Source organism: Pinus tabuliformis, chromosome X, assembly GCF_031772625.1.
Source record: "Pinus tabuliformis cultivar Carrire ecotype Pingquan chromosome X, CPIR1, whole genome shotgun sequence".
Taxonomy (NCBI): domain Eukaryota; kingdom Viridiplantae; phylum Streptophyta; class Pinopsida; order Pinales; family Pinaceae; genus Pinus; species Pinus tabuliformis.
Genome location: NC_142308.1, coordinates 1,050,834,692 through 1,050,906,780, shown reverse-complemented (window position 1 = coordinate 1,050,906,780; position 72,089 = coordinate 1,050,834,692). Strand labels below are relative to the sequence as shown.

The 72,089-nt window shown below is 37.2% G+C and overlaps 2 protein-coding genes across 2 annotated transcripts; one reads left to right on the top strand and one right to left on the bottom strand.

Annotated features, from left to right (window-relative positions):
* Positions 1-47,437: 47,437 nt before the first annotated feature.
* On the top strand, positions 47,438-51,418 carry LOC149143413 (putative disease resistance protein At4g33300). The gene is made up of 5 exons (XM_089447605.1): positions 47,438-48,456; positions 48,557-48,969; positions 49,495-49,850; positions 50,137-50,336; positions 50,475-51,418. Exons 1-5 carry the CDS (start codon positions 47,727-47,729, stop codon positions 51,308-51,310), a joined length of 2,535 nt encoding a protein of 844 aa, XP_089303731.1. The 5' UTR covers positions 47,438-47,726; the 3' UTR covers positions 51,311-51,418.
* Positions 51,419-58,691: 7,273 nt separating this feature from the next.
* LOC149143412 (uncharacterized) lies at positions 58,692-59,834 on the bottom strand. Its single transcript, XM_089451808.1, has one exon. It carries the CDS (start codon positions 59,832-59,834, stop codon positions 58,692-58,694), a length of 1,143 nt encoding a protein of 380 aa, XP_089307934.1.
* Between the last annotated feature and the right edge of the window lie 12,255 nt (positions 59,835-72,089).

The window sequence follows — 72,089 nt, the reverse complement described above, 5'->3', positions numbered from 1 at the left end:
ACCTATAATTATTTATCTTGAAGTTATCATCTATGACAATGCATAAAATCAATTTCTCCACAATTTCCATAAGGCTTGTCATTGTCCATAACTTAAGTGATAGGTTTATTAATTTGATCTAGGTAGATGAACTAGTAATCACTGCATCCAATGCATTAAATTTTGAATGACATGGCTTTATACATAGTATATGCCTATCCAAATAGCAACAATTGATACTATTATCGAAGCATCTTCCCTAATTGAAAAGAGGAATCCTATCCATCCATGAGGTATGAAATGGAGGACTGGCCCATAACCTAAAATGGGTTCCCATTCCTTCTACATCCATGCATTAGGAGATGGCATGATAACCCTTTAAAAAACAAAATGACCCACTATTTTTCTCCTTTCAATATGACAAAATTGACTCACTTGGAATATTGAGTAGAATGTAATAAAATTAATTTTAATTAGTATTTCTCCCCACCCGTGGCCACTATTTATTAGGTGGGGGTGGTTATAAATATTGGGTAACATATAATATTGTAACATTATATTTTATGTAATCAATATATTTGTAACACTTAATATAGATGTGTTCCATCTATAAATTTAATTAATAAGCGGATAAAAACTTAATATTTGCGATATGAAAAGATTTTTAATCATGAATATTTACCATGGATATTATTAACTTCTAAGTAGGTTTTTTACAATACCATAGGCCAATGCCTACAAGAGAAAGATAGAGAGGGAGAGGAGCGAAGAAAATTATGATACCATGGGATACGACCATGGTTTATCGATACCATGGGCCATCTAGACTTTTGATTATTATGTTATGGATCTAGGCTTTTAATTGTTACAATACCATGGGCCAATACCATTGCTTATCAATACCACATGCCCAAAAACAATAGCTTATTTCAAAATAAAAATATTTTACAAATATTTTATTTTAATTTAATTTTATAACATTTTTTAATTAAATCTAAGAGAAAGGGTTATAATTACTTCTGAGGGATATCTAAACCCTCCATCCTCATGACTACTAACAATATTTTCATAGAAATTAAATGGAGGTTTTAATAAATTAAAAAATAAGAATACTTTTATATATACATATGTGAAATTTATATAATATAAATAATATTATAAAGTATTAGGATAGAAGGATACAAGCAAAGTGAGAAAGCAAAATGATTAACAATGATAGAGGAAATATAGTGGGTGATTCTTTTAATCTTTTTATTATTGTATTTTCTTTAACATGATTGATCCAAAATATAGGTTTAATATTTTACAACCATTTTTTTTATTAATTTAAATACTTTCTTAAATACAATACAATGGGATCATATTTAAGAAAGAGAGTGAGATGGAAGGGGGAATAGAGTGTGGGAGAGAGACATAGAGGTGAGAGACACAGTGAGAGAGAGCAAGGCAGAGAAAGGGAGGGAGAGAGAGGGAGGGAGAGGGAGTGACAAGGGAGATATGAAGATGGAATGAGGGAGAGAGGAGATGGGGGGGGAGAGAGAAAAAAGGAGAGGATGAAGATAGGGAAATAAGGGGAAGAGAGAGAGAAGGAGACATATATATGGAGGGGGGAGAGAGGGGGAGAGAGGGGGAGAGAGAGAAGGAGAGAGGGAGGGAGATAGTGACAGAGTTGGAGGGTGGAGAGAGAGTGTGTGTCTGATGGGTGCAGAGATAGAGGGAGGTGGGAGAGAGAGGAAGGAAAAAGAGAGAGGACTTGAGAGAGAGGAGAGAGAGAGGGGGATAGAGAGATGGAGTGGGAAGGGGAAGAAAGACATAGAGATAGAAAGGTGGAGAGGGAGTGGCAAGGGAGAGATGGAGAGTTAGTGAGAGAGAGAGAGAAGGGGAAGGGATAGAGAGGGAAAGAAAGAGGGAGAGATAGATAGATATATAATATGGGGAGAGAGAGAGAGAGAGCGTGGCATGTGTTTAGGGGGTTGAGATAAAGAGAGAAATAAGGAAAGATGGAGGGAGGTATAAATATAGATGGCAGGGGGGAGAGAGGAAAGAAGAGAAAGATAGAGAAAGTTAGGGAGAGGCAGGTAGAGTGAGACAGGGGAGAGAGGGAGGGGAAGAGAGAGAAGGAGAGGAGGAGGGAGATAGACACAAAATGGAAGGTGGAGAGAGAGGGAAGAAGAAAGAGTCTCATAGAGACAAATACAGACATAGAAGTTAGATCTAGAAAGTCATGAATATTTTATATTTTCACTAAAATATATGTATTGATTTTAGTGTAGTTGTTGATTTCTAATCATATTTGATCACATGCACTATATGCATTGATTTTAGTGTAGATGTTGATTTATAATTCTATTTAATACCTTACACTAGATGCATTGATTTCAATGTTGATGTTGATTTCTACTCCTATTTGATTGCTCGCACACAATGCATTAGTTTCAGTGTAGATATTGATTTCTAATCCTATTTGATTGCTTGCACTAGATGCATTGATTTCAGTGTAGATGTCGATTTCTAATCATATTTAATACCTTACACTAGATGCATTGATTTGAGCGTACATGTTGATTTCTACTCATATTTGATTGCTTGCATTAGATGCATTGGTTTCAGTGTAGATATTAATTTCTAATCCTATTTGATTGCTTGCACATGATGCATTGGTTTTAATGTAGATATTAATTTCTAATCCTATTTAATTGCTTGCACTAGATGCATTGATTTCAGCGTAGATGTCGATTTCTAATCATAATTAATAACTTACACTAGATGCATTGATTTCAACGTAGATGTTGATTTCTACTCATATTTGATTTCTTGCATTAGATGCATTGGTTTCTAATCCTATTTGATTTCTTTCACTAGATGCATTGATTTTAGTATAGATGTTGATTTCTAATCCTATTTGATTGTTTGCACTACATGTGTTGATTTTAGTGTAGAGGTTGATTTCTGATTTGATGCAACAAGATGTATGATGTACATTAATTTCAAAGTAATTAGATTAATAATGTGCATTGATTTCAGTGTAAGCAAATCTCTACCTCCTCCATCTATATCTCTATCTCCCATTGTCTCTCCTTCTCTATCTCTCTACCTCAGACCCTAAACATATACACACTCTCTCTATATATATCTATCTATCTCTCCCTCCCTCCCTTTCCCCTCAATCTCTCTCTATTCCCCTTCTCTCTCTCTCTCTAACATTTCTCTCTCCATATATATATATCTCTTCCTCCCTCCCTGTCTTTGCTCTCTCTTCTTCCCTCTCCTCTTTATCTATATCTCTATCTCCCCTTGTCTCTCCTTCTCACCCACAAAACACACACTCTCTCTCTCAATGTAAGCACATAAAAATTATTCAACATTAGATACAATACTTGAATTTTCATCCTATATAAAATGTTTGCTTTTTGAAACTATAAACTATTAATAATTGGCTACATTCTTATTATTGCCATTTTCCATCATTCAACATTGTTAATTATCTTGCATTCCAACGCAGTAGTAGAAAATAACTAACATTGAAAATTATTTGGGTTTAACACTCCATAAGTCAAAATGATTGACTTTGGAGAAAACTACTATTAATATTGGAGAGCAACAAAGACAAGGTATGTTGTTTACTACAGTAGATTGAGTTAAACATTTGAATGGTCTATGCTTCCAACTACTCTTTTCATATGATCGATAAGAGAAAATGGAAAAACTAATAGGTGTGATAAGAGAGACAAGGTATGTTGTTTACTACAGTAAATCGAGTTAAATATTTGAATGGTCTATGCTTCCAACTACTCATTACTACAGTAGATCGAGTTAAATATTTGAATGGTGTATGCTTCAAACTACTCTTTTCATATGATCGATTAGAGAAAATGAAAAAACTAATAGGTGTGATAAGATAAACAAAAGATTGTTTGTAATAGACTATATTCTTAGTATTCACATTTTCTATCTATCAAAATTGTTACATTGACACTTTGCACTCAAAATTTGTATTTCATCATTTTTCATTATTCAAGTTACTAAGAGTCTCTCTCATCTCAACAAACTGAGGTAAGTAAGCAAATTTTAAATTAAATTGACCAAAATAATCTTAGACATATTTAGCATATTTAAAATGATCAAAATAATTAGATTTTTAGCAAATTTTGTATGATCGCACACGACTGAAACTAATGTAGATCCATCTTAACACTGGATCTATCAAGCGCCAAGAGGGATCAAATCTCTCGAGGCGCAAAACTTTCCTCAAGTTTTGCACTCAAAAATTAGGTTTGCACCTCAAAAGATTTGATTTGGTGTTAAGATCGATCTAGGCTGGTTATACATACATTTTTAAAGTATTTGACATACAAATATAAGGTACACTAATTCTTAACACTAGATCTATCAAGCGCCGAGAGGGATCAAATCTCTCGAAGTGCAAAACTTTCCTCAAGTTTTGCACTCAAAAAATAGATTTGCACCTCGAAAGATTTGATTTGGTGTTAAAATGGATCTAGACTAGTTATACATACATTTTTAAAATATTTAACATACAAATATAAGATACACTCATTACATTTTATGTAGACATAACACTAACTTTAATCCTATCTTAATCAAAAATTTATTAAAAACTCAAAGAGATTATTTATATAGATATATATAATTAAAACCATCTATAAAAGAGTAAAATAGAAAATTATTATAATTCCTCATGCAGGCGCAATAATGTATTTTTCCTATTACACTTAATATGGTCTCCTTACCTTTTTACATTAAGGTAAGGTTCTCCGTTGACTTTACTCTAATCTACGCTACCGACGTGTAAGAATTCTTGCTTTACGTACGACGAAAGAAGATAAATAATTGAAGGTATTTTGGGTGGTCACTCTTTTTCGAAACAATCCTTGCAACCAAAAGCAAATAAAATGCCACCTTTAAAAGAGTCAACGGTATTGTTTACCGAATATATTGAGAGAACCTAAGGAGCGCATATTTTTTTTAATTGAATACGGATTTCTTTTTGGAATGGATACTAATATGTTATTTGTGTCACCAAACATAGCGATATTATTTCATGTTAAAGTTTCTATTATATATTAATAGAAATTATATATATATATTAAAATAGCATATTATTTTAAAAATATATATATTAATTTATTCATTTTCCATGTTAAGTATATTATTTATTTTTTTATTTAATTAAATTTATTTTTTTATTGAAATTAAGATGGAAATTAATCATTTTATATTTTAAGTTTTTTAATTATCAGTTTAGATTTATCTTAACAATGGATCTATTAAGCGTCGAGAAGGATCAAATCTCTCGACGTGCGAACTTATTTTTTGAGTGCAAAATTTGAGGAAATGTTTGCACCTCGAGAGATTTGATCCCTCTCGGCGCTTGATAGATCCGGTGTTAAGATGGATCTAGGTTGATTACAGTCGTGTGCAGTCATACAATATTTGTTGAACATCTAATTATTTCATCATTTTAAATATGTCTAAGATTAATTTGGTCAATTTAATTTAAAATTTGCTTAGTTACCTCAATTTGTTGAGATGAGAGAGACTGTTAGTAACTTGAATGATGAAAAATGATGAAATACAAATTTTGAGTGCAAAGTGTCAATGTAACAATTTTGATAGATAGAAAATGGGAATAGTAAGAATATAGTCAATTACAAACAATCTTCATTGCAATCAACATGAAACTATTTATTTTCTTCCACTGTTCCTATTGTCACACCTATTAGTTTTTCCATTTTCTCATATCGATCATATGAAAAGAGTAGTTGGAATCATATACCATTCAAATATTTAACTCGAGCTATTGTGGTAAACAACATACCTTGTCTCTGTTGCTCTGCAATATTAATAGTAGTTTTCTCAAAATTCAATCATTGTGACTTATGGAGTGTTAAACCCCAAATAGTTTTCAATGGTAGTTATTTTCTATTACTGCGTTTGAATGAAAAGTAATTAACAATGTTGAATAATGGAAAATGGGAATAATAAGAATGTACCTAATTATAAATAGTTTATAGTTTCAAGAAGCAAACATTTTATTTATGATGAAAATTCAAGTATTGCATTTATGGTTGAATAATTTTTATGTTCTTAGACTTAGAGAATGTGTGTATGTTTTGGGGGTGAGAAGGAGAGACAAGGGGAGATAGAGATATAGATGGAGGGAGAGGGAATAAGAGAGAGGCAAAGACATGGAGGGAGGAAGAGATATCGATATGGAGAGAGAAATGTTAGAGAGAGAAGGGGAAGAGAGCGAAAGGGAGGGGAAAGGGAGGCAAGGAGAGAGAGATGGATAAATATGGAGAGAGAGTGTGTGTGTATGTTTAGGGGCTAATATAGAGAGATAAAGAAGGAGAGACAATGGGAGATAGAGATATAGATGGAGGAGGTACAGATGTGCTTACACTGAAATCAATGCACACTATTAATATAATTACTTTGAAATTAATGTACATCATACATATCGTTGCATGAAATCAGAAATCAACATCTACACTAAAATCAATGAATCCAGTGCAAACAATCAAATAGGATTATAAATCAACATCTATACTGAAATAATTGCATCTAGTGCAAGCAATCAAATAGGATTAGAAATCAACAGCTATACTGAAATAGTTGCATCTAGTTCAAGCAATCAAATAGGATTAGAAATCAATATCTACACTGAAACCAATACATCTAATGCAAGCAATCAAATATGAGTAGAAATCAACATCTATGCTGAAATCAATTCATCTAGTGTATGGTATTGAATATGATTAGAAATCAACATCTAAACTGAAATCAATGCATCTAGTGCAAGTGATCAAATAGGATCAAAAATCATTATCTACACTAAAACCAATGCATCTTGTGCAAGCAATCAAATAGGAGTAGAAATCAACATCGACACTGAAATCAATGCATCTAGTGTAAGGTGTTAGAGTCGGTCTGGTCAGCCCTCCGTCAGAGATCAAAACTCTTTGTGCATTTCAATTTTAGGTGTCCCGCTCCATTTACTCAGCTGCATTTCGCTAGGGACATGCCATGATCTGACGGAGAAAGTCATGCTACTCATTTTCCCTCATGTCTGGCCCCTGCTAGTTCGGGTCTTGGTCCATAATCATCAAAGCTCATGACAGTCAAGGTCTGGTCCTTTACAAGACAAAGTCATTTTTTATGATTGGGTCTAGGAAATCATCAATTTGGTCTTTGAAAACATGTCCAGAACAAGCCATGTAGGCCAGAGGGAGACCTTATACAACTATGGTTCAGAAAGCTTCATCATCACCTGAAGAGACATCGACTCTTCTTCAAAACTCTGTTTTGAAGAAAAGTCAAACAAGGTCATTTATGACAAAATTTTCCAAAAATGCACAAGTTGATTTTTCAGATGCAGTCACGGTTTCTATGGCCAAATGCCCAGTCACACAGTCCCCACAAAGAAATGCCGAAAATCCCATCATGAGAGCCAAAATTTCAAAGAAAAAAATGAAAATCAGGGTGTTTTAAAGTCAATGAAAAAAGTGCAAAACACAAACATTAGAAAGTGGTTTTTCAAGGAAGAAAAAATCAAACCCATCTCTCCCAAGCCTATATATACTTGTTGTGGCCCAAAGCAAAGCCATTTGTGCTCTTGCAAGCTTGGGAGAGACATTGCTAAGGTAATAGAGCTAAGTTTGAGGAATTTGAGTGAGTGAGAGCTGGTTTCAAGGAGCGCGGCGCATACACCAGGGAGCGCGACACACACAGAGGGCGCAACGCACTGAAAACCAACCCACATTGGAAAAATTGCAAAGGCGCGACGCACACCCAGCACGCGGCGCACTGGGCTTGGCGTGCGACGCACACAGCCAGGGGCATAAAAATTTTCCAAAACTACTTCAAATCTCGGTGGAGGCTAGCAAACAAGAGGTAGGCCCAGTTGAAACCTCTTCTCCGTCAATTTTGTCTATGCTTTGGGGTTTGTAAGATGTTTAATGGTACCCAAAAGCACAATGGCCATCCATGGAAAAAATCACCAAGGAAAGCGATAAATGGGGTTGCAAGTTTGCGATGATGCCACCAAGGTTCTGCTCCCCTCCCCTTGTCCCCTCACTCCTCATCGTTCCTACCTCCATTCCATCATGTTTCCTAAGGAAACCACCCTAAAACCGCCACTAAAACCCTCCCCCTTGTTTTTCAAGCAAATTTGGGTGAATTTACAGTGCGCGGCGCACACACGAGGTGGTGCAGCGCACTCAGGGCGCGCGGCGCACTGGGAGCCCGGCCACAGTGTAAATATAACACTAGCGCGGCGCATACCCGGCGCGCGGCGCATACCCGGCGCGCGGCGCACTGGGCAGAGCGCGCGACGCACAGACATATAAGCTCAAAAATTTACTAAATTGCCCAAAATTTTTGTGAATAACCCTCAAAATTGGAGAGGTAGCCCAACTACCTTCACCATTGGCATTTAACTTGAAGAGGAATGTGATTTTGATGACCATGAATCAAATGCAAATCTTTTTTAAAAGCAAAACAAAGACGACACAAAGAAGGTCAAGAAGCTAGGGTTTTGCTACAGTGACATTATTGCTAAAGTATGCTCCTACCCTACCTCTATCAACTAATTCCCATGTAGCAGTTTCCCCTAATAATCACCCTAGCTCCACCGTAATCATATCCTTTCGTTCCCCTTTAGTCCTATGGCTCAAAATATCCAAACCCTACCCCATCAACACCATACCCAAAACGCTCCCAAATCCCTGATAAATTTCTCCTTTTAAACCCCTATTCCCCTTTTCATCATTCCCCTCCTAACACTCCCTATTTTATTGTCCCCTTGGTGACAGATTTTCAGAGCATCTACCAGTTCCATTGGATTCAGAGGGCAGCATAAAACTCAGGGTACAAGCAGTAGTAATGGCATCAGAAGTTTCATCAGATTATGAGGGGGAGACCCACAGTGACACATCTTCAGGAGAGAGGGCCCATAGAAGACATCACCGGAGCGGAAGACATCTTAGAGATGAGCCAAACACCCTCACTGAGCTGCAGGCATGCCCACTTGCCATGTCTTGTTTCCAGCACTTGGCATGTTATGAATTTTGTCAAAGGGTGGCGAATGTCAGAGTCCATCATGAGTTGGCCCGCCTTTTTGCACTTCATCTACAGGGAGGTCGATCTATCTTGGCTGGGGTCACTTTCACCTTGACACCCGAGACCATATCAGCGACAACAGGAATACCAAACATTAGGGAACAGTGGCATAGGAAAAAGAAGGTGGAGAGGCATCATTACGAGCCTTACATCAAGAACAGTTGTTTGAGCCAGCTCACCAGAGTGTTTCCATTCAAATTTTTGAGGGATGAGTATGCCCCGCTCATGAAATTGATCATGAAGTATTTCAGTTGTGAGGGAAGGTTTTCCCGCCTCTATGCCTATCACATCCGGTTGCTCATGCACTTCACCAGGGTGCAGATGATGAGCCTCCCATTTTTCATCTGTGGGAACATAGAGAGGATGAAGAATTTCATGCAGCGCAAGACCACTCGACAGCAGCTAAACAGTGTCTATCATTTTGCTCTCATCCAGATTTTGGTGGACCATCAGTTGGGATTGCAAGTTATTGCTTGGGAGGAATTCATCTCCCATGATTTCTTCAACGCTCCACCGGTGGTATCAGAGGCAGAGCATGAGGTGGGAGGTCCTTCACATCAGTTTGAGCACCATGAGACTTCCACCATGCCAGTATACATCACATACCAGAAGGGCAATAGACCGTTGTTCGCAGCAGCAAAGCGAGTGTTATCTCCACCCAGGGTGGAAGGGGCCTCGCTTCCGACATCAGCACCACAGGAGCAGGGTAAGGGCAAGGAGCCAGTGCAGGAAGAAGGGCCATCAGGTGAGCAAGAGACCAAGTTTGTTCTCCTCTAGGATGATGAGACAGATGCAAAACCTACGAATGCTGAGCTGGGAGAGATCATTCAGGAGCGGCAATCAGTGATTGAGAACTTATCCCTGGACTTGGAGAGGGCAAGTGGAACGTGCAGTACCTGGAGCAGAGGAACAAGAAACTTGAGGATCGACTAGCTGAGATAGAGTTGCAAATGATCAAGGAAAACTGGCAACACATCCTGGCAGCACAAGGCAGACCGATGGAGCAAAGAGATGAGGACCGAGAATATGTGTTAGAGAAAGTGAACCTTCACTTGGAGCAGCGAATGGATAAGACTAACAGGGAGAAAGACATGCTGAGGCACATGACTCACCACTACATGGCCCGAAACATGAGCTCCAAAGCAAGAATCAGGAGCTTAAAGGCAAGATTAAGCAAAGCGACAAAAGAGGCAAAGGAGGCAAAGGAGCAAGATCGGCTTCGAATCTTGGTTGAGGCTTCCTTGGCACAGCATAGCACTTCATAGAGAAATTCCAGCCCAAATTTCAAAGAATTTGGGCAAATTTTGGTCACATGGTGATTTTTTGGACAAAAAACAGGAAATTCCTCCCTGTGCGCCGCGCCACTGGCGTGACGCTAAAATTCTAGGGCTCCAATCGAGGAATGGCTTGCATATTTGGATTCAGCATCGAAAATTACGACTATTGGTGTCTGGGCAAGAAATTTTGACAAGATTTGGGTCTCCTAAAGGTTAAAAAACACCAAAAAATGGCCTCTCTACCACTTTTTTGACACACAGAAAGCAATCTTGGGAGAATGAAGATTTGGAGGGGCAAATGAGCACCAAATTTGGAAATTCTAGTGGGGTTAGAAATTAGACAGGACAGGCTTTCCAACAAGCCCACTTGGGCACATTTTGGACACTTTCAAGTGCCCCAAAACAGGCTCCAAAGTGGCACGACGCACAGAGGAAAAAACTGCCAATTTGCTCCCGTTCCGCGAAATTTCGGGTCGCGACTTCTCCAAGTGGGCCCGGTCATCTACACTTCGGTTTTTTGGCACCAAAGGCGACATTTAAAGAGTACTCTCTCCAGATGGGCATCTATCCAAGTGGCAAAGGAATGCAAAGGGTCACCCCAGCCAAATGTCATGCTTGAGAGCGCTGCACTTGTAGCTGATGGTTGGCTCTCCATCTCCATTTCGTAATGATTTGAGTAACTTCCCAACCCCTGGGCATTCTATCTCTTCCTCACATATTCTATATATTGTATGCACGTTATTTGCAAAGGGTTGGCTGGCTTGTAACTTCTGGGAGACTGTGGGAAAGAAACTTTGTTTTTGCACTGTGTATTTTTAAGAGAGAATTAATGAAAGGCAGCGGCTCTGTTTCATGAGATTCTTGTGGTTGTGAGTGTAGAAAATGTGTTCTTATGTTCCATACGTATCTTGTTATGTTTCATAATTCAATTCACGTTTCATTTCAGTGAAATTTTCTAAGTGAGATTAGGTAGAATTCAATTTATATTTCTCTGCCTGTGGGAAAATTTCATGTGCAGTGTTATTATTCTGTTGAAAAGGATTCATGCGACCATGCCCTTTTCACTTTCTTCAGCAATCTTTCCATTCCACGTTACCTTAAACCGAAATTGCTGCTCTTTCCGCCTACCTTGCCTCACGGAATAATCTGTGCCTTCATATTCAATTCTCTGTTCTTTGCTGAGTGCCAGTCCCATATACATCTTAGAAGCTCAGTCATTCATAAAATTGTTTTCAAAATCTCTTTTCACTTACTAGCCTAAGGTAAATATTGCATTGTAAGTCATCTCAAACCATTTTTTCTTATCCATTCACTGAGCGTGACTCGGAGAGAGCCCTCTCCTGCTCTGGTAGGGCTAGCTACCAGACTGAGCGTGGTTTGTGGTTACCCTAATTTTTGCCTTCCTTCAGCCTAAGGCAGATTTAGGTGCTAACATAAGGTATTAAATAGAATTATAAATCGACATCTACACTGAAATCAATGCATATAGTGCATGTGATCATATAGGATTCTCTCTCTCTCTCTCTCTCTCTCTCCCCCCTCCATCTATATCTCTGTCTCCCATCTATCCCTCTTCCTCCCTCCCTCTCTTTGCCTTTCTCTTCTACCCTCTCCCCCATCCCATATATATATCTATCTCCCCTTGTTTCTCCTTCTCACCCCCAAAACATACACACACACTCTCTCTCCATATCTATCTTTCTCTCTCTCCCTCCCTCTTCCTCTCTCTCTCTCTTTCTCTCTCTCACTCTCTCTCTCTCCCCCTCACTGACTCTCCATCTCTCCCTTATCACTCCCTCTCCACCTTTCTCTCTATATGCCTTTCTTCCCCTTCCAACTCCATCTCCCCCCCCCTCTCTTTTTCCTTCCTCTCTCTCTCCTTATCTCCCACCTCCCTCCGTCTCTCCCCCCCATCATTCACACACTCTCTTTCCACCCTCCAACTCTCTCACTATCTCCCTCCCTCTATCCTTCTCTCTCTTCTCCTCTCTTCCCCCTCCACATCTATGTCTCCCTGTCCCTCTCTTCCCCTTCTTTCCCTATCTTATCCTCTCCTTTTCTCTCTCTTCCCTTGTCTCCTCTCTCCCTCATTCCATGTTCATCTCTCCCTTGTCACTCCCTCTCTTTCCCCCTCCAAATAGATCTCTCTCCCTCCCTCTCTCCCCCCCCCTCCCTCTCTTCCTTTCTCTCTCTCACTATGTCTCTATTCGCCCTTCCATCTCACTCTCTTTCTTAAATATGATCCCATTGTATTGTATTTCAGAAAGTATCTAAATTAATAAAATGTTAGAGATAATGGAGAATATCTTAGAATAGTGAATTGGTTCACGGTACCTCAGGATAGGAATTAGTTTCTATTTCCTAGGGTATGGTTCTATCTTCCCTAAATCCATGATTGCTATATAATGTGTGATGTACATGGAAAATGTAGAGCATTCTGTAGAGCCAGACTCTCCTGGTTCAGTCTCTTAGTTGTAGAGCTGACCAGTGGTTGTTTTTTTATTAATACCAACATTTCTTTTTAACATGGTATCAGAGTGACAAGGCTAAGAAACTTGTTTGCTGAGTGAAGGATTTTCCAGACGCGCCTGAGGCGAAATCGTCGCGTGGTTTGGGGAAAAAATCGTGTCGATCCCACTATGAGACTTCCCATATATTATTTTGGACATCCGTTGCGATTCCGTGCTGGATAATTGCACCGACCATCGCGAATCCGCGTTGGCTAATCACGCCAACCGTGCAAACAAAAAAGAAGGTGGATGCCAGGAGAAGGATGCGCAGAGGCTAGTGGCTGATCTGCCATTTTTTATTTTCATCGAGGCTATGGATTGGCATGGATCACAACAAGAGATCTTCCTAAGAAGGAATCCATGAGCAGAAATCGAACTTGCAGAGATCAGCGATTTATGTCTTTGACATAGATCCGGGGTAGATCTAACATATTTTTTTTTAATCACCAAGATGAATAATCAAATGATTGAAGCATACTTGAATGAGCATAAAAAGCTCAATGGATCCAATTATGCGAATTCGAAATTCAAGATGCAGACTATGCTAGAAGTGCAGAGTACTTGGACGATTGCAAATGGGGATGAGCAGAAGCCAACAGTTGGATCATCATCGATCCAAAATTGGGAGAAGTGAAAAGGTAAAGCAAGGACGCTGTTGAAGATTTTAGTGAAAGACTGCATCATACCACATATCAAAGAATGTAAATCAACAAGCGAAATCTTGGGAATTTTGAAGGATTTGTATGAGATTAGGAATACAAATCGTCTTTTGTTCCTAAAGAGAAAGATCTTATCCCTGAAGATGGAGGAGAATGAAACAGTTTCGACCTTCATAGCGAGGATCAAAGATCTGAAGAACAAATTGGCAGACATTAGTGATACAGTTGCAGATACAGATCTAGTAACCATTACCATGAATGGTGTGACTGATGGCTACCAAATGTTTATCACTGGGATAAATGCGAGAGAGAAAATTCCAAATTTTGAAGAACGAACAAGAATATTAATGCAAGAAGAAGAAAGAATATTGACTCTGAAAACCCAGAGTGCAGATATTTCGTTGATGGTGAAAAAGAACTTCTTCAAAGGAAAAGGAAATCCGCAACAAAAAAATGGAGGAAACTCACAAAAAAGACCAAATCAGACTCAAGGTATGCATCCGAATAGAAACAACTCTGAAATTAAATGTTTTTATTGCGGAAAACATGGTCATATTGCTAAGGAGTGCAGGAAGAAGAAATATCATGAACAACAGCAGAAGCAGTCAACGACATGCAGGTCATCTCGCAAATGATAATCATGAGTAGAACTTCAGATTGTTCATGACAAACTTTGATGAGAATGTTTATGCAGACATCTGGTATGTATATTCAAGAGCGTCAAAACATATGATGGGGAACAAGTAATGGTTCGAAGATTTTAAAGAAATCAACGACGAAGCACAAATCTACCTAGGTGATGATAGAAGTCATCAGATCAAAGGGTGTGGAAAAAATTCTGTCATTTTACCCAATAGTACTGTAAGACAAAATCATAGTGTCATGCATGTGCCCAATGTAACAAAGAACTTGATTTATGTATCCATGATTACATATCAAGATCTCAAAGTTGATTTTTTAAAACCTAACTATTATATTAAATATTTTTTAGATGGCATGAAGACTATTGCTACAGGAATTTGAATAAGAGGTCTGTACAAATTGGATGTAAGATCAGCACTAGTTCGAGCCTTGACAACAGCGATTTTGACTACAGAAGAGCTGTGGCATTAGAGATTTGGTCATATCAACTACAATGATTTGATGTTACTTCAGAAAAAGGAAATGGTAAGAGATCTTCCTATGTTAAAACAAGTGCATAATGATTGTGATGCTTGTACATTAGGAAAGATGCATAGAGAGGAATTCCCTGTTCGAGTAGAGAAGAAATAGAGAGACATACTTGAATTAGTGCACACAGATCTTTGTGGATCCATGCAAACAAAGTTATTAGGAGGTGCACTGTATTTTTTTACTATTTATTGATGACTGCACAAAGCTTTCTTGGGTATATTTTTTGAGTAAGAAAAGTCACACATTTGAATACTTTAAGTAGTTCAAAAACATGATTGAAAAGCAAACAGGGAAGCATATAAAAATTCTCCGCTCCGATCAAACGGGAGAATACAGGAAGGATGAGCTTATCAAGTATTGTAAAGAAAATGGGATATTACAACAATTCATAGTACCTCATACTCCTCAACAGAATGGAGTAACGGAAAGAAATAATAAAACATTGGTGGAATGTGCTAGGAGCATGTTGAAAGGTAAGGATCTTCCGAATGGTTTTTTGGATGAAGCATTGAATACTGCAGTTTATTTGAAAAATAGGAGTCCTACAAAGAGTCTTGAGTTTAAAACTCCTTATGAAGCATTATATGGATTTAAGCCTACAGGAAAACATTTAAGAGTGTTTGGGTCTAAAGCATTTGCCCATATTCCAAACGAAGACAGAAGAAAACTATATTCAAAAGCCATCAGATGTACCTTTATAGGGTATTGTTCGCAATATAAAGCTTATAGATTATTTAATCCCTCTATTCACAAGATTTTCGTTAATAGAGATGTCATATTCCATTAGCAGGATTATGAAGAATCTGATAAGTGCAATGAGGAATACGAAATTTCGTTCTTGGTGGAAGAAGGAAGTGATGAATGAGGTGACGGAAATGAGCAGCAGTAGATGCAGCAGCAACAACAATAGGAAGGAAAAGAAGATGATGTAGCTATCAAGCCAAGTCCAATAAATGATGATCAGACAAGGTTTGAAGCTACCCCACCACCCAGGAGATCAGGTAGGAAAGCTCAGTTTCCAACAAGATATAGGGAAAATTCATTCATAACTAGTATGATGAATGTTGTTGAACCTTCTAGTTATAAGGAAGCAAAGGAATGTATTAAATGGAAAACATCTAAGGAGCAAGAATATGAATCTATAATCAGGAACAACAATTGGGAGCTAGTTGAACTTCCTAAAGGGAAACAAACCATAGATTGTAAATGGTTGTATAAACCAAATATTAATGCAGATGGAACCATAGATAAATTAAAAGCTAGATTGGTAGCAAAGGGGTATTCACAAAAAGAAGGCATTGACTATGAAGAAACCTTTGCCCCTGTAGCTAAACTAAATACCATTATAATGTTAATTGTTTTAGCTAGTAAGAAACATTGGATGATTCACCAACTAGATGTAAAGTCTGCATTTTTAAATGGAGAATTGAAATAGAAGGTTTATTTAGAGAAACTCGAGGGGTTTGTCCAGAAAGGGAAAGAACATTTAGTTTGTAGATTAAAGAAAGCTCTTTATGGACTAAAGCAAGCACCCAAGGTATGAAAAGATTGATTCATTTTTTCTGCAACTAGGCTACAATAGAAGTAAAAATGACCCTAATCTGTATACCATGAAAGATGAACAGTGGCGCATAGTGTTGATTTCTTTGTATGTACATGATTTAATTATTAAAGGTGATGTTATTGCTCTAATTAAAGAAATCAAGCAACAAATGTCACAGGTATTTGAAATGAAAGACCTTGGTGAATTAAGATACTGTTTGGGTCTTGAGATCTGGAGAGATTCAGGACAAAATTTTCTATCCCAAGGTAAGTATGTCAAAGGTCTACTGGAAAGATTCAGGATGGATCAGTGTAAGGCTGCAGCAATACCATTACAACAAAATATTAAATTTCAGAGTGAGGATGGCTCTAAAGAGGCAGATGCGACGCTTTATAGACAGCTGGTTAGGAGCCTAATCGACCTGACCACTATTAGACCAGATTTGGCTTATGCAGTCAGTGTGCTAGGTCAATACATGTCCAAGCCACTTGAGAGTCATTAGAATGCATTAGAATGTGTTTTGGGGTATCTACAAGGTACTGTAGACTATGGTATTATTTATACTGATTCCTCTAATGTTAGATTGACAGGATTTACATATTCAGAATGGGCTGGAAATGTATAGGACCGCATATCCATAATAGGCTATGCATTCAACATTGGATCCGAGGTAATTACATGGAGCAACAAGAAACAGAACATAGTTTCCTTGTCTTCAGCGGAAGCAGAGTATCAAGCCATGTGTGTAGCGACATGTGAGGCAGTTTGGTTGCAGAGACTTCTCTAGGATGTTGGGGAAGAACAGAAAGATGAAACAATAATCAGATCCGACAATCAAAGTTCAATCAAACTTACTAATAATCCGGTGTTTCAAAAGAACACTAAACACATTGATACACAATTCCACTTTGTCAGGGAGAAAGTGCAATAAAAAAAAATCCCTCTTGTATATTGTGATACATGTGGTAATGTTGCAGACATTTTCACTAAACCTCTCGGCAAAATCAAGTTTGAAATTTTTAGCGAGATGTTAGGCATATTTGTGAACCCCTACTCCATTAAGGGGGAGTGTTAGAGATAATGGAGAATATCTTAGAATAGTGAATTGGTTCACGGTACCTTAGGATAGGAATTAGTTTCTATTTCCTAGGGTATAGTTCTAACTTATCTAAATCCATGATTTCTATATAATGTGTGATGTACATGGACAATGTAGAGTGTTTTGTAGAGCCAAACTCTCATGGTTCAGTCTCTCAGTCGTAGAGCTGACCAGTGGTTCTTTTTTTATTAATACAAACATCGTTTTTTAACATAAAAAACATAATTGGTTGTAAAATATTAAACCTATATTTTGGATCAATCATGTTAAAGAAAATACAATAATAAAAAAATTAAAAGAATCACACACTATCTTTCCTCTATCATTGTTAATTACTTTTCTTTCTCATCGCTTGGATCCTTCGTTAAGATGCATCTATCCTAGTTATTTAGGATATTATTTATATTATATAAATTTCACATATGTATATATAAAATTATTCTCATTTTTTAATTTATTAAAAACTCCATTTAATCTCTATGAAAACATTGATAGTATTCGTGAGGATGGAGGGTTTAGATACACCTCAAAAGTAAGTATAACCTTTTGCTCTTAGATTTAATTAAAAAATGTTATAAAATTAAATAAAATTAAAATATTTGTAAAATATTTTTATTTTGAAATAGGCTATTGTTTTTGGCATGTGGTATTGATAGACCATGGTATTGGACCATGGTATTGTAGCAATTAAAAGCCTAGATCCATAACATAATAATACAAAGTCTAGATGGCCCATGGTATTGATAAACCATGGTAGTAGCCCATGGTATTATAATTTTCTTCCCTCCTCTCCCTCTCTATCTTTCTCTTGTGGGTATTGGCCCATGGTATTGTAAAGCAACCTACTTAGAAGTTAATAATATCCATGGTAAATATTCATGATTAAAAATCTTGTCATATTGTAAATATTAAGTTTTTATCCGCTTATTAATTAAATTTATAGATGGAACATATCTATATTAATTGTTATAAATATATTGATTACATAAAATATAATATTACAATATTATATGTTACCCAATATTTATAACCACCCCCACCTAATAAATAGTGGCCAGGGGTGGGGAGAAATAATAATTAAAATGTAATATTATTAAATTTTACCTAATATTTCAGGTCACACCCCACCCTAAACATTACATTCTACTACATATTTCCCCTCACTCCTACTAATTTTATTGAGCACCTTCCACTATATTGAGTTTACCTTACTACAACTAAAAACCTAAACTAAACTTGAAATTTACCTAGTTTTTTTTTTTGACAAGATCGGTTACTAATATATTATAAAACAGCAAAAGGGGAACTAGGCCTTGAAACATGTGAAGAGGGGAGCTGGGCACGCGGTCCCGACTTCCAAGTCACTGTTCGAGCTTCTTAAAATTTGAAATAGATACCAACTATATTGTCGAAGGAGCTGCCCTAATAAGAAACAAAAATTACATTGCATAGAGACTCGTTATCAAAGGGATCACCAAAACTGGTTAACAGAGTCATCTGGGGAATTATCTTTCTTGTCGCTGAGCTTGGTCGAGGCTTCACCTTGCTCACTTTGGTTCAGTGTCTTTATGTATTTTACTACTTCTTCCAGATGTTGACATTTTTCTTTTAGTCCTTCAATTTCTGCTTTCTGTTTCTCGAATTTCTTCTTCTTGGATTTATTCTCAGACTCCACTTCAACCTTGAGCTCATTGAAGTATTTGATGAAGCGTCCGATCATGAAGCAATGTGCTTTGCAGAGGCGGTTGCTTTTGGTCTCGATCCGATCTAAAGGGTTGCTAGACATAATGGATGTAGGCGGGAAACTCTTCGTCCTCTTTACTGTACTGAGCCTGGGATCTTCTAAATGAGAGAGGGTAGAAGGCAAATATTCTGAAGGTATTGTCCTGAATTTTCCTTTTGGACAGAGGACTACTACGAAACAAGTAATGCTTGGGAAGCAAATCTACACAGAAGGCTGGTTGGTGCAAATGCTCGAAGGGGAGAGGCCTATTGGGAGAAGAAATGAAACAGAGAGGATGGATCAGCCTGTTAGAGAGGAATAAACTTTAGACAATGAGGGAGGAAAGAAATAGAGGGGATGAGGAATATCTGGAGGTGAGGAGAGGTAAGAAACAACATGGAACACATAGTCTCCACAAAAAGAGCTTTGAAAGTCCCGAGCGTAAACTGAACCACAGAGACAAGCCAGGAGTTAACGTAAAAATTACAGAGACAAATATTTGAGACAACATTACCTCTACTGACACGCAAGTGGGAAGAGGAGAAGCAAATTCTCCTCGAACACCTCCAGCAACAAACACAACTGCCAGTTCTGCGCGCGCTGCTGAGAGACTTCTTCATATGAGGAAGCCTTATCCTGGGCTGCTTCTTATAGAAGTTGATGGGAAAATTCTCATGATTCCTTCTGATAGCTGAGACCTTACGATTTGAGTCATAGCTGATTCCCATGCTCTTGAAAAGACTGATGCCCACTTTTGTCTTGTCGTAGGGATGATTTTTTTTCCGTCATGCGGATCCTTTGAATATTTCTTTGAACGAGAATGATTTTCCTCTCTACTCTATGCGGATTTCTTTTGATATTTGTGACTGTCATTTGCATATAATTCATAATTTGGAGTTGTATAGTACTGCACTTCCTTTTTTCCCATGACTGATGTATTTCCCAGTATGTTCCCTTTGACATGGGCCATATCATCCCCACAGACTGGCTATGGAATTGATTTTTCATAGACAACATTATTTTCTTTGGCTGTCCCAACCTCTCTGTCCACCGCCTTGTTGGCTAAGGCATCTGCTGCCTGGTTATGGGCTCTTAGCACATGTTTATAGACCACTTTCCCTAACAGGTTGATATTTTCATTTATTCTCTGCTTTATCTTATTCAAGGCTAAGTTTTTAAAGTCTCTTCCACAATCCATTGCTGCTATTATAATAGCAGAGTCTCCTATAATAATGGGATCTTTGGCTTGGAGCTTTATGAGAACGCTGGTTCCCATTAACAAGCCATAAGCCTCTGCTCTATTGTTTGATAGAGTCCCAAGCCCCCACTCAAATGTTGAAATTATTTCACCTTGCTGATCCCAAATTAGTCCACCCGCCCCAGCTCTTCCGGGGTTGTTCTTTGAAGCTCCATCAAAGAAGAGTTTGAAGTTTTTATTTTTATTTTTATTTTTGATCCATTCCTCTACTTTCCTTTCATTTCCTCGCAACTTCCAATTTGCTTGTTTGTAACCTACATTCTTTGGAATATGATTTCTGGCTAGGCCATTCAGAGGGATTTTATTGTACCACTCTTTTTCTACATGTGTTCATTTGGTTTGGTCAGGGGGAGGCATACTTTTTGCGTTGATCATTTCTACTAATTGAGCCCAAGTTTTAGCAAGAATGGTCCCTGTTCTTGGTTTTTTGCCCTTGAAGATGCACTTATTCCTGGCCAGCCAGATATGCCAGCAAAGTGTGGAGGGAAGGCACTTCCAAACATTCAATATGGCTGCCTTATTTCGCTTTACTTGAGGATAGTTGTGCGCCTAGTTTTTAAATAATGGAGACAATTGCACAATTGAATCAATATTCATTTCAAGGGGGCTTATAACCTGTTTCCAGCACTATCTGGCTATGTGCCAATTCAAGAAGAGGTGTTGGGAGCTTTCTTCTTCAGCAAGGAAAAGTACACACATTGACGGCCCATGAATGCCCTTTTTCCTCAAATTCTCAACAATGAGAATCCTCCCTTTTAATAGTGTCCAAATGAAGAACTTGACTTTAGGGAGGCACACATTCTTCCACATGGTAGTCCAGAGGCTCCACTTATCGAGACTGCTATAATTCTTGAGGAAGTTGTAACCAGATTTGACTGAGTAGTCTCCTCCACCGGGGTCCGAAATATAAGTATCCTTGTTCTGTTTATTTATCGGAGCTGAGCCAAATAAAAGTGCCTTCAATTCTTCCCACTGAACAGCAAGGCAACTTGGAAGAGCTGGTCTTTTCCAAGTTGTCCATCTATCTTGATTCCACTCTGAGATCGAGAATAAGGAAGATATGCCCTTCTCCTCCATCCAGTCATGAAGGTCATTCAAATTGTGATGTCCTTTTAACAGGGCTAGTCCCATAATTCTGTCATTCTAGATGGAGGTGTTTTCTCCATTTCCAGGATTCTTTGATAAGTCTCCATATTTGAGTACAAGGGCGGTCTGGGATCAGCCCATCCAGCAGCAAAGACCTCTAGCCGTTGAGGTATTTACTGGCCAAGGCTTCTCCCCACCACTGATCCTGACCAGTAATCATGCACCAGACTAGTTTTATACCAAGAGCTTCGTTTGTTAAATTTGGGAGACAGATAGAGATGCCTCCATATTCAAAAGGAAGGGTGACTTGATCCCACCAAACCAAGCTAAACTTCTTGGAGTCCTATCTTCCCCCCCCCGGCCATAGAAAGCCTCTGATGATGAGCTCCATTTGTTTATGGATGCTAGCAGGAGCCAAAATTAAAGCAAAGTGATAGATAGGCAATGCCGAAAGGAGTGCTTTGATTAAGATAGTTCTTCCAACCAATTTTAGCCACATCATTCCCCAGCTTTGGATTTTCCCTCTTACTTTCTCAAACAGTTTGTTCCAAGTCTCTGCCTTAATCCCTTCTTTGGCCAATGGTAAACCCAAATATATGAAGTGGCTCCAATTTTGTTGAACTGGGATTTCCAGAATTTGGGAAATCCTTTGCATGATGTTTTTTGGCACATTCCAGGTGTAAATTATGCATTTATTGTTGTTTAGAAGACCTCCCGAGACAGCGAGAAAATCGTCTAACACCATTTTGAACCTTCTAGAAATTATACTGGAAGCTCCCCCAATCAAAAGGGTGTCATTGGCGAAGAGGGAATGGTTAATTTTTTTAACACCTCGAGCAATTCTTATACCTGTAATCTCTCTTCTCAGACGCTGATTTTCTAGCTGAATGCTCAAAGTTTCTGCCATAATTATGTACAGAAAAGGAGAGAGTGGGCATCCCTGCCTCAGCCCTATTGAGCTGCGGAAGTATGTGCAGGGATGCCCATTAATCAGCGGTGCAATCCATGGATTGGAAATACATGCTTCAATGATCCTAATGAACTTGTCTGAAATGCCAAAACTTTGTAAAACTGTAGCAAGAAAATGATGGTAAACACGGTCAAAAGCGTTAGCCATATCCAATTTTATATCCATTCCCCTTTCATTATTATGGACACTGTTGTGTATGGCTTCTTGAATGAGAATTACATTGTCAGTTATTTTCCTTTTTGGGACGAAGCCCCCTTGGTTTTCCGAAATGATACAACGAAGGATTTTTTTTAGACGGTTTGCCAAGATCTTGGTGATGATTTTGTATGAAGAATTGCATAAAGAAATTGGCCTGAATTTGTCAAAGGAGGTTGGGTTTGGCTCCTTAGGAATAAGAGCTAGGTGAGAAGTTTTTGTATTGTCTCCCACTTTTTGCTTTTTGAAAACATTTTTGATCATACGAACCAGATATTTTTGGATTATTTCCCAATGGCTCTTAAAGAAAGCAACGGTGAATTCGTCGGGGCCTGGAGCTTTTTCTGGATGCATGCTCCAAATAGCTTCCCTTATTTTTTCCGCTGTTACCTCTTTCTCGAGCTCACTATTTTGTTGATCGCTAACTTTTTTGCTTATATGATGAAGAAAATTAGCGTTGTCCACTTGATGTTCCTCGGCTGTGAGGAGGGATTTGAAGTGGTGAAACACTGCTTCTTTTATTTCTTCTCTCTCCTTGATATCTTTCCCTGCCACATGGATTTTGTCAATTTGGTTGCCTACTCGACGAATCTTGAGGTTGTTGTGGAAGAAGGCTGTGTTCTTGTCCCCAACTTGGATCTAAATAAATATGGATTTTTGTCTAAGTTCCTCCTCTTTGTTTCTATTTTGCTGATATAGTACCGCAAACATTTCTGCTTCTTGGGCTTTATCTTGTTTAGTGACTTGCTGGCTTTCCTTTTCCTTGTTCCATTTCTCCAACTTGTCTTGCAATTTTGATTTTCGATTCTTGTCTCTTACAACTTCTTCTCTGGCCCACGTTTTAATTTTTTCTCTTACCTTTTCGAGCTTAGACTCCCATACATACTGTGGGGAGCCCAACACCTCTTCTTCCCAGCTCTTTTTAATCAAATTCCTGAAGCCATCCTTGCTGTCCCAAATTTTGTTGTACTTAAATGGGATCGGACCCTGATTTTCCCATTTGTCCAAAATGAGCATAACGGGCTTATGGTCGGAGGCCAAGGCGTGCACAATTTTTCTCTTTATGGACGAAAAGTTTGCTGCAATATCCTCCTAGATCAAAATTCTGTCAGGCCTTTCTTTTATGTTATGAATGCACGTTATTTTGTTGTTTCATGTGTATTTTCCGTTGTTGGGATGGATATCCAGCAACTTATGGTCAACAATAATGTCCTCCAAGGCAGCTCTTGATGGATATCCTATGAATCTGCCTCCCAGCTTTTCCTCTATGTTCCGGATCAGATTTAGGTCCCCTCCCATTATTAGATTGTTGATCTGGGCGTCCTGTACCTCTTCTTTTAGAGACTCCCAGCATAAGGCTTTATCTCTATAATGATTCGGTGAGTATATATTTATGATCGTATAAGTGATATTTGTGTTTTTCTTCATTAGATCTGTCCTCACCCAACTGCTTTTGAGTTTTTGGCTGATTAGTTTCCAATTCCATTTATTCCACAACGTTCCAATGCCTCTTGATGCCCCATTTGAATCTGTTGCTATTCCTTCATAATTTTTTTGAGTTGCTATCAAATTTTGAAATTCTTGGTTATTAATTTTGGTCTCTTGGATCATTAAAACATCCGGTTGTTCCTGCTTTATCAGATCTCTTGTTGCGTTGAGTTTTAAGGCAGAACCCAACCCCCTGCTGTTCCAAGAGACCAAGATCATTATTTACTTGGTTTATGGTGGTTCCCCGCCTTTTCCTTTGGCTACAATTTTTCCCCACTCCCTTTCTATTTTCCCAAGAAGGTGTCCATAGGCTATTGAGTTCTGATAGCCATGTCCTTTGCCGCAGCCTCATCTCTGAGTTCCTTGTTGGATTTCCTCTCGACTTTTTTTGGTTGCTCCAAAGTATTGGTTGTTTCTTTGATTTTGTTTCTGGTGAGGATTATGTCGATTGAAGGAGGGGGAGGCGAGAAGCTGGGGGGAGGGGAGGAATCACTGGCATTGGCATTTAGCTGGGGAGGGGAGTGAGGGGATGGAGGGTCATCTTCAAGAAGTTCGAAGGGATTAGGAAAGGGATCGACCGAAGGAATAGGGATGATGAGGGGTTGAGAGGAACTAGCAGTGTTTTCAATTGATTGAGGAGGGTTCTGGGTATTTTGTTTATTATTAGTTTTCTTCCTTTTCACTTGTTCCCAGTTATTTTCTTGGGTTTCTACATTCTCAGTTGTCTCAACATCCTTATGCTTGCTACACCTATTAGCAAAATGGCCATACTCGTGACATACCTTGCATTTGAAGGGGATTTGCTTGTAGTCCAGCTGCTGGATGTGCGTCCAGAAGCCCTTTTCCCAAGTCTACTTCCATGCAGATCTTGGCGCAAGCGTGCATGTTATCTTTTGGTTCACATCTGTCGATATATTTACCCACAACATTCCCTATTGCTTTGACTGAATTGTCTCCCCAGCAGTGGAGTGGTAGATGCGGCAACCTAACCCAAACCGGCACTGCGTTTGGTATGTCTATCTCGGGGTCAAAGTTCGGAGACCACCTGTTCAGGTACAGGCCTCGCGAATCCATGAAGTAGGGTCCGTTCCTGAAGATTAGGTACCTATCTTCTTTAGATTCAAATAAAAATGTGTAATATCCCCTTCCACAGAACCTGATCGTAATCTTCCCTTGTATATTGGCGCTCCAGTTTCTCTCTACCCATTTTTGAACTACTCTAGGGGAGAGCCATAGACCTGTGAACTAACCCACCAGTCCCTGTTCAGCCAGAGAAATGGTTGCTTTACGAGGAAGAGTGGGGGGTAAGGCTATTTCAAGAATTTCATCAAGTTTTTTTACAAATTTACTTGCCATTGGTTTTGCTTTTGGAACTCCTTAATCAGCGATTAAGGAAGCGAAAGCTGCTTCATGCTTTGGATTGCCATCCGGAGAAGAAGAGCCATCCCTCGGCTGCTGAGACATTTGGCAGAGGGAAGCTCAACAACAGAAGGCTGCTAAGATTTGGACGAGAGGGGTCAGCGCAAAAGGAGCCCACTAGCAGAAGGCTAGAGGGAAGGAAGGAAGCTTGACAGTGGCAGGCTACCAGGCAGGGCAGTTGCAGGAGGCAGCAAGGGAGGGGGCGTGGCTAGGTCATGGGTTTGCAGCGGTAGCACAGCCAAAACCCTTCTTGAAAGATATGCAACATAAGCATTTCAACTGCATTTTAATATGCAATTTATTTGTTTACCTGGTTATTATTACAGGATATAGGATATGCCCAATTGAATCCTCCTTCACCTAATTTTCTTTGTTATTCAATGAACAAGCTAATCGATCTCTTTTTAAATTGTATATATATTGTTTTCAAAATTGAGTTTGTTAATATTACCCGACACATTTTAGCATATACAATATATATTAGCGACACATATATTTTTAAAATATTTTTTAATGTAATGTTGCATATTTTTTAATACTTTTTAATGTAACATTACGTGACAATAGTAAAAAGAATAATTTTAAACAGAAATCATACAACGGAAAACCTGAACGCAACGAAATATAAATTTACATGATTATTATTATTATTATTATTATTATTATAGAAATCACAACCGACGCCACGAAATTTACCTTGTTATTATTACAATACGCAACGAAATATAAATTTACCTCATTATTATTATTATTATTATTAAAGAAATCACAACCTAGAACCTGAACACCACGAAATTTACATTATTATTATTACAAAAATCACAACCTAAAACCTGAACACCATGAAATTTACCTCATTATTATTACAGGAAATGCCTGATTGAATGCTCCGCTTCCTTTATCTAATTTTCTTTGTTATTCAATGAATAAGCTAATCGGTCTCTTTTTAAATTGTATTGCTAAAAACTTAGGGGTTCTCAACACTATGGCTACTGTTTTCATTTCGGATCAGGATCATTTTGAACAAGAGAAGAACCATCTTATGGATATTTTTGAAAAGAATGGATATAGATGACACCAAGGAATCAAAGCTTTCAAGAAGGCTGAGAACCCTAAAAACAGACAACCTATGGATGAGTATTCTTGTAAGGTCAACCTCCTCTACATATTGGACACCATGGATAAAATCTTGTATATTTTAAAGAAGAACAACATAAAGATCACCTTTTAACTTGTGAGCACCATTACCAGATGCCTAAAATCCGTTAAAGATCCCATTAACCCCAAATGCCACAAAGGGGTTTATTTGGTCCCTTGTTCTTGTGGAAAAACCTACATTGGTGAGACCGATCGATCCATATCAACTAGGATTCAAGAACATGTAGCTAACATCAAGCATAACCATTCCAAAACCTCAACTAGCCGAACAGTCCAATAAAACAAATCATAATATTTGTATTGAAAACTCATGTGTTGTGGCCAAAATTGACCATTATCACCATAGGAAATTCAGAGAAGCTATCGAAATAGGTAAACACCCTAATAACCTCAACTACGATGATGGTTGGAAAATTAGTGATAATTGGATCGCAACTCTTACCTCTAATCCCTCATTCTCCTAAAAATGTCCCTACATTCTCATCCCTCGACTTGACCTCCACGATCATCCTCGTTATGACACGAACCCTATATTCATTAAACCCTTCTCCTTTAAATCATCAAGAATAAACTCTTTCTATAATCATTATTTTAGGTCATTTCAAAAAATTAATTAATTAATCTAATAACTTTAATTTAATTGAATTATTATCGATAATGCATAAAATAATTAAAATCTACAAATATTTAATTCATATATATATAATTTAATTTAATTTCAAAATTATTAAATTCATGTTTGGAATTAATAATAACATTTAACTTAGTAGGCATAACCATAAATTAGTTTTTAAATCATTATTAATCACTACGTACTAATCATGATTTTAATATATATTATTATATTTATTTTATTTTTAAACGTAACTTAAAAATAAAATAATTCATATATATCATATATAATTCACATGTATATCATATTATTAATATTCATTTCAATTATATCATATCACTAATATTCATTTCAAACATATAATCAATAAAAAAACAAATAATTATTAGTTCGTTGATAATCACTAATTAATATTTATAATTCTAATCCTAATTTTAAATCTTAAAAAGAAAAAAAACTAGATATTAAATTATGAATTAAAAACCAATAACTAAAACAATGACTAAATTAATAATAAAATTAAAATAAACAAATTATAAAATGAAATTACATCATCTAACACGTAGGCTATTGCAAAATTTCATTGAGTTCTGACTTATTTCACTCATGGATCTAATCCTGATGATGAATCACAAAGGTTGGTTCAAAATGTGGATTCCAACAAACATGAATGCGATGACTCCGGACAATACTACAATGTATATATATTGTTTTCAAAATTGAGTTTGTTAATATTAGCCGACACATTTTTTTTATTTTTATTATTATTTTAAGTAACGTTACACATATCTTCAGCGTGTATATATATATATATATATATATATATATATATATATATATATATATATTAGCCTACACATATTTTTTTTAATAGTCTTTTTTAATGTAACGTTACTTTAGGTGACAACATCTCCTTTATATTTTTTAATATTTTTTTAATGTAGCATTACTTTACGTGACAACCAGGCCTGGAATTTCAAATCCTTTATGCCTGTCAAATGGAAATTTCTTGACATTTTTGTATTTTTCATGCCCTTCATTTTACGTTCTACGCAAATTTGTGAATGTCAACCTCCCCTTATCTCGAAACTCTCTTTCAACTACTTTTGCATCTCAATTTTCATTAATCTTCCTCTAAAAGTGCCTTGTTTTTCCTAAGTTAGCATAAACATGTTAATTGTTGCAATTTTATTCCATAGTAATATCTTTTGTTTAATTCTCTCTCTTTTTAATCATATAATCTCTTATTTTCAAATTAAAGGAATAAGTTATTTCATTCTCAATTTTATTTTATGTTATAAAATATTTGACATTAAAAATTATTTCAATTTGCAAAGTGGATTTAAGGATATAGATTTTGTTATTCATATGATAACTTTCTATTTATATAATGAAAAATAATTAGACCTTAATTCCATTAAATTTTATACAATTTTAATTTAGTATATGTGTGTGTGTATGTGAGAAAGAGAATTGATAAAGAAAAAAACTACTAAGACTCATACTTAATGCTTTTGACTAAAAGATTTATAATAATGAGATATCCATAATTTATTTTTATTCTATCCATAATTTATTTTTATTCTTACTCATACAAAGCATTATAAATTCTTTAGACTTTTGAAAATATAAGAAAAACAACTAATCCTTAATTCTTATTTAAGAGTTATGTGTTATAATTATATTAAATTGAACTTCAATTTCATTTAACCATTAAAACAATTAATATATAAAACAATCCAAAATATATTATAACTAATTAAATCAACATTAAACCTAACAAAACGATTAAATTATTTTTAAAAGTCCACCAAAAAATACAATTAAATTATTTTAAAAAATACACAATAGCATTTTATTTTGTTTTATTATTTTTTTTTAAATAAGAAATGCCTCCAACCTCAAGAGCATACCACTGGCTGAAACAACTAAATTTTTATTAACCTCAAACCATGTACATTCATAAAACTCATAAAACTAGCCGCCTCAATCAAACGTACAACCTCAACAATCACGTTGGGAGTAAGTCCTAGCATTTCTTTAACAAGTCAAAAACACCTCAAAATACTTCAGCGCTTTATTGCACTGATAGCAACGATGTAAACTATAGACATTTTAAACCCTAGTTTGGTATGCGAGTGGGGTCAGGATGACCTCTCAACTCTTGAGGAAGTGTGAAGTGCATAGATACACTTATGTCAATAAATTTAATGTTTTGGGTGCATTCAATACTATTAGTATGAATGCTATCTCAATCCATTTAAATTTGAATATGTGAAGTTTCAAAATGCATATGACAAGTTCACACAAATAAATAACATATCAAATTTGGAATTTGATATATGCAATCAATCATATTACTATATAATAATCATTTTAAAAATTTATAATTATATGGTGTCTCCTTAAAAGATTATTCCAGAAAGTTTTTAGTTGAGATAACAATTTGGTTATTAAGATTGTATAAAGTTTGAAACGTTAATCAATTTAGTTATAAACACACAAATTTTAACTAGAAATAATTATGGGTGTTATACGACATTGCATTATACAACAAATTGACGTGAATCGTATAGATAAAAGTCAATTGCATTCAGTTTCCAAAAATAAAAATATTTTACCAAAATTTTTATGAGTAATCCCAGTTATAGAGCTTGAGAGTGCAGAACAGTTGTTGGAAACCTGAATTCCCAATTATAAATATTCAATGCAATTATGCTTTATGGCGGAGTTGTGGATTTAATACGGGCACCCTAGAGAGATTGACAGTGTAACCAACTACTTGTATTTATTTAAACTTATGCTAAGTGGAAAATCCCTTAAATGGTATTGGTAATATAATTTTTTACGATTTAAATTTAAAATCACACGTCATTCTGACGGGTTGCAGATATAAAAGAGACGTCAGATATGACATGTTAAATTTTTAGCTTGCCCTCATATACGCCTTGAAACCCAAAATACTTTTTACAAGACGTCAAATTCTAGACCTGGTGACAACATTTTCTTTTTAATATTTTTTAATGTAACGTTACATAACCTGACAACATCTCCCTCATATATTCGATTGTAGAGTGCCTCTAAGCATAAAAATTATTTAAGCAAAAAACAGTAATCTTCTCCACTTAAATAATAGAAATGCTAAAAAATTTATTAGTATTTAATGATATTATGAATCAATTATATCAAATATTATAAAAAACAAATAATTTTTTTTACTGGAAAATTTTTCCTTTCTACTCCTTTTGATCAAGCGTTTTTAATCCTATTGTTTGCATTGATATTTAGATGGTATAAATATATTTTAAAAATTTAGAAAATGATCTATAAACAAAACATCATTTTTGTAATTAAATTTTTAGTTTTGTTTTTTTTCTATGTTATATTGATGGTTCATATTTTTTATTTTAATAATATTTAAATGATTATTCTAAAATGATTTTATATACTAAGAATTGTGTTATTCCACTGACTTCCATATAATCTATTTTGCATTAGTCTATAGGTTGTAGACATAATCTATTTTGCATTAGTCTATAGGTGGATATACATGCCTAAATTTTTCTATCTCCATCTCGATGAAGAAAACAATGGTGGAAAGCTCAATAATATTGAACATGAAGTAATATGGAAATCATTATATCAAATAGTTATACTTACAAATATTTAACTACTTGTTGACTTGATGTAGTCTCGATTGGGTGATGGGGTGGCTTTCATATGCCCACCTACCAACTTATATTTATGCTCATTGTGGATGGAATTCAAGCCAATGATTAATGGCAGGGAATGTTGAAATGTGATTGAGGATATGAAATTAAGCTCCTTTTTCCACTTTTATTTTGGCATTTATGCCCCTCCCCATGGTGCTTGTTGTATCCAAGTCTTACATTTATAAGTTCGGTAGATGGAAGGTTTTCGCACACGATTTATTTGTTGTAATGTTTTAATTTTAGAATATGTTTTTTGAATTTTTTCATAAAAGGTTTGTTAAAGCGTGTGTCTATATTTTAAGATTTCTCACAAACATTTTTTTTAATTATGTAATATAATATTTCCATATTTTATAAGTCTTTGGACATTCTCTTTACTTATACTTATATGCTTCTAGGATATTATGTAATATAATATTTCCATATTTTATAAGTCTTTGGACATTCTCTTTACTTATATGCTTTTAGGATATGTAGATAGTAACTGTGAGCAATAACAAATTTCCTCCACTAACCTTTATTTTATGAATCACATCATGCAATTATTTTTTAGGAAGGTTGATCCACAATTTTGTTGAATAGAATAGAATAGACATTCTTCACTCTTCATAAGTTGTATTTTGAGATTTGTCAGTTAAAAAAATTGTAGAAATGCTACTAATCCCATTTTTCATGTCATAACCAATTCTTTTAAAAAACATTTAAAAAAATATATAATATAGATTTAAAATAAAAAATCATAATACTAGAATCAAATTATGAACAAAAGTATCCTTTAACCATTTGTAATGCAAAACCAAAGCAATGCTTTCTTTTTCACAAGTGAAAATGCTAAATTGCACCTCTAAACACCAAATTTAATAAATTTATTTCAAATTGCACCTATAAACACCAAATTTAATAAAAGTATTTCAATTGTTCTCGATAGATACTTTACACTAAATATTTTAAGAATAAATACATAACAAATCATAAGAAAAACAAATCCCCTACTACTAGATTCACTTGAAAATAATAATTGTTGTCCACCATCAACTTTTGTATTCCAAAAAACACTCCCTTCCTAAACAAATTGCTTCATGAATTTGTTCCTCTTCAACATTGTTACATAAAAGGTTGGGTCTGATACTTTCAAGAAGTACTTCTGTAATTAACTTTATCTTTTCAAGAATGCTCCTCACCAAAGCCAAATCACTTCATGATCAACATATTTTAACATAGATATTACTAATATTTGCTTTGTAATGAATATTAGGATTGTGTAATCAAACTAGTCATGTATCCCCTGGACATTTGTGTATTGTTTCTACCTCTTTCGAATTTTTTATTTAATAAAAAAATCATAAAAGTAAATAGGTAAATTATTCTTTAGATTATGCAAATAGGTAAATTTCTTTGGATTATTACACGACTTTCATTCTTTTAGAGATGAGCATTCTTTTTCAAGGTTATTTCCCATGGAGGTTTATTTTTTTTAATTCCTCATTTTGCGCATGGTGAATAAAACGCATGTCATTAATTAATACTCTATGAATATATGCAATTGAATATTTATTTAAATTGGGGAACATTGAAATCATGCTATGGCATGGAAGTTCTTAAAAATGGTAAGGAATTTGAATGTGTAATATATATATTATCATTGACCTTTTTAGGTTATGTAAGGTGTCTTCAAACGTATGGATTTATGTTAATGTGATGGTTTTTTTTAAGTTAAGTTTTAGATAACTATAATACATTTACTATCTTAGCATTCTTTTTCATCTCTTACAAACCAAGGTATTTTTTTTAAGGATTCAAATTTTGTACCATGTATAATATTCTAGGTGGCTATTTTAATTTTCAAAAGTCATACATAAATATGTAGAAAAATATTCTATTAAAAGAAATGCAATCCACTATTAGAAGTGTTAGAGTATAAAGTTTACTATATAATAAAATCACATTATCATTTTAGGATATGTAAATATTCACTTTTTATGTAAAGTAGCCTATCTCATATTCATAAGTGGAAACTATTTGTTTAGTGAAAAATGACATATAAGGAGGTAAAATGCATTGTAATAAATACACTAATTATTCAATGATAATATAACATGTTATCGGTGTGAGTATCTTCCTTTTATCTTAGAAACGTGGCTCAACCCTTTTAAGGATTTCCTCATTTAGTGAGATGGCTCGCTATGTAGTATAGTGCATTATCTAGTATGTATCAAAGAAGAAAGCCATATCAAGGGTCTTGGGCCTTTGAAAGATAAGGTGCCCACTCTTGTGACCTGAATAATATGAGAACCACATATTTGTGTAAGCATGAATACACATGGGTTTCTACTAATATGAGTAGATTAAGGGATTTTTGGCATGTCTTCTCAAACCCTATAATATATAATTGTTAATCTCTTAGCTAAATAAAGAAGAACTATTATAGAAGACACTAAAGATAATTTTGAGCCTATAATGGCATTATACTTGAGAAACAATTCTAGCAAATTAGCTAAAGACAAGAGATAGGTGGAACATTATTATAATAGGAAAATGGGTTACACAACTTGGAAATATAGATTTCAAGCCAATGCCATTCACAGGAGACAAGTCAAAGACCAACCACATGCAATATTGTAGCCATTATTGAAGATCCATTAGATGATCCTGCTAAATAAATGACATTTTATGCATTATAAGAAGCCTGAATTTTGAAGATAGGAAGAGATCTAGTCATAGATACAATTTTAAATATTTTCCCAAATAGTTTAGGGTATTTGTGATTATTTAGGATTATACATTTATGAGGGTTATGAGACAACTTGATGGAGGACTGTAAATGTAGCTCAACATGACAATTATCTAGTAATTTGAGAGTTTTGGGAAGTGGAATTTAGGAATTTGGGAACTCAAGTTAGGAGCTACGCCTTTACAAGGGCTATGAGGTAGCTTGATAGAGCTCTAATTGGTTTAAGAACTATTTTCCAAAGAATCAGCTTATGAAGAATGTTTGGTTTTTAGTCATAATGTTTTTATCTTCACTTAGTATATTTTGCTTTGAATATTGTAAGCCTTAAGAGGGGTTGTTAGGATATTAAGCTTACAATGTAATAAAGTCACTTCATGACATTAGGATACGTTAATGATCACATTTTGTGTAAACAACTGTATCTCATAGTCATGAATGGAAATGATATTCTTAATGAACAACTATATATGAGGTAAAATTCACTGTGATAAATGCACCAATTATTCATTGATAATATACATTCAATTTATTTGTAATCATAACACATGTTTTTTATTGCATCATCATGAATATCTTTCTATTTGATTATATGTGTGGCTCAAATCTATCCAAACTTTCCAAATTTGGTGGTCTAGCTCATACGTGTGGCTTAACTTGTAACTTTTTTGCGATTATTACCAATATAAGCATATTAAAACAAATAATAATTTATTTTTGAAAGATAAAATGATCACATGTGAATATATTTTTTGAAAAAAATGACTAAAAAATAAATTCATCACTAAAAAATATTGTGTTTCAAACCACTTCAAATACTTTAATAAAACACATGTATGCAAATATAAAAGTGTCCCAAATAGAAATTAAAAATTGTTGAGTCATCTACAAGGTCCCCTTGAAAATTTCACACCATTAGATTTATTTTTCATCCTTGATCTCTTTTTAGTTGCACGATCTTTCAAATGTTTCTTCTTTGAAAACTCTTAGTCCTACAACTTTCATTAAAATGATTACCAAGAGTCTATTTATTATTCATATTTATTTTTCCTTACTAATGAGTATCCTCTAAGGCTTCTAGGACCCTCTTACCTATCCATTTTCTTATTACCATTCAAGAATGTATTTTCTATGAAAATGTATCATAACACTCCCAATTATGATTTAGTGTTAATGAAACCTAGTTTCTTCAACAAAATGCACAAAATAACTATGAACTTTGAGAATGGAAGGAAATTGAACAAATTAGGGTGAAGTATTCTTAGTCTTGTAGAATGCTTACATGTTATTAATTTTGTATTTTCCCTATAAAACCACTCATCCCTAGATAAAACTTATGAGGGTGATTATGATGAAAGGCACATGTTGGACAAAGAAGTGAGCCTATAAATGTTTTAGAAGGGATGCCCTGGCATCAATATTATTTAGAGTATGATAATTTTTGGCCTGATAGGTTGTTGACATATTAAAAGTGAAGGTAGTTTCTAACCCATCCTAATTGGATCTTTCATAGTATGGTTCTCTGGTGTATAAGTAATGCCACAATAATGAGTCATGCCAATTTGAAGGTTCATGTTTAGGAAGGGGATATTCCTAATAATAGAGAGAGGGGCTACTATCAGGGGAGATGGAAATACATTTACTATGGTTAGTAAACAAAGAGGAGGAGATCAATGAGCTTCATGATATTCTAGTAGTGAGCTGACAAAGTCCTCATCACAAAAGGAAGCTAGGATGGTATTGAAGTGAATGCAAAAACAAGGGGTTTAAATTATCATCCAACAAATGAAAAAGAAGGAGGGAGAAAGGGACCTAAGAAAGTCTCCATGGAAATGAAACCAAAAGGAAATAGATATAGAGGGAACCTAGGGTATAAGGTTGTAAGATGAAACAAATGCTAGGAAAGGACATGGTCCTATGACTAAAGGTCCTAGGTAAGAGATCCTAATGAATCCATAGGATCTTGAACACTTAGAGGGATAAGGAAGAAGGTAGAAGATGTTGGAAATAAAATATCTACTGGGAGGGGCAGGGTGAATAAATAATGCTAGGGTTTCAAAAAAATATTCAAAATAAAAAAACAATTTGTAATCCATCATAACTCAATAGATCTAAATATGTAAACTCAACATAAAACTAACACATAAACAACATAACAAATATCAAGAAAATTGTGCACAAGGAGATAAGAATTTTTAGTGGAAACCCTCAAGGGAGAAAAACCACCTTGTTGTTGTTGCATTGCTCTAAATCTTCTATCATCAGTCAAACAAATACATTACATAGATTATTTAGCCACTGCCTGTTGGGAGACACAACCCCTACTATAGTTTATTAGCCGCCCCCAGCTAGAAGACCCCAACCTCCTATCAATTGTTTTTTGGCTACTACTAACAAGAAGTCATACTCCTATCTTGGCAAGCCACCACTTGCTGGAGACCCCAACCTCCTAAACCTCTATGTGGACCTTGTTTCAGAATTTTCAGATTGGGCCCAATATGATCTGCTCAACATGCACATTACAATAACATCTCAAGTCTGTAACTCAATCTCTAACACTTTGTTGATCAATGCTATAGGTATACAAGAGGCATCATTATGCATTGTACTTCTACATCCCCCAACACTAGCATAATACATTTATAATTTTCTTCTCATCACAATGGACCAAATCAAAACATTAATTACCTTCCATACCTCATAATGACCATATCAAATAAAATAAATTAATTAACCATTAAGCTCTCACACCAAATACCATGGAAAAAATTCTTGGTAATTTCCCATGGTTTTTCCTTTCTGCTTTTAACACTCAACACTACATAGCCAAACACCTTCAACCAATCGAATATATGCATGAAAAAACACTTGCAACCAATCAAACACAGGCTGCAAGGTGAGGCATCCCATATACTTTGTAAATTTATGTATATATATATAAGTCAAATGGGTTGGTTCATTCATTTAAGTAGTAAGCCATGGATTTTTGGTATTTCTTCACATGTACAAATTGCATAAATATAAGCATAAAATAGTGGAGGGTGAGTAGTTCAAGGACTTACAGTTTAATAAGCTTTTGCAGAGTTATGAGAGAGGATAAGGAGAAGGAGTAACTCATTAGATAGAGGTTAACACAAAAAAAATTCTACACTTATCACATAGATCTTGAGGCATCAAGAATTTCTAAACTTGTCTGCGTTACAGGTAGATATAATGGATAAAAGAGGGACTGAATGCTATGATTCATGTAGCGCAAGTTTAAAGATATAATTTCAATAACCTATATAGGCACATGCATTAATAAGTCAATACAAATGAATATGTGAGGAAGTATGAAATAATTCTAGCAGTTATGATTGCATGAATTCAGAGAACAAGCATGAACAAAATGGGTTTTAACAGAGAAATACCATACTGTAATACTCGAAGGGGGAATCACCACCATTTACTTGATATTCTGAAAGATTTGTATTATAAAGTCATACAATGTGAAAATAACATGCAGTGTTTTATTTAGAATTTGTGAACCTTTATGAAGTGTTTCTTCCCCCTATTTATCTGGAGAGGGCGTGGGGGGGGGGGGGGGGGGGGGGGGGGGGGGGCGACGTTGAACATTTATTACATCAAAATATCTTCGGCCGAGTATCAATTGTCAGGTTGACTAGCTGTCTCGGCCAAGGATGGCTTTGTGGCCCAAAAGCATTACAAAATATTAAATGCCTCATTACAGGATGACACATTGCAGGATACAAATCAGTTAATCAATCAGATAAAAATGTTAACAAAACATCTTCATGCCCATCCCTGCGATTGCTTCTACTTCAGGTTGTAGTTTTCTCATAGTATGACCTCCTGTTTTTCTTAGTTGACTCCTGTCATTTCTGCCTTTACTGCTTGAACCATTCATCCTTCAAAGTTGGGAATGGGCACTATCAGTTTCATGTCGCAACACTAAAGCAGAGGACCCCTAGGTGGTACTTCATTTTCTCTCTATATGGGGGCACCATGATGGATAATCAATTCTTCCAGAGCTACCAAGTCCTCATTTACTTTTGTCAGCGATGACCCTGGTTTCGTGTCACAGAGGGCCTTTCTGGATCAACCAATTTCAGGTTTGAATGATCCATCTTCCTTATGAAATGCCACAGTTTCCAACCCATCCGCCTTCAGAGCCTTATACCATACTATCGAGTCTTAACGACAACGGGACTTTTACTCTGGAAGTTGCTGCAGGACAACGATATCTGATGCTCCTTGGCCCCCTTTGGTTTAACATCTGCCTTGATTTCTTATCATAAGACTGGGGGCGTTGTTACTAGGTGCTTAGTCCCTGGGCGCTAGGACCTTTGGCGAGAGAGAGTGTGAGGATGAGAGCTTTTTGAAGGGGGCATGAGTGGTAAGTGGTAAGTGATGAGGGGGGTGCGAAATGATATGAGAGGGACACGTAACGAAGAGGCCTGGCCGGGAAACCACTTTTCGAACCCCCCCCCCGCTGATAAAGGGAAACATGGTGGGGAGGAGCCGAAAAGGCCTAGGAGCCATTGATCTGGCGGAGTTGATTTGGGCCATCCAGAGATGGGGTTTGTTTATTGAGCATGCACCTTTGAAAGGGATGAACCCAATAGCCTTTTAACTCCATTGTATAAAATATCACATTTAAGGAGTTCCCGCATATCGCAATCGCAAGCTGAGAGGGACTTCGGCAGACGAGGAACCTTTGTTTTATGCGATCGTCGATTGCAGGATTGATGATGTCATTAGCACCACATGACACCTCCTGAGTGGTGATACGTGTCACATGGAAATTCCCCCATAGGACCCCTGAAAATGCTGAATCTGCGTGCCACATGTCCTCTGTACTAGCATGTCATGCTGATGTCAATTTCCCTATGGATTCATCTGGACCAATGGTGCTCTGCCACGTGGCCCCCTGGAGGAGAGAGAAAAGGTCTACCTGCCTATAGTTTTGCAACTGATTTCCTTTGTAAAATGAAATTGGCTCCTCCTAGTGATTTAACACTAAAGCCCAATTCTCGACGATATTCATGACCAAGTGCTTACATGCACCCTTTTGTACCTATGATCGCCGATATGTGATATCAGTGCTCTCTATCGTGAACTGCCGATACTCTATGCTCCATGGGCCTTTGATTTCTGATTTGCGATTTGTGATATCGGCGATCGGCAGATCGCAAGTTTCACTGCCTTCCACTGTTGCTATTCCAGAAAGGCCCCGATTGTGATTTGCGATGGGCTTGACCCTTAGCCATTTTTTATTTGTTTTTTGGCTTTGAAAGGGTATCTTCAACCTGCTCTAACTTCTGATCCAGGAGTCCGTTTTTAGACTTCCACCTATTGTTGGAAAGATTATTCTGAGCACTATGTAATGGAGAGGATCTGATTTGGATTTGAGTGCTTTTGTGGCCTGGAATATGGATTCAAACTTCATTTCTCTTTGGTAGCTTTGATCAACTGAAACTCATACTACAATGAGTGACAACACTAACTCTGAAAAAGATGACATGACCAAACATTTTCTCTCCATAACATACACAACAATATATGCCCAATACAAACATGGGAACAAGTAATACTTGGACCATTAAGTAATAACAACAAACTCTGTTCAATAATACTATTCTCATCAGTCCATAGTAGCAACATACTCATACAATAGACAACATCACTCTCACCACTAACAACAACAACAATGTTGGCTCTGCAAGGAACAAACCATCAATCCTCACACAAAACAACTTGGCAACATACTCTCTCATCAACAACAATACATGGTGATGAAAGCTTGGTAGCAATACCATTATGTCCAAATCTGATTAACAACTCCGCACTAACACAATCACTATGTTAGTCATATGATTTCTTCTGCAGAACATACTCCCCCCCTAAACATGAATTAGGGGAGAAAACAACTCCATGATTGTTGTACAATAACCGTTGCCATTTCCTTCTTCCCACAATGCAAAAATGTCGTAAACTAGACCAATGAACCAAATACCAAATGATGGACATGAAATACAGGGCTTTATCATGAATGGCAAGGAAATATCAATAGCCTATACATAACTACACTTAGACTCAATACTCTATCTCCCATGAATTCTTAACACCAAGACCATTCTATCATCATCCAAATGAAGAGAACAACATTGTTACATGGCTATAATATTGCATACACATGTTCTTACATGGAAGATTCATATGACTCATTGCAATTCATGGTGAAGTTAAGAATCTCAATAACTCAAATGATACAATTAATTTTCTCAGACTCAAACCCTCATGTCAACTCACATATGAAAAATAACATTGGTTTCCTATAACACCCTCATCCCACATTTACCCAAGCAACCGGGCAACTGGGATAAACATGTGATGAGAGGCTACTATGATATGATTTGCCCTGCTAAGTCATGTTAAGGAAGTGGAACGAATGGAAACAGACCATACATACATTCAACATCAGCTACAGGACCCTTAGGAACCAATCCAATACTTTAGACAACTTGCCCCTGGGTCCCACTGAATTTTTGGAAAACTTAAGCCTCAGTGGCTCTCATAGGCTTATATGCCAATGACAAGAGACTAAATTATCAGTGTTATGCTAGCGACCCTAGGATTTGAGCCACTTTTTCAGGCCCAGAGCCTAGTTCGCTGATCAGAATTAAACCATCTCTTCAGAACAATAAAATAACATGGAAATAACAGTATTAAAGAAAATACTTGTTTAAGACGTTGACTAGACCACTACTAGCCATGACAGGAATTTCATCAAACATATCATGAATATGTAATCTACAGGTGTAAATAACAGTTCTGAGTATAAGGGCTCATACTTAGCTTAGAATCGCTAGGAACCATTGATGCCTCAATACACCAACTTCCATTCCATCCATTAGATCATAGATACATTGTTCATTCAATTACAAGTAAAAACATGATGAAAGCCATACATGGCTATTGTCATAAAACACATACATAACCAACATAATAGTAGCATAAATACTCATGAAAGTACAACCATATAGACCAAATATAATCCATCAAAATGCTCATAGAAATACAAGGAGAAATAACCTTTCATTAATGATGCAAAATCCAAACCCGAGATGGCACTTCCACATTCCACCCAATTGTAGAATGGCTGAGCCAAATCTCTCTTCAGTCATTTAGACTCGTGCTATATTCCAAGCATGAATGTGGGATATCATAGAACACATCAATCAAAACTCATCCAAGGCTTCCAGAGGCCATCCACCTCAACTCATCAAACAGTGATTCCACCTCACAGTCAAACATCGCAAAACCATCATCAAATTGGTTTCCATCCAATCGTTTGAGGGCTTCTAGAGCATTTGTTCCAACCAAGGCTTCCAGGACTAGTAACTCAACCCACAACTGTCACTAGGCTTTTAGATCATTTTTCCAACCAAGGCTTCCAGGACTAGTAACTCAACCCAAGCTGTTACACGACTTCCAGAGCGTTTTCCAAACCAAGGCTTCCAGGAAATAATAACTCAACCCAAGCTAAGGAAACATGAGAACCAACCAAAAACAAATAATGAAAGTAAACCCACAATCACCATGGCTATCTAGGAAATGTCAAGGCTAGGAAATCCACTGTCAATCCATGCAATCCTCCATGCCAATGACAGATCATGACCAAGAATCCACATGCATATGCCATGCATGCCAAAACTAGTGAAGAAAACATACATGCAACTCGGTACCTGCAAGAAAATTTGATGTAGCTGCTAATCCTGATGCCCTCTTGTGCTTTCTTTCTCTTCCTTTGCCTTCTTGCTCCAAGGATCCAAGTATGCCACACCCACCAAGAGAGCTCCAAGAAAAATCTAAGTCTCCACGAGTATGAGAGAGAGAGAGAGAGAATAATGAGAGAGCTCCAAAACTGAACCGACAAAAGGCTACCAACTGATCCTCATAAGCCTTTCTATGAATGAGGCCTCTATTTTCTTCATTTTCCATTTTTTCTTTCAATTTCCTCCTCACATGTAACCTGTGACCTTTCACCTCCCTTTTCTCCTAATTTTCATTATTTTCATAAATAAATGTGCAAAAAATGCCATTTTTCCTTCCCAAATCCTTAGCCATTGCCTTTCCAATTTCCTTAGCCATAAACAATCACAAGTGATCCCCATCACTAGGATTTTTCCCAACATTGATCTTGGAATAAGTATCCCGTCAACCGTGGTTATTATTCTTCCTTTATTTACTTTTATTACATGGAATTTTCACTAGGGTTGTTACACCACCATTATCTCAACAATGAGAAAGACGCGACAACAACATTACATGGTTTAATAAAATATAAGGCAGGAATATCTGCAACATAAAATTCATACAAGAACATTAGTCCTTCAACATCAAGAACATGACAATGTTTTCACTCCCAAGTTCATGCATATGTAAAAAACAGATATATAAACTACTATAACACTCCTCGATATGTGCTTAGTTGATCCATGCCATCACAAATATGTCAACATACAAGATAACTTCTCAAACTCTGCTCAAGCACTGCCATTGCATAATAATTCTGCCATTAATCTCTGCTTATAGATACCCAACATCAGTCCAATCACACTCTTCCTCCTAACACTAGGAATATTTTTTCATTCACACTATCAAACACCAAATTCCACTACCATATGCATTCTTCAGCCATCATTCCATCATACCTCTTCTACAAAATGTGCATGGTATATGCACTATGCAACTAAATTCACTCAATTCGATGAATCTTTGCACACATAATCAAGGTTCAATGCACACAATATTATAAAACTTAGCTTATCGAAGTATACCCAAGTAGAAACCATATAGTGTGCATGCAATCTTGTCCTAGGATGCTCATTCAGTTGGACGTATGTATAGATCCTTGCAAAAATTCTCAAGGCACAAAAATTCAATACAGTAATCTCAAAATAATACTTCAACTTTAATGGCAACTTCATGGTGCATACGGAATAATGAGTCATCAACATCTATTATTGGAATGATAGTGCAAACAATTTGATTATGTATTTAGTCATATCTAGATTTGATGTGTTTATTGACTATTGTGTGGTGCCCATATGTCTAAGAGACAATGAGAAATTATATGGTGCACTCAAAAGAAGTTACAAAGGTTAGTGGTGTGTATAAACATGAAGAACCTTCAACCATTAAAATATAGTGTGCATATGCAACCTGCTATCAAAACTCCATGCGTATTGGCTCTCATCCTCTACAGGGGATGTGTACTAATACTAAACACTCCTTAGCAAAACACATTTCCATTAATTTAATACCCAACACGCTTCCTTTCATGCAAAATCTGACTATGACCAATAAGTAAATCTATGCACATAATTATACATAGCTACAAGAATAATTTCTTGGCTTAACGTTGGAAATTTCACATAAACTAACAGGAAACACACTCCCTCTATTATTCAAACTCTTCTACTGACTCATCACACTGAATATTTGTTTGATCTCACACTAGCACATGTCCATAATGTGTGTTCCCTTATTTCATACACTTAGGAAGCTCAAATTCCTGCACACTAATGTACGTCATTTATAATAACACCAATCCACTACTATGATCACATAGAAGGTTAACGCATTCGGACCATCATTTACTAGAGGTATCTCTCCACTAACATTTACCATAGAGACTGGATCAACCACGTAGACCACTAACTCGACATCTAATTTGTTTAATGTGTTCACATCTCTTCTTGGAACCATTGTGAACCTTAATACCCGATCAAGGCATTTCTCGAACAACAAATACAAAATGATTTAATGTCTTCACATCTCCTTTATTTTTGAACATTAAGATCATGACCATTGTGCACCTTGAGATGAAATCCATTCAACCATTATAGACCCAACAAAATGACCAAATTGATGAATTAAATTCAATAATCATAAGACCAAATTAGTAATGATTAATCATAATCATGATGTTTGGGCCACTCAATTACATCCAATACCATAATGATGGATCTAATCAATTACTAAGGAAACCACCATTGCGTTCATATCATTCTAGATCATAATTGATTCACGATTAACATAACAATTATTTTGTGATATTTTTCTCCACTAGTATCAACCTCATAGTACATATTATTTGATTGATCCTCGACACTTTCTCATATCTCAAATTGCACACTACTCAACTAAACTCTAAGGAGACTTATAGCGCACATCACTATGTGCGCAATTTATGCTATACACATTCAAACGAAGGGTCGAATCAACCCAATTAACTTTGATAAGGTCGATTCACACTTTAAAATTTTTACTAAAGCTCCCCATCTAATTCCTCCTCCTCATCAAATAATATGTGCACAAGAGTACAAACATCTCAGATTTCTCATTTGGTTTCAACTGACAACCATTACATCACTCCTTTGCAATATATATTCATTAACTCTCTCTTTGTTGTAGCAATTTATAACATAGTCGTGCCACCACAAATCAATTTCCTCTTCTGTGAAGGTAGCCAAGTGGATCACATCAGAGTGACCAAGACCATGCATTAAACATAAACTACTATATTAGAAGGATTGGATTAAGTCGATCAGATCAAATTGGTGGAGGAATGACCTGATCACTCCATAGATTACGACTTCATTTTAGCATCAACACAAAAACTTTACACTGAGGCAGTGAAATGATAAGACAATCTTCATTTTCTCGGAGGAGCTCCCACTAAACTCATGTGTCTTTTGCTACATGCGCCTCCTGAGACTGAGTTGGATTTAATTTCCCTTTGAAGCCTCTTGACGCTCGTTCTTTCTCCAAACCCTAATTTGTTTCTTTCTAGTCTGAGGATATTCTTCGAACTTCCTTTTCGATTCACTATGCATAAACTTCTTAGTTTAACTGGATCACACAATGGAACCCGACAGTTTGCAATCTTTGGCCATGTGCATAAGATTATAAGAAATAAAACATCTTATGTGCCCAAGAAATAGAGGAAAGGGCTCAAATATTTTGTTGATCTGCCTTCTAATCTTCTTCATCTTTGCATCAACCTTGTAATACTTAGCCTTATGCCCAAAAACATGACACAAGTAACAACAACCATAAAACAAACCATTATATCTAATGACTGATGGGAGTGATCTTCTTTGGATGATTGCTTGAGAATGATCCCTTTTTTGTTACTTGTTTTGTTGAGAAGATTTAATCTTTCTGCTTCTACAATCAGTTGAAATGTGTCAAATTTTTTACGACTGAAACATCTAACATTTCTTACACCTTTTCTTGACACAATATTTGACTCTTGACTTTGATGTTGGTTCTCTTTCTTGTTGCAAGAAGCTTCTACTTTAGGCTTTTTTGGTTGTTGCTTCATTAGTTCCCTTTGAGTTGGATCTACTCTTTTCTAACCCTTCTCTTGTTGAAACCACCTTGACCTTTAATTTTTCACGATGGTTGATCTAATCTTTGAGCTAGCTACCAGTCTCCTCTTTATTTCTCCTTGCTTCCTCCAACTCAGTTTTTAGGTCCACAATTTTTTTCTAGAAATCATACTCTTTTTCTTCAAGTATTTGGAGAAACTTTTTCAGATCTTTGTTTTCTGCTGAGAGTTGCTTTATTTCTACCAACGCTAAGCTAAGTTGAGCTTGATCTTCAACCAATCTCACTTTTTATCCATCATTTCTCTAGATTTCTTCTCCATGTAGTGCACGTAACCTATCCCATACGTCTCTTGCATTCTTGAGATCCATTATTTTCTCAACATCCAGATCTTGAAGATTATCATACATTACACACATGGCCTGTGTATCCCATAGATGAGCTTGTTTTGAAGGGGGTTTATCACCATAACCATTTATCACCACTTTCCAAACTTTAGATCCTTAAGCAGATATTTCTGACTTTACCTTCTCTCATCACGTTCGATAATTTGGGGCATTGAGCAGTGGAGTAGCTTGATAACCCATGATTCACCTAAATCCACCTTCTAGCGAATATGCTGCAACAAAAGCCACCAACTCTGATATCACTTGCTAGAAATCAGATCACTACTAAGAGGGGGGGAGTGAATTAATAGTACTAGGGTTGTGAAAAATTTCTTCAAAATGAAAAACAATTAATAATCCAAGATAACTCAATAGATATGAATATGTAAAATCAACATAATACTAACACATAAATACCATAACAGATATCAAGAAAATTATGCACAATGAGACACAAAGATTTATGGTGGAAACCCTCGAGGGGAGAAAAACCAAGCTGTTGTTGTTGTATTGCTATAAATCTTCTAGTCAAACAGATACACTACATAGATTAGCCGACCACTACCAGCTAGTAGACACGACTACTACTACAATTGTTGGTTACCACTAGGTAGAAGGCCCCAACCTCCTATCAATTGTTTGTTGGCCACTACTACCAAGAAGCCATACTCCTAGCACTCATACCAAATATCACAGGAAAAATCCTTGGTAATTTCCTGTTCTACTCTCAACACTCAACATTACATAGCAAAACACCTACAACCAATCGAACATACGCATAACCAAACACCCACAATCAATCAAAACATGCTACAAAGGTTGACATCAATGCCAACCAAACACTATTGCTACCAATGGAAGCCAGAAGTGGTGAAGGATTACATTGTCCAAAGAACAAAAATAAATGTAGAGGGAGAAGAAAGGAAAGTTCCTTTGCTTAGGAGAGAATAAGGTTGACAAAAACTCTTCCAAAGGATTGCCAAATTGTATTAGATGAATAGATTCATGTGAGAAAAAGTAATTGAGGGTGAAGATGGAACACCACCCTATCACTGATATCATCAATAAAGAAAAAGTCCAATCACTACTAGAATTTAGAGAAAAACTAAGAAACCTAAAATAAAAATTTAAAAAAAAAATCTACTAAACATTAATAAAATACTTAAATTTCATTAAAAAAAAATTATCCTCGTAAGTTGCCCACAAAACCAAATTAATATGTCATTAGTGACTTCAAAATCCTAAAAATTAAAACAACTATGAAAAATATGAAAGGAACTTCGTGAAATTAATTATACTAAATTTTAAATGCTAATTGTAATTGTAATTCAACAAAAGCACATCCTATTAAAATGACTTAATCATAAAAGATATACTATTAATTTACTTATGAGATGTAGTCTTTCATTAGTGCTAAGCGTTATTCAATGTGGACATTTTTCTAGCAGAGTTGGTTGGAAGCTTGCAAAAGAATTTCGCTAAGAAACTAAAAGTTTTGAGCTGCCAGCAGATGCCCAAAACCCTTGGGGTAAACAAAACTGTAACGATATTTCGTATCAAATTCCAATCTGAAAGGCAAAGGGCCGCAACATGCAAGAAAAAGGGTGCGTTTCGATTTCGAATAATCTTTATTTTACGAATAAGTTGGTTTTCTCATCTGGAATAGATCAACATATTTTATTCTTTTGGTTTTGAACTTATTTTATTCTTTTGGTTTTGAACTTGTGATTTTTTAAAAGAATAAATACATATTCTTTTAAAAATAAACACAGCACACATATTCTTTTAAAAATAAACACGGCACGGCTCCGGTCCGATTACCAAATAAAAAATATGCCTCCACTTTTTCTTCTCCCAAATTCTTCATCCAGGGCTGTTAAATTAAATTTGCACAGCCTAAGATCTACGCAACGTGAGAGAGTCAGCTAATTCTAACTCGAGATCCCGTGAAAAAATTGACCGAACACTAAGTACACTGAATTGCACTGGACGCTAATGGCTCCAACAATTTTTTATACCATGGAACCACTTCCAACCCTATCGACATATTCCTATACATTTAAATATAGCTACCTTCATCCCATTGATGATTGATTTATAGCCCAACTTTCATGTCCCTGGACTTAATTTTCTAAAAACAGTCCACACATAAGTAGGAACTCCAATCTCAAACGGTTCTTGCCGGGACGACTATTACAGGAATTGAGAATGGCTGGCCTGATTGATCCTCTTACTAGTAAACTTTTGGATAAAGCATTCACCGAAATGGGAAGGGTCGCTAACATCATTTTTTTCAGCAAAACATGGGGCAAAGAGCTGAAGAATATGTTGTTGTTGCTAAAGCCTACCATTGATGAAATTTCTAAGAGAATTTCTGAATCAGATTTATCACCTGATAGAGGCAAGCAAGTCAAAGGCTTTCAAGCAGACCTGCAAGATGGCCTTCGCCTCGTAGAAAATTTAGAGAAAATACACAGCTTTGATATATTCAGAAAGTACCGATATGGAAAGAGAGTTTTGAAGTTTCAAAAGAAAGTCTACGATTTCCTTCTTATTCAAGGTCCGCTCAATGTTACCCTTGATTTGCAGAAACTAAGTGAAGATATTAGGGATTTATGCCAACGATTCCGTCCATTTGAAAAACTAATTGAGAATGTCAGGATGACTACTAATCCCATTTCCAATAGCCTCGTCCTTAAAAAAATCGAGACAATTCAGGTATTTCAGAACCCCATTGATGCCATGCCTGAAACTTCAGTCATCTGCACCTACCAAGCCCCTGACATGCCAAACTTTGTAGTGGGGTTGAATAATCCTATCAATGCTCTCAAAAAAATTCTATTGCAGAATGGTGTTAATATCGTTGGAGTAACAGGGATGGGTGGGAGTGGCAAAACCACTCTTGCTTCAATGCTTTGCAACGATACGCAAGTCCAATGTAATAAATTTCCACTCTTTTTAAATTTGTTGTCCAAGCTTCCATTTTATGTTCTCACCTTCAGGAACTTTGTAATGGTTATTCTCTTTGTGATTTTCAGATTTCTTCCAAAACAATATAGTTTTCATTACCGTTTCACAATTTCCAAATGTAAAGGGTCTTTTGGACACTATGTGGGATAAGATAATAGGTCCCCACAGGCCTGATTTCCAGAGCATAGAGGATGCACACAACCAACTGCAGAAAAATCTTAGTTTGAAAGCACATCATCCAACTTTGGTGGTTTTGGATGATGTTTGGTCTGGACCAAATGTGGATCAGTTGTTGTTTGAAGCAAAAGGATATAAGACAGTTATCACAACCAGGCAGAATTCCACTATTCCTAAGAGAAGTGATGCCCGTCTTTACAGCATGGCTATGCTGGAGGACGGTAATGCCCTCTCACTTTTCTGCTTTTGGGCCTTTAATCAGACTTCGATTCCAGCAACAGAAAAAGAGGATCTTATTAAACAGGTATGAACTAGATATACTATTTATAAGGAGCTGTCTAAGTTTTGAACCAGATATACTGTTCGCAAGGAGCTGTCTAAGTTTTGGAGTTTTCAGTTGGAATAGGGTGAAACCATTTTTGATCAATTGATGTTTTCTTGTTACTTAAAATTCATTTAAATCCATTTTTGAATGCATAAATAGATTAGCACCTTCAAAAATTATTGAACACTTACATTGTGCAAAGTTCACAAATCAAACTTCTCATTTCAACCAATTTTAAACAGATTTTCGAACAAATTTAACCAAAAAAATATATGCCCAAAAGCCTCCAGAACTTAGAACAATTACACACTGTTTGGATATCTTAACTATTAGCTATTCAGAACCTTCTGATAACACCTTCTCATGTTATCAGAATACTCATTTTGCAATCTATATTCAAATTTACAACTTCAAATGCAAACTTTTGTGTTTAATAGAACTCCAGCAAAAGTTGTCATTTATGCAGAAAAATAACGAAATCTTAACTTGTACTAAGTTTTGTAGATTGTAGCAGAGAGCAAGGGTTTACCACTTGCCCTTAAAGTGATTGGAAGTTGCTTGCACGGTGAGCCCCAGCCAGTTTGGGAAAGTGCCAAGGCTAAGCTTTCACGAGGAGAACATATATCAAACTATCACAGAGATAACCTTATTAATCGCTTGGAAATGAGTATAGATGTACTTGACAATGAACAGAAGCAGTGCTTTCTGGACTTGGGGGCATTTCCCAAAGGTAGAAAGCTCAGCGTAGATTTATTATTGGACATTTGGGTATATGTCCACGGCATGGAATGGCAGGATGCTTTTGTGATCTTGTTAGAACTTGCAAAAAGAAATCTCCTAAATCTCACCAGTGATCCAGGGTATGAAACTTGTTTGCATTCTGTAAATTTTTTCATTGCTTCGCCATTTTACCATCTGTTTTTGAACATAAATTCCTGTGCTTGTCGCATCCTTCCATAAAGAATGAATATTTTAACATATGCTAAAATGGATAGTAAAGAAATTTAAGGCTTCAGTTTATTTACAAAATTTCTGAAAGAATCACAAAAAAGGAGGGTAAGATAAATCAAAGTAGATATAAAAGAGGGGATTTGAGAGTTTATCATAGGTTTTTTTGGTTAATTCATCGAGGGTTTGATGTGTTAGGAGTCCAGCCATCTCATGTAACTGTTCCTCGGAGCTTTCATTTTCTCAACATGATATAATGCGGGATTTAGCCTGCAGTCTGACACGCCAGGATAGTAAGAGACTTTTCATGCCTCACAAGGAGACTAAAATTACCGCAGAATGTCTAAGAACTCTCACAGATAAGTCATCTGAGGCTCGGTTTCTTTCAATTCATACAGGTCAGGCCGCTGCTGAAATTTTCTTTCTTTCCCTTTTAGGGCCTAAACATTGAATAAGTATTTTTGCAAACTTAGTAAGTGTTTGACAAGCATTTTTTCCACATATTAAATTGACTTTTATATTTCCGGGACATGTAGATTCAATGCAGGAGCAAGATTGGTGTCCAATAGATTTTCCTCAGGTGGAAGCTTTGGTTCTATTCTTTGCCGCAAGTCAATACTGTCTTCCAAAATTTTTACAGACCATGCCAAAACTGAAGGTTCTTATAATATATAATTACAGTTCAAAACGTGCAGTGCTTCAAGGGCTGCAATGCTTTGGTTCACATACTCAGATTAAGTCAGTGCTACTTGAGAAGTTGATTGTGTTTCCTCTTTATGAGTACTGTAGATCATGGGAGAACTTGGAAAAGTTGTCTGTATGCCTATGTGAGGGCTTCAGAAATATGACTCTATTGGATAGGGAACATCTCTTAAAGTTTCCAAAGATTGTAGATATTAATCTGGATCACTGTAGTGACATGGAAGAATTTCCATGGAAAATATGCAACTTAACTTCCCTCCAGAGGTTGTCTGTCACTAATTGCCATCTGATCCAAAAGTTACCTGATGACTTGGGGAGGTTAAGGTCACTCACAGTGTTGAGGCTGTGGGCCTGTCCAAGCTTGTCAATGCTTCCACCTTCTATTTGTAAACTTGAGCAATTAGAATTTCTTGATATTTCAGCATGCAGTTGCTTGAAGGACTTTCCCATGGAGTTTGGTCAGCTATCAAACTTAAAGATGTTGGACATGAAGGAGTGCTCTGGACTGAAGAAGTTTCCTAAAGCATTAGCCAAACTAAGATCTTTATCACGTGTAATCTGTGATGAAAACATGGAAAAACAGTGGCGGTCTATCAAAGCCTCTGCCATGCCTACTCTCACAATTGATGTTGTCGAAGAATGCTTTAATTTGGACTGGCTTGATGCCTAAATCTTTTTAAAGGAATGTTTTTCCTTGTCAACAACTTTAAGGAATGATGTACAATTTTGAAAGAACTGAAGATTTTCCGGATTACAATGGTTTACCGTATAATCAATATTCGGTCTTTTATTTGTATATCTATTCTAAATACCAAAATTCAAGAGGTTATGAAATTTGTGATTATTGATAGATAGTGATTTACTGATTTAACATAGCATAAGATGATCAAATTTTTTTAGGTGTAAAAAACAATATGTAATTTTTCATTTTTTTTGTTGTAGTTCACGGACACCCTAGTCAACAGGTAGCGCTATGTCCACAGAAAGGGCTTCAGGGAGAATGGGTCTTTTATTTGCATATCTATTCTAAATACCAAAATTCTAGAGGTTATGAAATTTGTGATTATTGATGGATAGTGACTCACTAATTTAACATAGCATAAAATTATCAAATTTGACTCACTAATTTAACATAGCATAAAATATCAAATTCTTTAGGTGTAAAAAACAATATGTAATTACCCCCTGGTCAATGGGTGGCGCTATGTCCACAGAGAGGGCTTTGGGGAGAATGGACCCTGTGACCTCCCGATAGCAAGGCACTGATTTTGACCCACTGAGCTAACCCTTTACAATTGATATTTTTTTATTTAGATAATATTTTTATTTTATTTAAAAAAACACTTGTAAAGTCCAAATTAAGCACGAACATAATTACACATTATCTTCACATGAATTATAAAATAAACCTTTAAATTCAATTTTGTACTATAAAATGAACCTTTAAATTCAATTTTGTACTATATGAGAAATAATTATTATTCTAATTCTAGATTTAAATCACTACATCAGTTTTTTCCAAATTCATAACTTATATAATTGATGAGAGATTGATTTTGAACGTTGCAGTTCGTCAAAATAAAGTATAGAAATAAAATTGTACGTGACTTTAAGAAATCTTTTTAAGTATAGAAATAAAATTGTACGTGACTTTAACAAATCTTTTTAACTTTTTCCTCTCTTCACGGCAACTTTGTCTGTGTAGTACATATTTTTCAATGTTTTTGGTAACATTGAAAATTCAAAATCTATCTGCAATATATGTCTCACTTCAACCACATTAAAATGATGTTTTGAATCGATTCAAGTAAATGAAAATATAATTTGAATAATCTCACGATGCAAATTTTAACCTATTTATTTAGATTACAAAGAAAGTGTCAAATTTGAAAGGATAGAAGTGTGTTATATTAAATATGAAAAATTAAATAATCAGATTAATGATGAAGAATAATTTTTTTTTCCTAAATAGTTACAGATTTAAAGGCATTTATAAATTATAGTAATCAACCTGCATCTTTTGCCCATGCAATCAAAAAATCTAATAGTTTTGATTTTTTTTATATAATGTTTGTATTATTTAATTTATAGTTTTGATTTTTAAAATTTAGGTTTTCAATGCATTTTTAATTTTGTTTTCTATTAAATTGTTAATTTATGTTTGTAAATTTATTTAAAAATATAATACAAAATTTAGGTTATTGATTTGGATTAGATATGTAACGCTCTCTTCTCATATATATCTAAGTAATTGGTCAATTAGGGTAAATATGTGACGAGAAATTACTATGATATGATTTGACCTCCGAAGTCACCTTAAGGAAGTGGAACTGACGGAAACATGCCATACAGACGTTTCATATCAACAACATGACTCCCAAGAGCCAACCCAACCACTCAGGTAACCAACCCTTGAGACTAATTAAAGTTTTAGACCATTAAACCCTCAGACAAGCATGCGTCGAGGAAGCTCCACATGCTTCCACAACATGGGTACGCATGCGTCCAAGGACTTTTCTGCCCAATGCTATGCCTGCATCCCTGGGATTTGAGTCACTTTTTTAAGCCCAAAGCCCAGTTCATCGCCCAAAACTCAATGACACCTTCAAGAATGGAAGATAACAACATAACAATCATACAAAAGCAACTACTTGAACAAGGTCTCAACTGGAACCCTACTAACCATGAATGACATTTAGTCAAACATGTCACAGATATGTAATTTATAGGTTTAAACAACAGATCCGAGCATATGGGTCTCATACTCATCTGAGAATCTCTAAGAAGCATTGATGCCTCAACACAGTAATTGTGGTTTCATCCATTAGGCCATAAATACATTGTTCATTCATTTACAAGTAAAAACATGATGAGAGCCATACATAGCCATTGTCATAATACATGTTCATAACCAACATAATAGCAACAGAAATACCAAGGAAATCACAGCCATATCATCCACCTATAAACCAGTATAATACTCATGAAATAACAGGGAGAAATAACCTCATATTAATGATGGAATGACCAACAAGTTGTAGGACTTCCACAAACCACCCAATCGTAGACATGGCTAAGCCAAATCCCTCTTCAGTCAGTCACCCCCGTGCCATATTCCAAGCATGAATGTGGGATCTCATAAAACACATCAATCAAAAACCATCCAGGGTTTCTAGAGGCCAAACCACCTCAACCCATCAAACAGTGATCCACCTCACAGTTGAACATCACAAAACCATCATCAGATTGGTTTCATGGGGATTTCACTCAGTGAACCTCTGACATATCACGTGCATTTGTGGCATATTAAACAATACCCTTAATTTGAATACATATTAGAAAATTCCTATAAAAATCACATTATTTAGCCCCCTACCAATATGAACCCAATACAACTTCCCAATTTAAAAAACCCCTATTTTTTTTTTTTTTTTTGTAAACTAAGGAGGGACCATTCTTTTTCCATTACTTCGAATTGAAACCACTACATTTTCATGGTGGCCTCAACCCGCCCCGAGGGGAAACCGGGTCTGTTGGCCACCTTAAGTTTTTGACAGCCATCCAAAAACAAAAAATACTGATTCTTCTTGTCCATGCTATGTAAACTATACATTCGAAAAGATTACTACTGTCTCTTGTTTGCATTCTTAACTGAAAATAGAAACTAAACTATTCAACCATTTTCACAAAAAAACTACAGACATTATACATATCTTCCAGTATTAGTCCGCCATGACTTCCTGTTGCTCCTCTTCTTTCTTTATACCCGGGTTGGTTTCCTTGATCAGCTGTTGAATCTCCTCCAGTTTTTTATCCTGCATTATCAGAGTGACCTGCATGTTTTGCAATTCTTTCTTCAAGTTTGGGATTCCCTGTGACAGTTCTGCCATCTCCATGGCCACTTGCTCCATCGCCTTTGCCAGCAGCCTTTTCATGACCCAGTAAACATGCAAGGCCTGTTTATACAGAGTCATGCGGCCTCTCGTGTTCCCTGGATCCGGGAGGAGGTATTCCCAGTCTTCCATTTCTGACCCTGATTGCCCCTGGGTCGCTTCTTCCTCCAGATGCTGGATTATCCTTCTGATATCTTTATTGGTGTTCTCACAGTATGCTTCCTCCGCAAACTGAATCCTCTTCTTTAATGTTTTCCTGTATTTTCTTACTGGTGCTGGTTCATTCTCTACCCGTCTCCCTTCCGATCCTCCTCTTCCTCTGCTTCGTTGCCCTCGTCCCTGTCCTGCTCTTCCTCTGTTCCTGTAATTTCCCCTACCTCCTCGACTCTCCGTGCCTGAGGTGCTTCCGAAGTCATCTCTCTCCTCTCGCCATTTGTTACTCCTGTCTGCCTACTCCCTGTCCTCCTGTCTTTTATCCCTTGCTAACCCCACATCCTTCCATATCTTCTTGCGCGGTTGTTCCTCTCTATCCTGGTCTAAGTCTACTTCTTCTTCTGTGTCATCTTGGATCGTATGATACTCCTCTGCCGCTTCTCCCTCTTCGATTCCTTTCGCCTTCTTTCCCTGGCTTCTCCGTTCTTTGTTGTCTTCACCCTCGTCGTTCCTCATTCTCCTCCTTGTCGCCATTCGATACTTCCTTCTGGCGTTGTCTGTTTGTCTTCTCCGCCTTCCCTGCCTTACTATTAACCTGCCCAGAGCTTTCACTGCTCTGTCTCTTCGCTGATCCTCGGCACAATTGTTTAACGTTCTCCTCTGTTTATCTCGCCTTCCTTTATGATGTCTCCTCCGACAGTTCTCCTCGTCTCTCGTCGCTCGTTTTACCTGCCACCTGCCGGTTTCATCACCTCCCACCTCCTTTCGTCCTTCTCCTGTGCGATCATTCCCACGTCCGAGCTCTGCTGCAATACCTCCACCGGCTCCTTCCTTCATTACCTCGTCATCGTCCCTTCTCGATATGATACCTTTGCTGATCATCCCTTTGTCCTCCTTCATCATTACCTGACTGTCTTCTGCCTCGTCATCCTCTCTTACCTGATATGTATTAATTGCCCTGATCGCCACCATTATCACCCCGATCGGGGGTCTCTGGGTGTCTCTTTTATTGAGTTGCGGATTCATTATGGTCTTGAGTGATTATAGTGGTGAGTTCATCCCATCCCGGTTTATTCCTTATTTTTGGCCAGCTGTTGTCGATCTTATCCTCCTGTTCTTTACTCCCCCAGTTTGCAAGGTAGTCTACAGCCTTGTTTCCTTTTCTCCTGACGCGATTGATGATTTTTAGTCTATTCTCTTTAATAATTCCACCAAGTCTTGGACGATCCCCGCCGTCCTCCAGCTTCTAGCTAATTGCTCCCATTCATTCCCATTGTTGAGTTTTCGTAACATTACTACAACTATATGAGAATCACCTTCTATTTCCAAATTTGTGTAGCCATTCCTTACTGCTATCCTTAGACCTTGATAGACAACCCATAGTTCTGCTTCATTGTTGGTCATTTCTCCTCCCCCTTCTGCGTATACCCATCTTGTGTGTTTCTCACTGTCCCTAAAGATGCCCCCAAAGCCTGCTGGTCCTGGGTTCCCTTTGGAAGCCCCGTCAAAATTCAACTTAATGAAATTTTTCCCGGGGTATCTGAACTGATCTGGACTCTGAGTTTGAGCTCGTTGCTGCGTTTCCTTTCTAGGATATACCATGCCAAAATCCATGTTTAGTTTTGTTAAGATTCTTCCTTCTTCCGGATTCGCCTTCCAATCTTCCTCTTCCCAGGTTTCGGCCAGAACAGTTTCTCTAATCGCCTTTTGAATTCCTTTCCATATCCTTTCTGGATTATTGGGCTTATCTAAAAAAATTCTTCGATTTCGTTCCTTCCACAGAAACCATATCACGAATCCTACCGTTAAATTCCAACTTCTCCTTACCACCTTGCATGAAAATTGTCCCTCACCCCATTGAAAGATAGTCTTTTTTATGTCACTGGGGTCTCTATTTGCTTTTCCAAAGAGGCTTCTAACCTCCTCCCATTGATGCTGGGTGAATGGGCAGGCGTTCAGAATGTGTTCCTGGGTTTCAGTCCCCGTTTTGCAAAGTCTGCATCTCGAGGGTCTAAAGAATCCTCTCTTCTGGATCTTATCCCATGTTAGGATTCTTTCTCTTCCAAATAACCATGCAAATATGGTTATCTTCGGCCACCACTTACTATTCCAGATAACTTTCCATTTTATGTTTTCTTCCTCCCTCTCCTGATGATTTGTCAGATAATATGCTTCCTTGACTGTAAAGGTCCCTTTCGCAGATTTTCCCCATCTGAGAATATCCAGTCCTGGTCTGGCTTTAATTTTCCTTGATTCTAGTTCTTTTATATATATTCCTTGCTGCTCTTGGTCTATGTTTTCATCCCATTATTCTAGCCTTCTCCAAGTTCTCCATATCCCATTTGGCTCCCCTTCTTTCCAGTAGTCTCTCACATATTCTCCTCCTTCCCCTATCCCTTTTTGCTGTGTACTTTGCAAGGCTTGTATACTGGCCAATTTGTTTCTTTGTTGCCACTCCTCGTCCTAAAATATAGCAGTACCTCCTCCTCTTATTTCCCAAAAGGCATAATTGTTTATGATATGTCTACTCTGGCTTGCTAATTCCTAGATTGTGGAGCCTTTGGGTGTTTCTTCAACTCTAAGGATGCCTGCCGTTGTTGCGGGCATGTTATATTTCTGGGTCCATATTCTCTTACATAAGTCATTTCCTGCCCTCATCCACCTCCACCACAATTTTGCTCCTAGCACTTTTTTCAGCATTTCCGGGTCTCTAAGACCTAGACCCCCTTCTTATTTTCTTTTAGTCAAGATTTTCCACGAAACCAGTGCCCATTTCCTCTGCTGCTTTGGCCCTCCCCATATAAATTTTCTAAGGATTTCTTTCATTCTCATGCATGCCCCTTTGGGGGCAGCCATTATAGATATAGGGTAAATAGGTATCGCTTGTAAGACTGATTTCAATAACACCAGTCTGCCTGCTATGTTCAGCGATCTAAAAGACCAATTTGCAAGCCTATTCTTGAGTTTCTCTATAATTTGTTTCCAGTTAGCCATTCTTGTGGGGTTTGTATCTAGCTGTTTCCCCAGGTACTTTGTTGGAAGTTCTCCATGTCCGAACCCTAGCGTTCTGGTTAGATGAGCCTTAATAGTGTTCGGAGTGTTAAAGATGAAGGTACATGATTTCTCTTTATTTATCTCCATACCAGATGCCTCCATAAACAGATCCAGGATTCTTTTCATGCCCCTTACCTCCTTTATTGAGACGTCACAGAAGAGCATGACATCGTCTACAAACTGCTGATGTGTAATGGGCAAATTGTTACCCCATAGCCTTAAGCCTTTAATTTTCCTTTCCCTCAACTCTTTTTTAAAATACCTTCCCAACCCCTCCGCAGCCATTATGAACAAAAAGGGAGATATAGGATCCCCCTGTCTTATTCCTCTAGTAGCACTGAAAGTTGACGATGGAACCCCATTTAGCATGACTGAGAAAATAGGCATTGATATCATACTATAAACCCAGTCTATCCATCTACTACTAAATCCAAAGGCCCCAAGGATTGCCTTGAGGTATTTCTAGTTTAAGCGATCGTATGCTTTTGATAGATCGAGCTTTATCATCATTCCTTTATGTTTTTTCTGTTTTAGAGAATGGATCGTTTCTTGAGTTACTACTAGTCCATCGAGAATTTGCCTTCCCTCCACAAATCATGTTTGCTCAGGTGAAATTATGCTAGGGAGAATGGGTTTTAATCTTTTTGCTATTAGAGTGGCAATTATTTTGTATATTACGTTGCACAGGGAAATTGGTCTAAAACCCTAGGTTGTTTCAGTATTAGCATTTTTAGGAATCAAAGGAAGGAAAGTCGAATTCAGACCCGGCCATACCTTTTGCTTCATGCGAGATTCCTCTACTGCCTCCAGGATCTCCAGTTTGAGAAAATGCCATCCTGCTTGATAAAACTCCACGGTGTATCCATCTGGTCCTGGTGCTTTGTTTTTTTTCATACCCTTCACAATTTCCTCCACTTCCTCTAATGTGGTTGCCCTCATCAACGTCTTGTTCTATTCTTCTATTATTATTCTAGGAATCTCTTTGCAGATAAGGTCTATAGCTGCTTCTCTATCTACTTGAGGTTCTATTAGGATGTCTTTATGGTATCCTACCAATACTTGCTCAATTATTTCTTGATCAATTATCCTTTCTCCTTCTTCGTTTTTAATGGAAAATATCTTGTTCCTTTGCCTATGTTGAATCATAGCTTGGTGGAAAAACTTGGTGTTTCTTTCTCCCTTGAGTAGCCAGTTAATCCTGGATTTTTGTCTCCATAGTATCTCCTCCTGTTTCCTCCGCTCTTCCAGTTGGCTTATTATAATTCCTTCTTCTTTACTGCTTTCCTCATTCCTGCCCTCTGTAATGATTTTTTGTTGTATCTCTTCCATTTCTTTCTCTAGCTTCTGTTTCTCCTCCATTATATTCCCAAACTCGTCCTTATTCCATTTTTTTATTTTCCCTTTGAGTTCTTTGAGTTTTAACTGAAAAGTATGCATCTTCCCTTTTCCTTTTTGTGTACTTTGAGTCCACCATTCCTCTACTTTAGATAAGAACTGAGGGTTCCTGAGCCAGAAGGCCTCAAACCTGAAGGGTTTTTTGCAAGAGTTTTTCTTAATATCTATTTCCAGCCTGATTGGCCAATGGTCCAAACCCATCGCTGGCATAATTTTAGCTTCAACAAATACATCCCGGTTCATTATTTGTTTTGATATAAGGAATCGATCTAATCTAGAAGCTATTTGATTTCTTCCTCCCCTTCGGTTATTCCAAGTATGGATGCCGTTGATTGTTGGGATGTCTACCAGTCGCTGTTCTGTGATCATTTCGTTAAACTCCTCCATACTTTGATCTGGTCTTCTTATGTCGCCTTTTTTTTCTTCTGTTGTTCTGATCATATTAAAGTCGCCCCCTATTATCCACGGTATTCTAGGGAGGATCCTTCTAGTTGCTTGCAGGTCCTTGAGGAAATTTTTCCAATCCCTTGGTATGTGTGGTCCATAGACTCCTGAGATGAGGATCCACTCCGCTGATCCTGTCATTCTGAATAAGCCTGTAAGGATTCTGGGAGAACTTATCCAGTTTTCAAACAATACCTCCTCAGGGTTCCAAAGGATTGCAAGACCCCCTGCTATTCCATTTGCATCCTGGCCCATTACCTCATATTGTATTTTTTGTTTTTTAATTATTCCTTCTAATTCTTGGAAGCTAATATTCGTCTCTTGGATTATCATTATGCTAGGCTTATCTTTATTTATCCTCTCCTTTAGATACCTCTGCTTTCCTTTGCTGTTGAGTCCCCTGATGTTCCAACTTGTGACGATCATTCTATAACTTTTTGGATGGTTGTTGAAATACCTCTGAAAGAGGTATAACCCTGCCTGAATTGACCAATATTTCTCCAACCACTTGTATAGTTTCATTTAATGTTCGTCTACCTCTTTTCCTGCCTCCTTTGCCAGTACTGTCTATTCCCAGGCTTTGGTTTCCTTGCGTTTCTGTTTGATCTATCTGATTTTCTAAAGTGCTGCCTTTTTTCTCCTTGTATTTTTGGAATGTTTCTTTATACAATTGTTTTTGGGCTTCCGGGATGAATCTTTCATCGAGGTTCTTCCAGTCCTATAACAATCTTCTCATGATTCTTTCCTCCTCATTCGCACTGTCCTTCTGGGTATCTGTCCCCATCTGGGTTTGCTCTGTTGTCATTTCCATGCTCTCCCCAGTTCCTCCTTCTGCCTTATTCTTCTGGTTTAGATCTGATTCTTTTGTCTCTTTTATAATTTCCATTGGCTCCTCCTCGTTGTCTTCTTCTCCGTTTTCCTCCTCTTCCTCCTGTAAAGCCTGAAATTTATTTTGGTTTTCTACTGTTATTGGTTTTACCTTCGTTGATTCCTTGTTACTTCCTTACCTGGCCTTTTTTTTCCTATGGACTTCCTGGAATACTGTTTCCCCTTCCTCTGTCCTCTCTGTCCTCCTCTGTTCTTCTTCCTGTTTTCGTGGTGTTTCCTCTTCTTTACCCAGTGATCATTGTTTGAAGAGGTGTCCATATTCATGACACCTTCTACACCTGAAGGGTATATGCTCATAGTCTATTGGTTGCTACCATATTTCATCATGGTATTATAGTTCTATATTCTCCGGCAATGGATCTGCTATATTCATATAAACGCATATCCTTGCATAAGATGTATACTTTCCTCTTTTTGTTGACTCTGCTACCTTGACAAAAGTCCCAACTGTATTACCTATGTCTTCCAAGATATCGGGGTCCTAGAACTCCATTGGTAGACCAAATAGTCTGACCCAGATGGGTGCTGCTAACATCTTTTCGTGGTCCAGGTTATATCTGTCCTCCCAGTGCCTCATAAACAGTCCGGCATTATTCATGAAATATGTCCCTTCTTCGAAGGTTCTTTCTTTATCTTCCAAGTTTGCAAATATCACTATAAAGAAATCCTTTGCTCTTAATTTTAGGTCTATATGCCCTTTCGGCCTCCATCTTTGTTGTATCCACTTTGTTAGGTCCCTTTCTGACGGCCAATAACCCATAAACTTGCATATCACAGCATGGTCTCTCATATAACATCTGTATTCTTCAAGTTTGTTGTTGGGTATTATGTACCTTGGTTTATTCTATGCCCTGGGCAGACATCTGCCCCCAAGCTTTGTTTGCCACCGATTCCCCATTACTGGCGCATCTCTGCTATTCTCCTTTGGGTTTTTCTGTATCCCGCTCCCGCTTGATTCGCCCGCCATCATATTTTTGTAGGAGGGGATCTCTCCCCTCCCCTGCTCTCCTTCCATTGCTTCTGTCAGCCTTGATTGGCGTTGCTATCCCGCCTCTTCGAGTTGTGTCTTCGTAGTTTTGAATGCGTATCGAGGATTTACCCTTCTGCCCTTGTCTCCGACTTTGTTTCTCTTCCACCTCTATCTCTGCAAACCCTAAGTTTTCAGAACCCTAGCTCACCCGTCCTCGCTCGGCACTTCCTCATCGACTCTTCTCACTCAACACATTCGTATTTAATAAAAAACCCCTACTTTCATTAGATATTGTAGGTATCCATTTTTTCATTAACATTTTTTGTACCCCTTTATATTTTTTCATTAACTTTAAGCTCCATTTTTTATATTTTCCAATATAAAAACACTTTACCCCTATATATCCCCCAATATATTATGTCATTTTTTCCTCAACAAATATCCCCCAATATGAACCCACGTGGTATGATATTGCTCGTCCAGTGAAGCCCCTATGACTAGTCTCTACCCAAGCCTTCCAGGGCTCCAGAGCATTTGTTCCAACAAAAGCTCCAAGACTAGTAACTCAACTCATAGCTGCCGCTGGGCTCTAGAGTGTTTGTCCAACCAAGGCTCCAGGACTAGTAACTCAACCCACTAAGGGCTCCAGACCGTTTGTCCAAATAAGGCTTCAGGACTAGTAATTCAACCCAAGTTGTTACAGGGCTCCAAAGCGTTTTTCCAACCAAGACTCCAGGAACTAGTGACTCAAACCAAGCTAAAAGAAACATGAGAACCAACCATAAAACAAAGAAATGAACCCACAACACCATGGATATCTAGGAAATGGCAAAGTTCGGCAAATGCACTGTCAATCTAGGCAATCCTCCATGCCAATGACAAATCACGACCAATAAACCACATGCATATGCCATGCATGCCAAAACTAGTGAGGAAAACATACATGCAACTTGGTACCTACAAGAAAAACCCGTTGTAGCTGCTAATTTGGATGTCCTCTCGTGCTTTCCTGCTCTTCCTCTGTTTTCTTGCCCAAAAACTCCAAGTATACCACACCTTTCAAGAGTGCTCTAAGAAAACTCTAAGTGTCCAAGTGTTGTGGATCTAACCCAGAAATATATGATAATGGAAATAATCCAAGAATAACAAGATAGAAATAGATAGAAATGCTTCTTTGTTATCAAAACCCTTACGGTAGGGCAACACCATACATTCACTCCTTAAGGAAGGAGAACACTCCACAAGTCATATGCCTGTTCATACAAGAATACTTCTCTTCATATCCCTCCATGTAGAGTCTCTAGCCTCTATATAGGCCTCATACATACAATACCATGCATCATTACCATGGTTTCTTCATACCATCAACTAATACCATGGGCCCTTTACATTATTATTAACTACTTGTGGTCCCTTACATGACATGGGTTAACCACCTTATTTATTACTATGGTCCATCCCATTATTACATTATTACCTTGGGTACCTCCCTTGGTACCCCATATTATCCCCCCTAGGTATATAACATTCCACCCCCCTAAGCATGTTTCGTCCCCGAAACATGGGAAGAACACAAATAATAAGATCTACTCAAAAGAGTAGTCCACTGATACCATGCACGTGCATCTAGCCATCCAAGAGAAAGGTGGACCCTCGATCTCGCTGGTGCCTCGCTCGCTTGAGATGGAAGTTGACCGTGGCAGCTCTTCTATGTTGATGTGTAGTAGGTGGATCGTCTCTCCTTTCTATCGGTCATGTGACTACTTGGTTTCCATCTTGATGGTTGTCTTGCGGGGTGATGTGGGTGATGATATGTTGAAGTTTTAACCCACGATGGCTTTTGCTTGACTTCACCTTGCTGTGGTGCCTGTTGTGGTGTCTTCTTTTTCAATATGACTTCAACCACTGAGCCCTCCTCTGAGGTATCATCACCTGTAACCTTTTCTTCTGCAGCCTCTGTTTGTGTTTGATTGTCGATCATCAAAGGCTCATCATCTGATATGTCAGTCCCTTGAACATCTTCTGCTTCAGCCTCCATGTGCTCTACTTTTTTATGGATGGAAATATCTTGTAATGTAATTTTCTTCTTTTTATACCATAGCTTGAGGAATTTCTTCTGCACATTAATATTGATAGTACCCACGGATTCCATCCAAGGATATCCCAAAACAACATCCATATTATCCATCTCTGAAGCATAAAAATCACCATGCAACACATATTTATCCATAGAAATCTTCAAATCCTTGTACACTTGAACATCCTCATTATCAACCTGTGTATGTTCAATTTGTTTTGCTGGGACTTGCAATTTTTTATTTTTTTTTGCCAGATTTACACTGATAAAATTATGTTTACAACTAGGATTGATAGAAACAATGATCTTCTCCTTTTGAATAAATCCATGAACCTGCAATAAGGAGACTCCCGTAGCAATTAACCCTTTATGTGACTCATTCTCCTTTTTTCTAGCACGAGACCATTTGTCTAAAAGGACTTTTTCAAATTCTTCATTTGAGAGTTTGGTCAACTGTTTGTCATCAAGTGAGAGATACCATTTGTAAGCCTCATCTTTGAAACCCAACCGCAATGAATCCCTCCAAAGGTTTTTCCATACCCACTTCTGTTGTTTTATGTATTCTTCAATAGTAGGACGATCATCTTTCCCTGTAAAATATAACATCTCCATGAAGAGGGTTTGAGAAAAATTCCTCACTTGGCGAAAATTTAAAGTGGCCACAGTTTCATCAATATTACTCAGAATCTCTATTATAACCTGTTTTTAGAAATGGAACAATCATTCTGCATCTGCCCATGTTGTAGAAATCTTGATCCAGGCACTTGGAATTTCATATCTGTGCTGCTACTCTCCCGCCGTTACCAAAATTTCTGCAAAAAAGAGCTGATTTTAGATCAGCGATATCTCCCTCATTCGGACTCCGATTCGATTGATTTTTTTTTTGAAGTTGGGTATTTTTTCCCAGATAATCCAGATCTGAAATTATATTTTTCAGATCTTGTACCAGGACGTCTAGATCTGCGCCGCAAAATCGTTGCCCTGAAAATTGTCTGCTACCCCACTGATTTTTAGATTAGTGATATCTCCTTCATCCGGACTCCGATTCAACTGATTTTTTTTTTGAATTCGACTATTTTTGCACAAAAAATCCAGATCTGTAATTATATTTTACAGATCTTGCACCAAAATGTACAGATATGACCTGCAAAGTCGCCGCCCCGAAACCCTGCAAAAAAAAATAAAAAAATAAATAAAAATAAAAAATCTCCACTTTTGTGCCCAAGAAAGTGCTCTGATACCACTTGTTGTGGATCTAACCCAGAAATATATGATAATGGAAATAACCCAAGAATAACAAGATAGAAATAGATAGAAATGCTTCTTTATTATCAAAACCCTTACGGTAGGGCAACACCATACATTCACTCCTTAAGGAAGGAGAACACTCCACAAGTCATATGCCTGTTCATACAAGAATACTTCTCTTCATATCCCTCCATGTGGAGTCTCTAGCCTCTATATAGGCCTCATACATACAATACCATGCATCATTACCATGGTTTCTTCATACCATCAACTAATACCATGGGCCCTTTACATTATTATTAACTACTTGTGGTCCCTTACGTGACATGGGTTAACCACCTTATTTATTACTATGGCCCATCCCATTATTACATTATTACCTTGGGTACCTCCCTTGGTACCCCATATTACCCCCCCTAGGTATATCCCCACGACCAATAAACCACATGCATATTCCATGCATGCCAAAACTAGTGAGGAAAACATACATGCAACTTGGTACCTACAAGAAAAACCCATTGTAGCTGCTAATTTGGATGTCCTCTCGTGCTTTCCTGCTCTTCCTCTGCTTTCTTGCCCCAAAACTCCAAGTATACCACACCTTTCAAGAGTGCTCTAAGAAAACTCTAAGTGTCCAAGAGTATGAGAGAGAGCGAATAGAGAGAGATCTTCAAAACTAAACTGACAAAAGTCTATGAACTAATCTCCATAAACCTTTTTGTTAAGAGGCCTCTATTTTCTTCATTTTTCATTATTTTCCTTCATTTTCCTCCTCACATGCAACCTGTGACCTTTCACCTCCCTTTTCTCCTAATTTCCATTATTTTCATAAATAAATGTGCCAAAATGCCATTTTGCCTTTCCAAAGCCTTTTTCATTGCCTTTGCCAATTTTATTAGCCATTAATCAACCCCATCACTATGTTTTTGCCCAATATTCAGCTTGAAATACGTGTCCCATCAACCATGGTTATTATTTTTCCTTTATTAACTTTTATTACATGGATATTTTCACCAGGGCTATTACAGGACCCTCCCCCTTAGGGAACATCGTCCTTGGTGTTCAACAACACCTACAACCAACAAGGTTGTTGTAAGCAAAACATACTGCCCATGGAGCTTTATAACTCAACTTGTTGCAATATTTACAATGATCATCCTATTGAGAAGAAAACCAACCTGAAAACATAACAAGTATAACATCATAATGACATGACACCCACACTGCTTATTGAAGCTTTATAACATAGCTCATGGCAGTATTTACATCCATATACATATGTACATATACCAAACATCACCAAAACATGTACCAAAAACATATACCAAAACATCTGCTCAACCAATGAATAAGGAAGGATACATAGCCTACATCTGATTCACCATCTCCCATGTAGCTTCATCAGGCCCAAAGTGCTTCCATTGCACTTTAACTTGCTCGATTGCTTGGTTCTAGAGCATGAGCATCTTTCTCTGCAAAATGCACTGCGGTTCTGGCTAGAATTCTCCTTTTGGCTCCACCTGCAATACAAACCATTCAATCACATGATCAACATCTTTAACATACTTCTTAAGAAATGACACATGGAAAACATCATGTACTTTCACTGTCAGAGGTAGTGCAAGTCGATAGGCTACTGGCCCAATCCTCTCAATAATCCTGAAAGGTCCACAAAACCGGGGTGCCAGCTTGGCACATGATCCAATCTGCAAGGAGCTCTTCTTTGGTTTGATGCACACGTACACTTGTTCCCCAGCCTGAAACTCCTTAAACAACCTGTTCCGATATGCATAATTTTTTTTCCTATATTGTGCTACTTTCAAATTCTTCTTGATTACCTGCATTTCCCACTCCATGTCTACCAACATGTTCGGTTCAATCAACACCCTCTTAATTGGATCGCTCCAGCTAATGGGAGTATTACAACTCCACCCATACAATGCCTCAAGCAGACTCATCCTTAGCGACTCCTGGTACCTATTGTTGTAAGAGAACTCTACTAGTGGAAGATACTCTTCCCACTTTCTTTGGTGATGCATCACATACATCCTCAACATGTCGTCCAATATCCTGTTGACCCTCTATTTCTGTTCGTTTTTCTGCGGATGATAAGTTGTACTAAACACCAAATCTATGCCCAAACCTCCAAATAACTCCTTCCAAAACTTGGAAGTGAACTTGGCATCCCTATCTGATACAATCTTCTTTGGAACTCCATGCAATCTGACCATATCCTTGATGAAGACCTGTGCTACATCACTCGTTGAGAATGTAGACTTCACTGGAATGAAATGTGCTACCTTTGTCAACCTGTCCAACACTACCATGATGGAGTCATGATGTCTCACTGTCCTCGGAAAAAATGTGATAAAGTCCATGGAAATGACCTCCCATTTCCACTCTGGAATCTGAATCGGCTGTAACAATCCACTTGGATGCTTACACTCTGCCTTCACCTAACTGAAAATCTAAGCATCTAGCCACAAAATTTGCTATGTCTCTCTTCAAATTTAGTCGATTATAGAATTTCTTCATTGTTTTCAGTGTCTTTTGATAAACTGGGTGATCAGAATATGATTTCGCATGAAACTCCCTCAATATCACCTTCTTAATCTCACTACTTTTTGGCAAATATATCTTGTCCCTAAATCTAACCAATCCTTCTATCATGAGACGATAGTCCACATCCTATGCACCTACACTTGTACCTATACTTGTACCACTACCTGTGTACTTTGTTGCAACATGTGTAAAATCTCCATATACCTGACATGCTACTGACCTGTTTGCAAGATCCTATCCTGTAAGTATGTGCCATAGGAGCTCATAGCTGCTATGTGATTTACCTGTATCTACTTGCTAAGAGCATCTGCCACCCTATTCTCTTTACCTTCGATATACCTGATCCCGATATTGAAATCATTGATCATGGCCAACCACCGAGCCTGCCTGCCATTCAGATTCAGTTGGTCAAATACCACAAACCACTATGATCACACATCAAGACAAACTTCTTGCCAAGAAGATAGTGCCTCCACATCTTCAATGCATGTATGATTGCTGCCAACTCAAGATCATGTGTGGGGTAGTTTTGATCATGCTCATTTGGTTTCCGTGACTCATAGCATACCGCCTGTCCATCCTGCATAAGGACTCCACCAAGTTCTCTCTTGCAAGCATCTGTACATAATACAAACTCTTTTTCTAGATCTGCAATCTTTAACACTAGTGCATGTGTCAACAATTACTTGAGTTGTTCAAACCTGGTCGCACACTCTTTTGTCCCTCTTACCTTTCCTCTACAATGATGTGATAGGATAAGAAATTTTTGAGAAGTTCTTGATGAATCCCCTGTAATAACCTGCTAACCCCATGAAAGATCTCACCTCATCCACATTCCTGGGAGTTGCCCACTCAATGATAGCTCTTACCTTTTATGGATCCACTGCTGTGCCATTCTAAAACCACATGTCCTAACTAGTGTACCTCAGTCTGAAAGGAACTGCACTTACTAAGCATAGCATACAACTTATACTCTCTCAACACTTTTGCTAAATGCTTGGCATGCTCTTCTTCATTTTTAGAATATACCAATATATCATCAATGCACACAATAACAAACTTTTCCAAATATAGATGCAACATAATATTCATCAAGCACATAAAGGTAGCTGGAGCACTAGTTAAGCCAAATCGATCTACAACAAACTCATAATGTCCATACCTGGTCCAAAAATTTGTCTTGTAGATGTCCTCTTCTTTAATGCATATCTGATTATATTTGGATCTCAAATCAATCTTCAAGAACACTGCTGCTCCCTTCAACTGATCGAACAAGTCATCAATCCTTGGTAACCGATATATATTCTTGATGGCCACTTTTATCAACTACCTATAGTCAATGCACAACCTGAGAGTACCATCCTTCTTCTTCACAAATAGCACCAGTAAGCCCCATGGTGATACACTTGGCCTAATGTATCCCTTGTCCAATATTTCCTTCAACTACAACTTCAACTCTACCAAATCAAGTGTACTCATCTTGTAAGGTGCCTTTGATGTCGGATTTTCCCCTGGCACCAACTCAATAGAAAAGTCTACTTCCTTGTGACGTGGAAATTCTGAAATTTCTGCAGGAAATACATCATGAAACTGTTATAGAACTGGGTACCTGCTTAAAACATCTGCATCCTCAACTTCCTTACCTTTGTCACTAGAAATGTGCACTGAAAATAATACACCCTTTTCTGCGACTACGCTTGGCCTGCATAACTGTCACCATTCTAACTGATGTTACTTTCTTCTTACCCCGCAAGACTCTTTGTTCCCCATTTTCATCCAAGCACTCAATGGATTTGCCATAACAATCCACCTTGGTCTTGTTAGTGTCAGTCTTTCCAGCCTTCCTCCAGTGATCAAACATGCTCTTACAAAGTGATTTTAAGGTGTCAAGGTCAAATTTTATCATTTCAGTGAGTCTTCAAGCAAAATTTGGTCACTAGGTATTAGGTCTAGGGTTTGTTTTCACTCTTTCCAAAGTTGTCCAAAAGTAGGTCCATGTCATCATTCAGCTGAGTGTGCCATCATTCAGAGGGTTGTAATTATCATGTCAGGTTCCAATGGGTGATTTTACACCTTGTTCATGCTTCAGTTGCGCCTAGGTAAGGTCATTTCCCTCTCCTAGGGTTTTGAAGGCAATTTCTCTTGGCTGGTCAAATAATCAACAAGACTTGTATCCTGATGTTCATCCACCTTCCCCTATCCTTAATGTACCTTATTAAACACTTCCCATCACTGAGATTCCCTAAATTCCTCATTTTCGCACAAACCCTAGTTTCTGGCTACAATTTCGCAATTTTCTAGGTTAGGCCTGTGTTTCGCCCTTTTGGACCCCTTCCCCTCACTCAATCTCTGAGATTCCACTTTCCCCTACATCTTAACATCCCTCCCTACTTTCCAAAATTTCCTCAAGAATTTAGAAGCCCTCTATCCCCTTCATTTCGCTTCATTTCGACAAATCCCATGTTCCACACATCGGGATAGGTTTCACTCAAATGATGTTTCTGAGCACGGAAAGATGAATTTGGAAAACCTGAGAGAGGTTTTTGTCAAAAATAGGCCAAGGAATAAAAATTTCCTTCACGTTTTACACAGGTGTCATAGTTTTGGAGAAATGTCAAAAATACAGTTTCATTGGGAGAATTGATGCACCTTCGTAGTGACCTTGGGAAAATCAATTTTTCTCCTCGCTTGGTTGGCCAAACGACTTGATTTATGAGTCACATGATAACTATACACAAAGATATTTCCAATGAGCTATCATGAGCTTAATTTGGAGTTGAGGAAGGCATTCAAAAGTTGACTATAACAGCACTCTGCCTTTAGGCAACCTCATTTAGCACATTTTTACCAGTCTTGGGAGATTTGATTTTTGACAGGGAAAATGAACTCCAAATTGAAAACTTCTAGTTGAGTTGGAAATTAGACTCAAGTACCTTTCCAACAAGCTATCCTTCCCCCAATTTGGACACCGGGAAGGCCTCCAAAAGGCTCCTGCAAAAAGGCGCGTCGCACTGGGGAGGCGTGGCGCATTGGGCTAAAAGGTCTTAAATTCATTGAAATCTTCCTCCAAATTGCAAATTATTCATTCCACAAGTAGGTAGAGCCTCCAATTTTGTGTTTCATCCAAGTTTGTGCTAGGGTATGGTGGTTGATGGATGCTAATGATTGAAACAAAAATTCAAAGCCTATCATTTTGAATTCCTCACATGTAAACTGCTGCCTAGGGTTTCAAAACTTGTTTGCCACCAAGGTTACTCTTTTCCATTGTTTCTCTTTTCCTTAATTCCCTTTGTTCCTTGACTCCATTGTTCCCCATCCCCTAAAGTTACTAAATCCCTATCCTAAATTCCCTTTCCCAAAACTTTCAAAGGTGAAACCCTAAACCCTATCCCACACATAAAACCCCTCAAACCCTCCTACATTTCCCTAATAAAATTTGTCCCAATAGTCCCTAATCCCTCACTATTTTTCCCTCCCCTTAATGTCACTCATGTCATTGTTTTCTCTTGGTGACAAAGGTCAATCACATCATCAAAGGCATTACAAAACAGTGTGACATATCAACACCTATTTGTCCAAGACAGTTTGTCCACCAGCAGACATGACATCTGATCCATCATATGATCATGAAGAAGAGACACAATGATTCACCTAGAGAGGTACATGCACCTAGGAGGCCTCATAGAGGTGGCAAAACATCTGTGAAGACCAGAAGGCTGCCCAAAGAAGCCTAAATGAGAGGACACCCATTCAGCAGGAGATAGAGGCTGATCGAGAGATTTGGCTCGAGAGGATCAACATCCACTTAGAGAAGCTGTTAGCGAAAGCAAACAAGGACAAGGACATGCTCAGGCACATGAAAAACCACTATTGGGCACGAAATCATGTTTGCAAGGCACGAATCAGGAATTTAAAGGCAAAACTAAAGAAGGTAATAAGGAAGCAAAAGAGGCAAAGGGAGCATGATCGACTCCGGATATTGGCCAAGGCAATCCTTGGTCCACCATAGCTCTTGATGAAGAAGCTCCAGCCCAAATTTCAAGAAATTTGGAGCAATTTTTGCATTTTGAAATTTTTTGCACTAAAAAATAGGGTTTTTCTCCCTGTGCGCTGCGCCACGTGGCGCGCACTTTTGCTAGGGAGCTCCAAATGGCAAAAAGTTTATATTTTTGGATTTTTCATGAAAAATCATGACTTCTGGTGTATGGCCAAGAAGTTTGGGCAAGTTTTGAGTCCCCAGGAGGTCAAAAACACTTAAAAAATGACCTCATTTCCCCTATTTTGACACACAGGAAGCAGTCTTGGGAGATTGTAGTTTTGGAGGGGCAAATGGGCACCAAATTCAGAAATTCCACATGGGTTGGAAATTAGACAGGCAGGGATTTCCAACAAGTACACTTGGGCTCAATTTGGACTTCAGGAAGTGCCTCAAAATCAGCTCCAAAGTGGCGCGATGCACAGAGAAATTGGCGCGACGCACAAAGGATTTTTGCTCAATTTTTCACCTTCCAGCTCAGAAATTTGGCCAGTTTGACTAGTTTTGCTTTGTGAAGTAATTTTTGATATATCTTGATGTAATTGGATAAACATGATGTAATTTTGTCACTCATTTACTTGTTCTAGAGGATTCATTCACTAAAAAGTGAAAATTTAATGAATGAATTAGTTTCCTACCTTATAGAGGCAAGTTGTTTTGATTGCCTAGATTTTAGTGCTTTGTTTAGAATTGGTTGAAATAGCTCCTAGAATGATGAGCTCGACCCAT

Bases quoted from the DNA above. Each gene is read 5' to 3' on its own strand.
- LOC149143413 (XM_089447605.1), top strand. From the start codon at position 47,727: ATGGCTGGCCTGATTGATCCTCTTACTAGTAAACTTTTGGATAAAGCA. The intron at 48,457-48,556 runs GTAATAAATTTC...TGTGATTTTCAG, and splicing joins CAACGATACGCAAGTCCAAT to ATTTCTTCCAAAACAATATA. The intron at 50,337-50,474 runs GTCAGGCCGCTG...CGGGACATGTAG, and splicing joins GTTTCTTTCAATTCATACAG to ATTCAATGCAGGAGCAAGAT.
- LOC149143412 (XM_089451808.1), bottom strand. From the start codon at position 59,834: ATGGGCCAGGATGCAAATGGAATAGCAGGGGGTCTTGCAATCCTTTGG.